This window comes from Gossypium arboreum, chromosome 7 (genome assembly GCF_025698485.1).
Source record: "Gossypium arboreum isolate Shixiya-1 chromosome 7, ASM2569848v2, whole genome shotgun sequence".
NCBI lineage: Eukaryota > Viridiplantae > Streptophyta > Magnoliopsida > Malvales > Malvaceae > Gossypium > Gossypium arboreum.
The window spans coordinates 14,453,519-14,525,607 of NC_069076.1; the positions used below are offsets into that span (position 1 = coordinate 14,453,519).

At 35.1% G+C, this 72,089-nt stretch overlaps 3 protein-coding genes across 3 annotated transcripts; 1 reads left to right on the forward strand and 2 right to left on the reverse strand.

Annotated features, from left to right (window-relative positions):
* Nucleotides 1-31,064: 31,064 nt before the first annotated feature.
* LOC108468442 (OVARIAN TUMOR DOMAIN-containing deubiquitinating enzyme 11) lies at nt 31,065-37,121 on the forward strand. The gene is made up of 10 exons (XM_017769327.2): nt 31,065-31,278; nt 31,917-32,088; nt 32,845-32,918; nt 33,702-33,756; nt 33,969-34,043; nt 34,999-35,072; nt 35,188-35,236; nt 36,477-36,561; nt 36,706-36,762; nt 36,875-37,121. Exons 2-10 carry the CDS (start codon nt 31,918-31,920, stop codon nt 36,916-36,918), a joined length of 684 nt encoding a protein of 227 aa, XP_017624816.1. The 5' UTR covers nt 31,065-31,278; nt 31,917; the 3' UTR covers nt 36,919-37,121.
* Nucleotides 37,122-37,862: 741 nt separating this feature from the next.
* Nucleotides 37,863-38,560, reverse strand: LOC108487093 (RING-H2 finger protein ATL39-like). Its single transcript, XM_017791329.2, has one exon. It carries the CDS (start codon nt 38,412-38,414, stop codon nt 37,980-37,982), a length of 435 nt encoding a protein of 144 aa, XP_017646818.1. The 5' UTR covers nt 38,415-38,560; the 3' UTR covers nt 37,863-37,979.
* A 486-nt stretch (nt 38,561-39,046) lies between these two features.
* LOC108455165 (protein PAT1 homolog 1-like) lies at nt 39,047-44,729 on the reverse strand. The gene is made up of 5 exons (XM_017753769.2): nt 44,432-44,729; nt 43,957-44,108; nt 43,324-43,380; nt 41,869-41,941; nt 39,047-41,665 (listed from the first exon to the last, which is right to left on the reverse strand). The coding sequence occupies exons 1-5, from the start codon at nt 44,481-44,483 to the stop codon at nt 39,612-39,614; spliced, it is 2,388 nt and encodes a 795-aa protein (XP_017609258.1). The 5' UTR covers nt 44,484-44,729; the 3' UTR covers nt 39,047-39,611.
* Between the last annotated feature and the right edge of the window lie 27,360 nt (nt 44,730-72,089).

Consider the following 72,089-nt stretch of genomic DNA (forward strand, 5'->3'; position numbering starts at 1 on the left):
CTATCTACACAGTTTCACACGGTCGATTGCTCCACATGGCCTCTCACATGACCGTGTGGCAATATAGTCCACCACACAGCCTAACACATGGCCATGTGGTTACTGGACAGTTTCAAAACAACCCCTTTTTTTTTCAATTTTGTCGAGTTTTGTATGAGTTTCTAGGTCATTTTCGTACACTTGATCATAACTATGATTAACCACACTCTTGGAACTTCAAGAAACCTACATTTGTTCATCAATTGATATGAATTAACCCACAATATTCAAGCAAGATAACCTCCTTAAAATGAATTTTCAAACCCCAAGATGAAATTCAATTACTTACTAACAACACCAAAAAATCGAACCTACTCCGCTAGAGGGTTAAGATTTTCACGGCTTTCACCTAATTGAACATCACAAAAATTACCAATCAAAACATTGAATAAAGTTATAAAAATATAGACCCTCATTGCTGAAGAACAAAATTAAAACCAACATATTAAAGGAAAATAGCATGATGAGCAACCAACTAAACTTACATAGCAGCCATAGTAATCCACGCAAAAAAAGCACAAACAATTGGCAATGTTCAAGAAATAGCAAAGGAGAAAGAAACCCAAAATAACAAAAAAAAAAAAAGAAAAAGAAAGCACCCAAAAGAAGGGTAAAAAAAATCTACAGAACAAAAAAAAAAGAAACCAAGCAGGAGAAAATAGAAGAATGTACAAGTGAAAGGGCGTAAACGGTTATGAATAAGAAGAAATTTAGGGATTCTTAGAATTATCATAAAAATAAAATAAGAAATCTCATAACCACCCAACCACCATACTTTGCAATTTAATAAGGATTCAATTACTAACAAAAACAAATAATAAAAACATGTATATGCTTACAATAAGAATCAAACTCAATACCTAAAACATAACTCCAAACCACTTAACTAACACACCAATCAACTTATTTGATAAACAAACACACTTAAAAATTCCAAAACAAATTTGGGGCATTACATTGATCATAAGGAACGTCAATCGAGCTTCCAGTGAAAGGTGTGTGTTCTTTTACAAGTTAATCGGGGAAAACCGTATCTAGGAATAGGGGCACACGAGCATGTGGACTACTCGAGTAGACCATACGACACCTCATACGATCATGTACCTCTGAAACCCTAGGATAGTTTAAATCTCACATGGCCAAGAACCCTCTATATGGCCTGCCATACGGTTGTGCCTCCCTTGTAGGTAAAATTTTGCAAATGTCGCATGGTCACAATATGTTACGTGACCTAGCCATGCGGCCATTTAACCCATCCACAAGGCCTAAAGCTCCTCACACGGCTTGGCCACAAGACTGTGTGCCCCCTATTTTACAGTTTTGCTAAAAAATTTACATTATGTACAGTTTAGTCCTTAAGATATTCCCTAAACTATTTTTAGTGTTTTATTTCACTCCATTGAACCCCTAATAATATGGATATTGGAATTCATGATCTGATCGTCTGATTTATTGTTGTTTCATGCGTGACATGTGAATAATATATGTCTATTGCATCTGTATTTCTTATTTACGTTTAGCTTGCCTTATGATACTGTTAAATTGAATCCATGATAAGCATGCCTTGTGCTACAATATTGATTAGTTAAAAGCATACCCATTGTTGCCATATTGATCTGTTATAAGCATATTATTTACTACTGTATTGATCTGTTATAAGCATATTGCATTGCATGGGGTAGGACGCTTTGAAAGGAGGAAGTTCTGGCAGTTTAATAATCTACAACTCTGGTGGTTCATCCACAGATTTTCTGGCAGCTCTTATCTAGAAATACATTGTGCATTCACAAACATCTGGCAGCGTTTTAACCTACAACACTAGTGGTTCATCCACCCATTTTCTGGCAACTCTTATCTGTAAATATGTTGTGCATTCATAACCATCTGGCAGCGTATTAACCTACAACACCGATGGTTTATCCACCCACATTCTAGCAGCTCTCATATGCAAATATGTTGTGCATTCACATCCATCTAGTAGCGTATTAACCTACAATTTTTGAGGTTTATCCACTACTTGGTGTGTAAAGATGGACGAGTTCTAGGGAACTCTTACTATGGTGTGTAGCAGTGGGGTAGGATCTTTTTTGTTAAACAAAAACTTTATTTCATTCATAAAGCATGTACATACAAAACTGAGATTTCTGAAATGACATATATATTGATGAGTGATCTGAAATATCGATATTCTGAAATTGTTATTGTGAATTATTCTATAAGTCGTGATTCTGTATGCTTAATCGTTGCACTAGTGTTTTTGTAATCGAACTCACACTGAGCTTCTTAAAGCTCACTCCCCTTATTTTCTATCTTTACAGATAACCCACTAGATTAGGACGCAGACATGACATACGGAGGGCTCATAATCATTTTTTTAATATAAAAGTATTATTAGGCTTATATTTATAATTTTTGTTATTTTGGAACTGTATTGTTTTTTTAAAACTGTGGCATGAGACTTATGTTAGGGTTTGTTTAGCATGCATGGTTTTTATTTTTGAATTTAGGATATTGAACATGGAATTAGATTTGGTTAAGCATGAAATAATTCTGATCTAACTTAATTAAAACTAAATTGAATATCACTTTCCCGCTACTAGGTTATAATTAAACTTTGACTAATAAATAAACTAGAAATTAACTAAGTTTTCAATGGTAATCATTGTTACAAGAAAAATGTTAAACTAATCATTTTTTTTTTTGTTAACTCATGAGTTTTTCTAAAAATAAGCTAAGTTTTCTTCTAAGACAAACAAATATTTTAAAATGATTGTTTTATAAACTCTGATAGCTTCCTAGGCCATTTCGATGGCTAATTCGAGCCCGATGTTGAAATTAAGTTGGAAGTTACAATATTGGGATGATCCTAAAAATTTACTTTTTAAGCCTTCAATAATAATGTGCTACTTCATTTAATTTTTAATTCTAATTAATATCATGTTTTTTAGTACTAAATCAAATCTTTTAACAATATCTTAACCTTAATTAGTTTTGATAAATTAAATAAAAATAACAAATAATAATAGCAACACAAGGTTTATGACTTTTTATGTTCAACTAGATTTATGGTTTATGATATGATGGGTTTAGAATTTTGAATTTTAAGAATTATACTTTTAGGAAAAGGTTAGATTAAGGTAGGGTTAAAATTTAAGGGTGGATAAGATTTAGGATTTAATATTTAAAGTTTAGGGTTTAATGTTTTAAGTTTAGGGTCTAGAATTTTAAAGTTTTAGGGATTTTACAATGTTATTAAAAAAATAAATTAATTATTATTAAACTTCAATCTTAAAAATCACACACAAAACATATAAAGTTAAAAAATTTAGTTGTAACTCCTCTTGGGACTTTACGAACCATGAGGGTTGACAAACCCTTCTGGGTATTTGATTTTGTTTGCTTGTTTATTAGAATTAAAAGATAGTAATAAAAGTTAGTTTGGTGCTGCTTGATATATTATATGTCTATAAAATGTTGTGGCATTTTATTATTGGGTGTCTAAAATGTTACTTCTTAAGATCATATTAATCTAAATTAAATTATTCTATTGAATCAAGATATTAAATCTCGAACACAAAATTAGAAAATATAGTTAAAATTTAATTGTGAGTCCTCTTAGGACTTACAAGCCATGAGGGTAGACAATCCCTTTGGGTATTTAATTTTATTTACTATTCTAAATAATAGTAATATGAGTTATTTTTTCTTTTTAATTTATTATATTATTCATATACTCTAAAATAATATGATTTGGTATTTAATTATTGAGTGTCTAAAATGTGACCTCTTAGATCATCTTATGAACATCAATTAAAATAATTATTATAACTTTTCCAATTTAAAACTTATTATTTATGACTTAGATGATGACTTTGTTAATTGCATAAAATTAAATTTATAATAATTTAATATATAAAATATTTTTTATATTTAAAAATAATTAATTAAAATATTTATATATTAAATTATTAAAAATCAAACCTTGCAACGTGAGGTTATATTCCTAGTTAAATACAAAACCAACTCTTAAGGGAGTCTTAACAATAAATAGGATTAGTTGGATCTTTTAATTAATTATATAAGGTTAGTTTAGTCTTTTAACTAAATAAAGATAAAATGGATATTTTAGTGTGAATTCTCATTTAAAAAATTATTTCTTATTTTTCTCCAAAAATTTCCTTTAAATTTTTGAGCCTTTTATATAATTCTAATTCATCTACAACTCTCCATATTTAAAAAGTATATTAGCTAATTTATTTCAAATATTTATGCCACTAATTTTTATATTATATTATATTAATAATTTTTAATTGAATTATTATATTTTAATTAATTTATATCTATATATTATATAAAATCAGCTCTTAAGAAGCCCTTAAGAGTTAATAGAAGTATTTTAGGCAGTATAAAAATGAATAAAGGTTAATTTAGGCACAGAAACTTAAGGATTTAAGTATTTTGTAATAAAAGTTAATTAGTCTTATGAGTAAATAGGTATATAATAGCTTTTCTCTTCTTCTTCTTTTATACTTTTTATTATTAGTCTATATTTATAAAATATATATTTTCAACTCCTTTTAAGCCATTTAAAGTTATCTAATTAGTTTATTTCATTTAACTCCATTTGAATTTTTAGAAAAATAAGTTATAATAATCATTTCAATTTCTTTCTTAGTTTAAATCTAAATAAAATAACTTTTATTTTCTTTCTTAATTTCATTATAAAAGTAAATTAATATAATTACAATTGAATATTTAATTCTAATAATTTGCCAACATATTACTTCATATTTTAGATTTAATTTAACTATTTATTTAAGTATTTTTAATATTTTTATGTTTTCTTTAAATAAATAATATATTTTTCAAAAATGTATAATCTAAATCATTTATATGTTAGATTACAATATACATAAGTATATATAGTAAGAATTTTAGGAAGGCAGTTTGTTTGACACATGTCATATTGATTATATGTATCCAATTTGTTAATTATAAATTTAATCATTTTTAATAATTTTATATTAAATTAATATGACCTATTGTTTCATTAAACACACCACATTATATCAATTAAAGTTCAAACAATATTTTATCATAATAATATACATAATTGCTATATAATACTTCACAAACTAGAAATTCAGTCCGTCCAGGTGATTTGGAATCTTACCCGATCAAGGAATCTCTGCTACCTCGCTACCTCCTTATTTTTATACCCACAAGGATACTTCTTCAAGGAACCCCTCAGAGGATAAATGTTAAGTCTAAGGGGGATAATGTGTCTTCATGCATGGCACCTTAGTTATTCCCTACTACGTCCCTTCAAAGAACCATGCCTTATAAATACAATGAGTAGTCCTATGAAGAAGAGAGGAAGAGAGAACCATCAACAATTGGTGCGGTGAGCGTAGAAACATTTTCGACTATCAAAGTAACCAAAAGTCAACATGGCTCACCCAACCATCTTCACACCAAAACATGAGAGATGAGACTGATGATCGTCCGTAAGAGCTTGATATTTTCGTCGGTTGGTTTGCTAACCGGCTAGAAAATTTGGGCAACCCGAGTCAGTAGGATACTTACCAGGATTTTAACTTTAACTTCACTTTGAATCCAAAAAATTTTAATCATTTCGACCAAGGGACCTCCTAGCAATAGCTTACAAATTTGCAAGACCAAGTGTGCATATTGAAGGAACAAATGTCGCAATAGAATGTTAGTTATGAGCAACAACAACTTTTTCATCAAGAGCAGTTCAGACGAAACGAGGAGATGATGTGAAAGATGCTGTAACACCCCGAACCTGAGACCATTGCCGGTGTCGGACACGAGGGGTTAACAAGCCAAGTTCACATGGTTTGCCCACCAATTTGACATTTCCAGTCAGGCTGGAAGACTGCATCACCGTCGCCTTAAAAATCATATCTCGAGTTTCAAAACTCGAAAACTGGTTTCGTAAATTTTCCCTGAATTTTGACTCATATATCCATCCATGGATTTATTTCTAGAATTTTTGGATGGGCCAATTGGTACAGTTTATTAGTTAAAGTCACCCATGTTACAGGGATCGACTGCTCTGACCTTCGCGCGGTATAACTTGAATATCTCTCTGTACAGGGCTTTAATGCTGGTGTCGTTTGTTTCTAATGAAACTAGACTCAAAATGGAATCTGTACATATAAGGTATGTCGCCTAATTCTTTCTGTATAATTTATAGTAAATTTTAAAGTTGCGACAGGGAACCCAGAAACCGTTCTGGCCCTGTCTCACAATAGCATTAATATCTCTTAACATGTAACTCCTATGACCATTTCGTTTCTTCCATATGAAAATAGACTCATCAAGGTTCATTTACATAGCTTATTCACTATTTAATTCCATTTCTACGAATTTTGGTGATTTTTCACATTCACGTCACTGCAGCTGGCAGCATCTGTTTTAAGGTAGGTCTTACCTATTTGGTAGTCTCCATGAACCAACTAGTCTTTGCCATACATAGGTTCATATATGATCATTTTAACCATGCCAATGGCTGATCATATGACCAACATTCCCATTTCCAAGCCATAGCCACATCATGACACCAAATATATACATACAAACCACAATTATTCTAAGTTCATGTTCCTTTTCGAGCCATTTTCGCATGGCCGTACATACTTACATCACCACATATTTAACAAACAAGGGTAGTCCTATACATGCCATTTCAAGTTCAACCAAGAATTTATACCAAAATGGGGGCTTGATAGTGTGGATGACTTCGACTTCAACGATCCCGAATCCGATTGCTATCGAAATAAATCTAGAAAACCGAGAGCCAAAGCGGTGAGTAAGCATTTTTATGCTTAGTAAGTCTCAAGGAATATAATCAACTCTAATTACAGCAATACATTCACATAGTTAAATGCATCATTTCATTAATGCGCATTCACATAATCATACTTACTTTACCATCCCAACTCTTATGTTCATACACAAATAACGGCTTCATTAAGGCCGATAACTCGCTCCATCATAGGAGCGGATATTCATACGCTCTTACTCCTAGCGCAAAGCACACACCGCACTTACCTTATCATTGGGAAATTTCACAAGTGCATTAGCTGAAATTTTCCAGCAAGCTCATAATTTTCAAATCACATACCTTGAAGTTTATCCGGATGTCGGTACTGTTCAATCGCCGGACATAGCCCGTTATGGTAACCCGCACCAAGGCCAACGGACTTTACCCGGATATCACGATTTGCACAAATGCCTTCGGTCTTAGCCCGGATTTAACAACTTGCACGAATGCCTTCGGTCTTAGCCCGATATAGCTACTAGCACAATTGCCTTGGTCTTAACCGGATATAAATTTCAGCATAATTGTCTTCGGGCTTAGCCCGGATATCATTCAATTTCTCATGCACACATACATCAATAATCATTGGACATACATATTTCATTTTCACACTAAGGCTCAAACACAATTATAATCATTAGCATATTCGCCGGGACTTAGCCCGGTGGAATTCAAATACTCATACACACATGATCAATAATCATACACATCCATGTTTCATCTTACATAATTCAAGTAAGATCACTTCTTGAGGACTTACCTCGGATGTTGTCGAACGGCTTTTTCGGCTATTCGATCACCTTTTCCTTCCCCTTGTCCAATTGTGGCCCTCTTAGCTCTTGAGCTAATTCAAACAAATTCAATTTATTAAAACCTCATTGTGCTTGCTTATGGCGAATATGACAAGGATTTTAAATGGTCATATGGCCACTCTTTAGCTTGAATACACAATGGTCATGCACATTTTATACTACATCAAGCAATTCAATACAATTTATTTGAGCATCAAGGAAATGCTAAGGCCTTCAATAGGCTACCCAAGGCCGAATATTCATGTACATGTTGAGGCCAATTATGCACTTAATACCTCACAAAAACAGCATGCATTTTACTAGTTAATGCTTTGCATATTGTGGCTCAAAACTTATAATATAGCATCAAGCACTTATATGTGTGCTAGGCAATTGTGCTTGAAATTTCACAATTATTCTTCAACATCTTCTTCTTTAAACCAACTTATTCATCACTTACTTCATAGCCAAAACATCATGTGCAAACATATATATACAATATGAGCATGGCGAATTTTCAAGGTGTCCATAGCCATCCAAAATACAAATTTTAACTAACATGCAAGAAGCATGAACCATGCTCATGAATGGCCGAATATGACAATCATGCTCCTTTTCAACTTCAATCATGATAAATCAAAAGAAGGCTCAAAATCTTGCTCAAGAGTAGACAATCCATCATTGCATGCATCATCATCAAGCTTCACACTTAGCATGCAATGGCTTTATCACCATAACAACTTTGGCCAAATACCATTTCCATGGCTTAACAAAGATTTGAGCCATGGCTAACATGCACATCAAGTTAGCAACCAAAACATGCATGAAACTCCTAACACAACCTCATACATACCTTAATCTTGATGCAAACTTGGCCAAATCTCCTTCTAGATCTCTTCCAAACCAAGCATGAAGCAAAATCCTCCTTCTTCCTTAGTTTTGGCTCAAAGAAAGGATGAACAAAATTTTTTCTTTCCTTCTCTACAACTCACGGCAATGGGGGATTACCACACTCACACACATTTTTTTTCATTTTTTATCACCCATACACCTTTGTTTATTATTTCACCCTAATGCACCAACAAAACATGTTTCATGACATGTTTAGCCCATCCTCCTTGTCATGGCCGCCACCACCTATAAAGGGGGAATTTGACATGCAAGTCCATTATTTTGCATGCATGCTTTAATTAGTCATCACACATTTCCTATCATACTTTCAAAGTTCATTACTAAGTCCTTTCTTGTGGAATTCACCCTTATAACACTAAATCAATCATCATAAAATGTCATACATGAGCACACACATATTATAGGCATCAAAATAAATTTTAATTATTTTTATGCCTCGGTTTTGTGGTCCCGAGACCACCTTCCGACTAGGGTCAATTTTGGGTGTCACAACTCTCCCCACTTAAGAAATTTTCGTCCCCGAAAATCTTACCGTAAATAGGTTTGGATATCGCTCTTTCATAGAGTTCTCGGTCTCCCAAGTAGCTTCTTCTATCCCGTGCTTGAGCCATAACACTTTTACTAGCGGAACCCGCTTGTTTCACAACTCTTTCACTTCGTGATAGGATACGAATCGATTCTTCCTCATAACTCATATTAGCTTGAATTTCAATTTCGATGGACTAATCACGTGCGATGGATCGGATCTATAGCGTCAAGCATCGAAACGTGAAAGACATCGTGAACCTTTTCGAGTTCAGGGGGCAAAATTAGACGATATGCCACTGGACCGACTCGCTCGGATATCTCATATGGTCCAATGAACCTCGGGCTCAACTTGCCCTTACGGCCGAATCTGAGTATCTTTTTCCAAGGCGAAACCTTAAGAAACAATTTATCTCCCACCTGATACTCAATGTCCTTTCGTTTCAAATCCGCGTACGACTTCTGACGATCGGAGGCTATTTTCAGACTTTCACGGATTACTTTTACTTTCTGCTCAGCATCTTTAATCAAATCCACTCAAAATTTTGTTTTCACCGAGCTCGGTCCAAAACAATGGTGTACGGCATTTACGCCGCACAAAGCCTCGTAAGGTGCCATCTTAATACTTGATTGAAAACTATTGTTGTAAGCGAATTCAATCAAAGGTAGGTACCATTCCATGAACCATCGAACTCGAGGATGCAACATCTCAACATATCCTCAAGTATCTGAATTATCCGCCGGATTGACCATCGGTTTGGGGGTGAAAGGCGGTCTGAAATGCAACTTGGTACCCAAAGCTTCTTGCAATTTCTTCCAAAATCGCGAGGTGAACCTCGGATCTCTATCCGACACAACGTAAATCGATACCCGTGTAATCTCACAATCGAGAAACGTACAATTCAGCTAGTTTATCTAATGAAAAATCCGACGCGAGGGATAAAGTGAGCCGACTTAGTCAATCTATCAACAACAACCCAAATCGCATCCTTCTTACTTGTCGACAATGGCGGTCCGGACACAAAGTCCATTGTGACTCAATCCCATTTCCACTCGGGTATCGTGATCTATGAAGTAATCCGAAGGCACTTGATGTTCCGCTTTCACTTGTTGACATATTAAACATCTCAAACAAAATCGGAGATGTCTCGCTTCATACCATGCCACCAAAACCGACGTTTCAAATCGTTGTACATCTTCGTACTTCCCGGGTGGATTGCCATTCGGCTACAATGGGCTTCATTCGAATTATCGAAATGAGTTCAATTCTTTGGGACACACCGCGACTTTTGAACCTCAAACAATCGTCATCGTCGATTTGAAACTCCGAGTCCTTGTTCGGAACACACGCAGCCCATTTTGCAACCAACTCGTCGTCGACTTTCTGAGCTTCTCGAATTTGGTGTGTCAATAATGGTTTGGCTTTCAATTCAGCCACTAACACACTGTCGGATCGGACAGACAAGTGCACATTCATCGCTCGTAAAGTGAATAACGATTTACGACTCAAGGCATCCGCAACCATATTCGCCTTTCCCGGGTGATAGTCAATGATCAGCTCATAATCCTTTAACAGCTCGAGCCAACGTCTTTGTCGCAGATTTAAGTCTCTTTGGGTCATCAAATATTTGAGACTTTTGTGATCCGAGTATACATGGCACCTTTCACCAAATAAGTAATGTCGCCAAATCTTTAAGGCGAATACGATGGCGACCACTCGAGATCATGAGTCGGATAATTTTTCTCATGTGGCTTTAATTGCCTCGACGACAGGCCACAACTCGACCTTCTTGCATTAATACGCAACCTAACCCAAGTAGAGAGGCGTCGCTATAGATGACAAACTCCTTGCGGACTCGGGTTGCACTAGAATTGGGGCTTCATCAAATAAGTTTTCATTGATCGAAACTTTTTGGCATTTCTCCGTCCATTCGAACTTAACGTCCTTTTGGAGTAGCTTCGTCATCGGCGTGGCTATCGTTGAGAAGCCTTTTACAAATCGTCGGTAATAACCGGCAAGCCCCAAAAAGCTCCGAACCTCAGTAATATTTCTGGAGGCTTCCAATTAAGTATGGCTGAAATTTTATTCGTCGACTCGAATACCGATCGCGATACCACATGACCCAATAAGCTAACCTCTCTTAACCGAACTCACACTTGCTTGAACTTAGCATATAATTGCTTGTCCCGTAAAATTTGCAAAGACTAACCGCAGTGTTCAAGATGTTCGGTCTCATTTCTTGAATAGACCAAGATGTCATCAATGAACACGACTACGAATCGATCCAAATATGGTCTAAAGATCCGATTCATTAAATCCATAAATACCGCAGGGGCATTAGTGAGCCCAAACGGCATCACTAGGAACTCATAGTGACCATATCTCGTTCTGAAGGCGGTCTTGGGCACGTCCGAATCTCGGATTCGCAATTGATAGTAGCCCGATCTCAAATCTATTTTCGAGAACACCGAGGCTCCCTTCGTTGGTCGAACAAGTCGTCAATACGTGGCAACGGATATTTGTTCTTTATCGTCGCTTTATTAAGCTGACGATAGTCGATGCACAGCCGCATGGTTCCATCCTTCTTTTTCACGAACAACACTGGCGCACCCTAAGGCGAAAAACTCGGGCGAGCAAAACCTCTATCCACCAATTCTTGCAACTGAGCTTCCAACTCCTTTAATTCCGTTGGTGCCATACGATACGGAGCTATCGAATTGGAGTGGTACCAGTACCAATTCGATGCCAAATTCTATTTCCGAACAGTGGTAAACCCGGCAATTCTTCAGGGAAAACATCCGGGTATTCACAAACCACGGGCACAGATTCGGGTTTCTTTTCTGATTCCTTGTCATCGAGCACGTACGCCAGGTACGCTTCACACTCTTTTCTTACATACTTTCGGGCCAACATTGCGATATTACGGTGGCAACCCTTTAAGTCCGTAGACTTAACCCGAATTATCTCGTTATTCGCGCACCTCAAATCGATAGTCTTGCTTTTGCAATTTACGACCGCATCGTGCATGGTCAACCCATCCAAACCAAGAATAACATTGAATTCATCGAACGGCAAAAGCATCAAGTCCGCCGGGAAACAAGAACCTCGGAACACTAGGAGACTTTTCTTGCACACTTTGTTGACAAGCACGTAATGACCCAAGGGTTTGACACCGGATTACAAACTCGATGAGACTCAATAGGCAAAGTCTTCTTTGGATGCTAAGGTTTCACATATATAAGATTGAGTAGAACCGGGTCAATCAATGCAATCACTTTAGTATTGAAAAGGGTGAAAGCACCGTAATGACATCCGGAGAGGCATCCTCACGTCTGGCGTATGGCATAAGTCCTCGCAGGAGCACGAGCCTCGGATCGATGGTAGCATCTCTAGATCCTCTCGACCGCCATGACATTGCCCATATTTCTAGGTGGCCTACCTCGAGCGATGGTAGCACCCGAGTTTCCACTCGACTCACATTCTGCTCAAGCTTCCGGCAATCCTTCCTAAAGTGGTCGGCCGATCCACACTTATAGCAGGAGTGATCACGAAACCAACAGCTCCCCGAATGCCATTTGCCACAATGTTGACACTCGCCTCTCTCGCGATCATTTCCACCATTGGCGATCGAAGTGACTCGTGTGGTCACGGGGTCGATCGCGTCCTCGTCTAAAAAGCCCAAAGCGCCTCTAGACCGGTTCACATCATCTCGAAATCTCTTGATTGCTGTTGAAGAGACTTTCCGAGGACCTCTTCGAATTCTCCGGTTCCCACATCGCTTTTTGTTTCTCCTTTCTAAGCTCTTCGACTTTACAAGCTCGCTCAACAAGTACTACGATCTCTCGTATTTCGAGAATGCCAACGAACATCCTTATATCATCATTCAGCCCATCCTCGAAGCATTTACACATAATAGCTTCGGACGAAATGCATTCTCGCGTGTATCGGCTAAGCCTCACAAATTTTCGTTCATAGTCGGTAACCGACATAGAACCTTGCTTAAGATCAAGAAATTCCCAAGTCACTTGCTCTCTAGGTACCACAGAAGTCAGAGTACTCCACCAATAGTAGGTGGAATCACGTAGCAAGGAGATGGTACACTTTAAGCATTCATCGGGTGTACAAGATAGCTCATCGAGCACCCGGATAGTGTTGTCCAACCGAAATTCAGCTCGTTCGGCATCATCATCATCCGTAGCTTTAAATTCAGTGGCCCCATGTTTTCGAATCCTATCGATGGGGCTTACTTGACCTTATTTGGTCATTCTGGAGGTATTGTAGGTGCGGGGTTGCATTTGTCGGGAATGGAGGTCGTGGACAGCCGTGTTAGTTCGAATGTATTGATTAAACCATTCGCTTCATCACACTATAAAAGGCTTGCCTAGCCTCATCATTCGGATTGCTGGCCATAGGTTGAGAGTCCGCGGCGCTGTCCCTTGTCGGGAGCAGCGCCACACTCTCCACATCATCAGCTATTGCTCGGTTGGGATCGGGACCCATTGCTATAAACAAACTCAAAGTCAAATTGTCAGAAATCACCACACTATCGATTCATCATTTAATGGCATGTATAGCTAGACCCCAAACACCTCACGGTAGTCCTAGAATCGACTAAACCGTGGCTCGATACCATAAAATTGTAACACCCGAACCTCGAGACCATTGCTTGGTGTCGGACACGAGGGGTTAACAAGCCAAGTTCACATGGTTTGCCCACCAATTTGACATTTCCAGTCAGGCTGGAAGACTGCATCACCGTCGCCTTAAAAATCATATCTCGAGTTTCAAAACTCGAAAACTGGTTTCGTAAATTTTCCCTGAATTTTGACTCATATATCCATCCATGGATTTATTTCTAGAATTTTGGATGGGCCAATTGGTACAGTTTATTAGTTAAAGTCACCCATGTTACAGGGATCGACTGCTCTGACCTTCGCGCGGTATAACTTGAATATCTCTCTGTACAGGGCTTTAATGCTGGTGTCGTTTGTTTCTAATGAAACTAGACTCAAAATGGAATCTGTACATATAAGGTATGTCGCCTAATTCTTTCTGTATAATTTATAGTAAATTTTAAAGTTGCGACAGGAACCCAGAAACCGTTCTGGCCCTGTCTCACAATAGCATTAATATCTCTTAACATGTAACTCCTATGACCATTTCGTTTCTTCCATATGAAAATAGACTCATCAAGGTTCATTTACATAGCTTATTCACTATTTAATTCCATTTCTACGAATTTTGGTGATTTTTCACATTCACGTCACTGCAGCTGGCAGCATCTGTTTTAAGGTAGGTCTTACCTATTTGGTAGTCTCCATGAACCAACTAGTCTTTGCCATACATAGGTTCATATATGATCATTTTAACCATGCCAATGGCTGATCATATGACCAACATTCCCATTTCCAAGCCATAGCCACATCATGACACCAAATATATACATACAAACCACAATTATTCTAAGTTCATGTTCCTTTTCGAGCCATTTTCGCATGGCCGTACATACTTACATCACCACATATTTAACAAACAAGGGTAGTCCTATACATGCCATTTCAAGTTCAACCAAGAATTTATACCAAAATGGGGGCTTGATAGTGTGGATGACTTCGACTTCAACGATCCCGAATCCGATTGCTATCGGCGAAATCTAGAAAACGAGAGCCAAAGCAATGAGTAAGCATTTTTATGCTTAGTAAGTCTCAAGGAATATAATCAACTCTAATTACAGCAATACATTCACATAGTTAAATGCATCATTTCATTAATGCGCATTCACATAATCATACTTACTTTACCATCCCAACTCTTATGTTCATACACAAATAACGGCTTCATTAAGGCCGATAACTCGCTCCATCATAGGAGCGGATATTCATACGCTCTACTCCTAGCGCCGCAAAGCACACACCGCACTTACCTTATCATTGGGAAATTTCACAAGTGCATTAGCTGAAATTTTCCAGCAAGCTCATAATTTTCAAATCACATACCTTCGAGTTTATCCGGATGTCGGTACTCGTTCAATCGCCTTGGGACATAGCCCGGTTATGGTAACCCGCACCAAGGCCAACGGGACTTTACCCGGATATCACGATTTGCACAAATGCCTTGGTCTTAGCCCGGATTTAACAACTTGCACGAATGCCTTGGTCTTAGCCCGGATATAGCTACTAGCACAATTGCCTTCGGTCTTAACCGGATATAAATTTCAGCATAATTGTCTTGGGCTTAGCCGGATATCATTCAATTTCTCATGCACACATACATCAATAATCATTGGACATACATATTTCATTTTCAGTTACTAAGGCTCAAACACAATTATAATCATTAGCATATTCGCCGGGACTTAGCCCGGTGGAATTCAAATACTCATACACACATGATCAATAATCATACACATCCATGTTTCATCTTACATAATTCAAGTAAGATCACTTCTTGAGGACTTACCTCGGATGTTGTCGAACGGCTTTTTCGGCTATTCGATCACCTTTTCCTTCCCCTTGTCCAATTGTGGCCCTCTTAGCTCTTGAGCTAATTCAAACAAATTCAATTTATTAAAACCTCATTGTGCTTGCTTATGGCGAATATGACAAGGATTTTAAATGGTCATATGGCCACTCTTTAGCTTGAATACACAATGGTCATGCACATTTTATACTACATCAAGCAATTCAATACAATTTATTTGAGCATCAAGGAAATGCTAAGGCCTTCAATAGGCTACCCAAGGCCGAATATTCATGTACATGTTGAGGCCAATTATGCACTTAATACCTCACAAAAACAGCATGCATTTTACTAGTTAATGCTTTGCATATTGTGGCTCAAAACTTATAATATAGCATCAAGCACTTATATGTGTGCTAGGCCGAATTGTGCTTGAAATTTCACAATTATTCTTCAACATCTTCTTCTTTAAACCAACTTATTCATCACTTACTTCATAGCCAAAACATCATGTGCAAACATATATATACAATATGAGCATGGCCGAATTTTCAAGGTGTCCATAGCCATCCAAAATACAAATTTTAACTAACATGCAAGAAGCATGAACCATGCTCATGAATGGCGAATATGACAATCATGCTCCTTTTCAACTTCAATCATGATAAATCAAAAAGAAGGCTCAAAATCTTGCTCAAGAGTAGACAATCCATCATTGCATGCATCATCATCAAGCTTCACACTTAGCATGCAATGGCTTTATCACCATAACAACTTTGGCCAAATACCATTTCCATGGCTTAACAAAGATTTGAGCCATGGCTAACATGCACATCAAGTTAGCAACCAAAACATGCATGAAACTCCTAACACAACCTCATACATACCTTAATCTTGATGCAAACTTGGCCAAATCTCCTTCTAGATCTCTTCCAAACCAAGCATGAAGCAAAAATCCTCCTTCTTCCTTAGTTTTGGCTCAAAGAAAGGATGAACAAAATTTTTTCTTTCCTTCTCTACAACTCACGGCAATGGGGGATTACCACACTCACACACATTTTTTTTCATTTTTTATCACCCATACACCTTTGTTTATTATTTCACCCTAATGCACCAACAAAACATGTTTCATGACATGTTTAGCCCATCCTCCTTGTCATGGCCGGCCACCACCTATAAAGGGGAATTTGACATGCAAGTCCATTATTTTGCATGCATGCTTTAATTAGTCATCACACATTTCCTATCATACTTTCAAAGTTCATTACTAAGTCCTTTCTTGTGGAATTCACCCTTATAACACTAAATCAATCATCATAAAATGTCATACATGAGCACACACATATTATAGGCATCAAAATAAATTTTTAATTATTTTTATGCCTCGGTTTTGTGGTCCCGAGACCACCTTCCGACTAGGGTCAATTTTGGGCTGTCACAGATGCAATCAGACCATTCTAGTCATCATGATAACAACATACCCTTGCAGGAGGAAGGCTATAGAGTACATGCATTCAAGGTTATGGCAACAGGAAATGGATGCCTTGCGTCGAGACATTTAGGCGCTACATCCTCACATCGAGGACATGGATTAGGTCTTTTATTCTAACAATCCTTTAGCTTCAGAAATTACAACAGTGAGCTTACCTTTGGAGTTTAAAGTGCCAAAAGAGGTCTTCAAGAGAAGAAGGGACCCATGACCACATCTGATGCTATAACACCCCACACCCGGCATAAACGTTATAGCCGAATCTTGAGGAATTACATGAACTCATTTTAAACCCAGACTTTGAATTCAAGAATGTACATTTTGACAATTTTAATTTTGGTAAACCGCTTTCCAATTTTTAGAAAATATACTCGTTAAAAGTATTTATTTCATTATAGAAAAACACTTAAGTGATTACCTTATTTTGCAATGGAAATTTCTAAGTTATTATATTGTTTAAACTATGACTTGAATTGTAAAAATAAATAGTTTTGCAGTTTGAAAATATTAATTACTAAATTTGATAGAAGCAAATCAAAAATGAAAAATAAAGTCCAAAATAGTTTACAGTAAAAGAAAACCCCAAAAATTCCACAATAGTTTAAAAGCATAAACTGTCCCATTTAAAAATTGGAATATCAATCTGAGCTCCCATGTGCCCCCGATCCTAAGTTTGTTGATCACTTGAGAAGTCAAAAATAAAGGATAAGCAAACAAACTTAGTGTCTAACTCAGCCTATAAAACCAGAATAGATAGCACAATTCATATAGAAGTCAGATACTACACAGAATACACAGCATGGCACATGATGCAATGAAATGCAACATAATTAGCAAATTAGATATGGATGGCATAGCATATCACGTAATGCAGCACTAAATAAAGAACAGGTACAGATCCTATCTCCATTAGCTACACACCATCTCTGTCCATCCTTACACACCAATTAGGATAATAAATACCCGTCCAACCCCAAACACCTATAAGTGAGCGTATGTCACTTTTTAGAATAATGCAGTCAAGTTGATAGACATCGTGCAATAATCCACCAGAATCAGATAAGTGTGGTCAAGCCACCAAAATAGATATGTGGTTAAAACCACCAGATAAGGCATATCATTAAACTAACAACACTTCCTCTGTCACATCATAATCCCACCCTAATGCATATGCAAATACATTTATGATATCCAGATGCACATATCATACATGTTTTACACATCAGAACATACTAACTTGCTACCAAAAGTTGTACATATAGAGGCAAGGTATCAGATTTTATATACAGAAGTCATACATATCACACAATAGAGTCTACGAAGTGAATAACCTCGAACCGCACTTGGACTATGGCCCTAACCCAAATTTACAAAAAATGGGCTTGCACACCCATGTAGCCCACTAGGTCTGGCACACAGCCTAAGACATGCATGTGTGGCCCCCACAATCATGTGACATCGACAGTGGGTTTTTTGGCTATGCATTTTTCGAGACAGAAGGTAAACACCTTGTCATTTTCGGTGCCAACACAATAGCTGTAATTTCAGCACCTAAAAACAACATTCAACTTAACAAATTAGCAAACAGAACAAGAACTAATTAAGAGGAAATAACCTTTGCTTCTTAAAATTTTAGCCCAAACAATAGGGCATTCAACCCTAACAACCAAGCAGCCCTCAATTTGCATTCAATCACTCATCCTTGAACGAAGAATAGCCTAAAACACCTAATTCACTGGAGAAACATCGTACACCTCATGATCTACTTCTAACATTGCATCAAAATAATTAGATTAAGTACCAAGAACTGATTGAAAGATTACTTCCTCACCTTAAAAACTTAATAACCTAAAATACTACATCACTCATAGAAATTCATACTCTTACTCGACCTCTCAATAACGCATAGCCAATACCAAAACACGAAAGAGAGGCCACAACACACTAAAACAAGATTCAAAATCAATAAAAGGAAAAAAGGCCACAAAAATTGTGAAAAGGAAGCTATTCTGGCAACTTAACAGATTATCCAAAGTTCAAATTTAACTTAACTACTAACACATGATCAACACATTTAAATAGGAATAAACATATTTTTCGCTTTGCACGTAGGAGGATTCGAACACAAGACCTCTGGCTAAGTTGAAGCCTTACCACTAAACCAACAAGCTCATTCTTGCCAACAGTTGAGCAAAAATAATTTATAAGCTAAATGTTCAAAGATAGGGTTGGAACAAAATTAATAAAAAATTAAAGGGTAGGTATTTGAACACAGGACCTCAAACACCCATAATTAACACTTAACCACTGAATCAAATCAATTCACTTGACATGTTTTAACAATTCAAAAACATGAATTTTGGGACGTTATAAATGCCGTATAACGACTACATGAATGTTTTGGAAGCTTCGGATGTTGGGAAGTGCAAGGCTTTTCCCACAACTTTAAAGGAAAGAGCTAAGGATTGGTATTTTTCTTTTCCACAGGTCTCTACTAGGAGCTTCACACAACTAGGCCAGTTGTTTTAGGAAAGATTTTTTTCCCACAAAACAATCATGAGTACTCCATTAAACTTAATGTTGGTCAAGCAGAAAGAATGGGAGTCTTTACATGAGTAAATAAAATGTTTTCATAAGGAAACCTTAAATACAAAAAACTTAGAAGATCAATAGGCAATTGATGCTTTCATCATGGGGGTGTTGAATGAGCAGGTTCAGTATTCGGTCACAGTTAACAGAACGCAAAACCTAGTAGACCTTTATGAAAAAGCTCACAAGTTTGCAAAAGTGGAGGAAATCAAAAGGTCAACTCATTCTTTTAACCAGGAAGATAAGCAAGCTAGGGAGCGGCGAAATACTCGTAGGCAACTAGTGTACGTCCGTAGAGTTTGCCAATACAAAGTGGGGGACAATACAAGAAATATTAGCAGAATGGTTCTCCATCAAGCTTTCAAAGGCCCTAACATGAGTCTATAAAAAGGTACATATCTATAACTTGATTTAATATATCAAGCTTGCTTTTGTTGATTATTATAATTCCATGTTTTTAGTATATAGTAACCTTGTATGTTATGGGCTAGAATGCAAAGTGGTGAATTGTGAAATGATAAGTTAGCGATGAGTGTTAGTAAGTAGCGAAGAGATTTAGTGAAACTGTTTTAGGGTTTCTCTCTCCTTTATTTTGGAAAATTTGTTAGTAGAATGATTAAGAATGAAATTGGCATGATTTTTCTCATTCCCTTAATTTGCTCCACAATTTTCTTCTTCCCTCAATTCACTGCTTACAAGATTTTTTGAATATTGCGGTTTGTCATTTTAAGATTGCAGCCTTATACTTACAAGATTTTTCAAATCTTGTGGCTTGTCGATTTAAGATCGCAGCCTTATACTTATAAGATTTTTTGAATCTTGCAATTTGCTGCTTTAAGATCATAACCTTATATTTACAAGATTTTTCAAATATTATGGCTCGTCAATTTAATATCGCAGCCTTATACTTACAAGATCTTCCAAATCTTGTAGTTTGTCGATTTAAGATTGCAACCTTATACTTACAAGATTTTTTTAGTCTTGCGGCTCACCGATTTAAGTCGTAGCCTTATACTTACAGGATTTTTTGAATCTTGTGACTTGTTGATTTAAGATTGCAGCCTTATACTTACAAGATTTTTCGAATATTGCGGCTCGCCAATTTAAAATTGTAAGATTTTTCAAATCTTGCAGTTTAACGATTTAAGATCCCAACCTTATACTTACAAGATTTTTGAAATCTTGCAGCTCGCTAATTTAAGATAACAGCCTTATACTTACAAGATTTCCAGTACAATTCGCGGTACTTTTACAATGCAGTCTGTAGTACTTTTGCAACATTGTTTGCATTATTTTTACAATACAATTTGTAGTATTTTCACAATACAACACGTAGTATTTTGCATTACCAATTGCACTATTTTTGAAGCACAACTCACTAAATTTTTGTTATACAGTGTGTCATATTTTCAAAGTATAGCTCGTTGTATTTTCATGATTCAGTTCGCCAAATTTTTGCTGAACAGCTCACCTAATTTTTTGATATATAGTTTTCCATATTTTCATTATACTGTATGTATTTTTGCCATACAATTCATTGTATTTTCGCTATGTTGCTCACTATACACACCGCTATTATCCTCAATGTTACATGCTAAATTAAGTGACAGTTTTAATGGAGAAAAAAACCAAATCAGCATCAGTGACACCACTCAAAGAATCGAAGTTTACATGTAGCTGTCATGCAACAAAGTTTACTTAGTAAGTTTCAATTAAAATTTATGTAACAAGCCCTCAATTACACGAGTAAGGCATGTAAACCTATCTTAGAAGAGTCACTTTATAACTCTTCTTCGACAAGGTGAGGGACAAATTATTATATAATACTTCACAAACCTGAAATCCGGTTTGCCCGGGTGATCCGAAATCTGACCCAATCAAGGAACCTTCGCTAGCTTGCCACCTCCTTATTTGTACACCTACAAGGATACCTCTTCAAGGACCTCCTCAGAGGATACGTTTCAGGTCTAGGGGGATAACGTATTCTCATACATGGCATCTAGTTTTCCTCTAACACGTCCCATCAAAGAATCACACCTTATAAATATGAAGAGTAATACCAAAAGAGGGGAGGAGGAGAGAACCATCAACAATAATAATTAAAGAAGATTTTATTATAATAATATTAAGATTTAAAAAAACAATAGTAATATTTAATATGCTCAAAAATAGAAAATTTACCAATGATGTGATGCACGAAATTATAGCCTAAATTATTTAAATCATAATTAATCAATTCTTAAAATGTAGTTTTGCAAAATGTGAGAATTCAATTTTTATTCTTTATCAAAGGAAGAAATAAATTCATTCAAAAGAAAAAAAAAAGACTTTAAAAACAAAGCAACTTTGTATTTCAAATAAGTAAAATATTTAACAAAAGATAAATGTAATTAAATTTCGTAAAAAAATGGACTAAATTACCTAAAAAAACTCATTTCCAAGCATATTTACGGAAATGGGCCAATTATACAATCAATTACCGAAAAGGGTCACTTTTTGTAAAACGCACCTACATGCCGAGTTTAAGGGGGAAAATTGCCAGCAAAGCGCGTCCCTGGTGAAGCGTTTTTGCCACATCAATAAAACACTTCCACTTCAACGCATTTTGCTGACGTGGCAAAAAATGCTCCCCTAGGGGTGCGCTTTGCTGGAAAATTTTCGAACCCAACAGCTAACTTTTTTTACCGTTGAGGGGTCCAATGGTAAAAAAAAAGTATAAAATCCCCCTCCTATTATTTCACACATAATTTCTTCACAATTTAACAAAAAATCTCTACAATTTCTCCCTAAAGCTCTCTAATTTCTCATTAAATTTCTCAAAGCTCTTTATAATTAGTTATTTACTTTAATTTTTTTTTTCAATTAGTATTATTTTTTATAATTTCAAAGTGTTAGCAATGGCCGGGGGATTAATTCATCTCGATCATAAACATATCTCAATCGAACAAATGAAAATAGTAACGGTTTGTTTTAAATTTTGAATATTATTTAATATTTTTTCGTTTATTTTAAATTTTGAATATTATTTAATATTTTTCATTTATGTAATTTTAATTAATTTGTATTTTATAATTTTTATAACAATCAGTAGATTGGGTGTTACAATTTTATATTTGTAATATGTCTGGTCCGCCATTACCATTGATAGAAAATTACTTGAGGGAAGCAGGTTTTTTGCACGCGGCGACTATAGGAAGGGGGTGCAAGTTGAATCCAAACTCATTAGCGCGTTAACAGAGAGGTGGAAACTAAAGACGCACATATTCCATCTTCCATGCGAAGAGTGTACTATCATATTGAAGGACGTCCAGTTACAATTAGGATTGCCAGTGGATGGGACCGCACTCACTGGGTCCGTTCAATCTATTGATTGGAGAGCCATTTGCTATGATCTTTTGGGTGCGATTCCGAATAATATTTACAGAGGTCGTATCGAGATAGGCTGGTTACGAGAAACATTCCTGGAGCCGGAGAATGATTTGACTGAAGTAAAAAGAATACGACATGCTCGGGCATACATCCTTTAGATGATTAGAGGTTATTTGATGCCGAACTTGTTACGAAACCTCGTACATCTGATGTGGCTACTGAAACTCATTGATTTTTGAGCAGCTGGCGAACTTAGTTGGGGTTATGCCGTGTTGGCAACATTGTACCAGGAGATGTGCAGGGCAACGCCACCAAATAAAGCCAAAATTGGACGTTGCCTATCACTACTACAATCATGGGCTCAGTTTCGCTTTCCATTTTCTTGTCCTCGAGTGAACCGCCCATATACATACCCACTCATAACAAGGTAAAATTTTTATTTGATTTTACAATTATTCCATAGATTTAAAATAAAATTGTATGCTGAAAATTTATTTAATTAGGTGAAATCATCTGGTGAGTTATGTTGGAATACCTACCACTCTTGAAGATATACGGCTTCTATTAGACCAACGGTCAGAAGCGCAAGTAAGTATTAAATAAAATATATATACATAAAATAGTCGTTTTATATTTAGTATTCAGAATTATGTATATAACTAATATTATTATCCTGTTCATATAGTTTCAATGGACACCATACAAGGATCCAGTAATATGGGCTGTAATTTTGGAAGAATTCTTTCAAAATTCGAACATTTAGCATGTTAAGGTCCCATTGGTCAATTATGCTTCTATCGAGATGCACCAGACGGATAAAGTGTTGCGATAATTTGGATTCCGACAATCGATTCCTGAGGAACCTGAGGTGCTTGATGACCAGTACAGAATCGACTTATGGCAAACGAATACAAATTGGCTGGTATTCTGGTCAGAATATATCAAAATTTGGGAAAACCAGTATAATCATATACCTAATCGCGAACTGATCATCCTCCTAGAGTTAGCGTGTACCCCAGATTACATGCCATGGTTTAGGATCCATGGCAAGTCACATTTGCTGTCAGAAGAGCAGAGGATTCGAAAAATCCGTGTGGAAAGGGAACGACAGGGCCCTTTAAATCCAAGGAGAAGGGATAACAGCACGGGCCCATCAACAGTACCCACACAATCGCCGAGCCCATCAACAGCAATGCCTCAACCGACGACACCCATATCACAAACCCTTCAGATTATACTAGGTGCGTATCCTAGCCCTTACATGTATCCTAACCCTTATATGTTTCCTTTTCTTAGTCCTATGCCAGGTTGGAATGCATGGCCCGGTACATCTCCTTTCCCGATGACTCCAACTCAACCGATGATATATAGGCCATCGTCGTCACAGGGATCACACGAGGCACCATCGGCGAGCTCATTTCATTACCATTCCCCATCACCTTATGGGATTTAAACACCTTCGCCGTGGGTGATGCAAACACCTTCACATTCTTTATTTTACCAAGGTGGGTCATCTTCCCAACACACACAACCCCTGCCGGAGCAACCAAGGAGAAATCCAGTGCGTAATCATTGTCCACCCCCATGTGGCATTGATTCTGACCGGTATATACATTGATTTTTTAATATATTTGTAGAAGTTGTTTCTATATTGTTTCATTTAATAAAAAGATGTTGTTTTTAATATTTTAATAGTAAATTAATTTTGTATTTTGAATAAAATATAAGTTCTTTTGAATAAGACTGAATAGAAATAATGCAACATCATTTCATAACAACAATTATCAACTATTTCGGTTTGGACATGATTGAATTGTATAACCTGGGTTCCTACACTATCCATACAACTTTGTTGGTTGGTTTTTTCCTAGATATCTATATTATTACGTATTCTACTCAAGTAAGGTCGACCTTTTAGTTTGTGACGCAATTCTCTATTCGGTAACAACTTAAACATAGCAAGCGATATAGGCGACCACTTATGTTCATCTGGGACCGGTGGGAATACGTGTCTCCACACATTGTACATGTATTCTATTTTGTACACTTCATCGACATATCTCGTGGGATCCAAACGAAGATTCTAACAAGTTGTAATTGCATGAGCGCAAGGATAACAAAGTGTGTCAAACGTCCTATAGTCGCAAGTCTTATTTATTAGGTGTACATGATATTGCCCACCGGTAATAAATTGGCTCCACTTGTCAAACCCCGTCACACGAAACCATAGGTTGTCGCGATCATGACACACAGTGTGCATCATGTTAGCCCACACCTTCACCTTGTTAATTTCTTACAATACCTTCCATAACCACACACGGCCTCCCTGCATTTGGCCTTTATAACTTGCTGCTCACTTTGGAAATAGTGCCGCCAAACAAAAATATTTCTTGCACAATTGAGGTTATCGACAAATGATGCGTTCCTTTTAGAATAAAATTTATGCATTCAACCAGGTTTTTGGTCATATGACCATATCGTAGGCCACTGTCGTATGCTTGTATCTACTGTTCGAAAGGTATGTTATAGAGGTAGTTTGGGTCTTGATCGTTAACTAAACGCAAATTCCCCAACATTTCATGAAAACGGTCCTTATTGATCTCGTACCCTGCCAATATAAGTTGATAGTGAAAATTACATACCAATATTCCATTCAGAATAAATTGAATCTTACAACCGAAAATATATTACTAGAGATTAAATACCCATGTTGGTTACTTGCTTTCATTCAGTTGTACACTGATATTGCCCGTAGTAGTTGGACACAATGTGCCTTAAACAATACCAATGGTGTGTGCGATCCCATAAGCTTTCATGTCACTCAATTGGGGCTAGTATTCAAGTGCCCCGATCCAATATAACGCAGATATCAGGTTGGGGGCATACATGCCTCCTTAACCTAGAAAGAAAAAAAATCCCTGTCATCAGCTGGCTCCCCCGGTGTTATTGCAAACGCAATTGGAAGGATTCTTCCACCGCCATCCTGTGCCACAACTAGTAATAGCCGATGGGTATATCTACCATACATAAAGGTACCATCAATTTGTACCAATGGCTTGCAGTACACAAATGCGTCCCAACATTTCTTAAAGCTCTAGAACAGACGTTTGAACACTTGGCATCCACGGAGCAATCAATCGTTGTAGTATGCAAGGACCGTTTCAAGGTCTGTTATGCAACCTGGGACGTACCTCTCCAGCACCTGACACCACTGCCAAACATCATTATACGAAGCATCCTACCCACTATGCATATTTTCCAACGCTTTTTGCTTAGCTATCCAAACCTTGTAGTAAGAGGGCGTGTACCTCAATTGGCTACGAATACTGGCAATTATGCATGACACAGAAGTCTTAGGATCCGCCTTCAACATCAGTAGTATTAAGCTAGCTATCATGCCTAAATCCATCTTGGGATGATCTTGTGAAACACCTGTCAATGAAATACGTTAAATAATGCAACATTAAGTAATAACATTACTATTTAAAACCCTAAACACCCAGTGATACTGTACCGGCAAAACAGGTATGTGGACCTTTGTACTTTTTTATCTCCCACAAGCCTGTCTTTTTCCTAAAGAAGCCATGATTTTCCATGAACCTGTACCGTCTTGCACTACACACTTGGCCTTAAACTTCTCAGATTTGGATTTAAACACACTATAGTTAACCCCGTGAGTGATGTTATGTTGTTTCAAAGCACCAAGAAAACTATCCTTACTGGAAAACTCTTTACCAACTTCCAAATCACCCGAATCCAATGTCGAACCTATATGGTCACGAGTTCTGTGTGGTAGATCTGGAAACTCCAAGATATCATCTGTCGATATATCGACATTATGCATGTGGGCTAGAGGCGAGTACGCCCTGAATCGTAGATCTTCTTCTTCTTCATCTGAACCCCCTTCAACGTCTTCAGGTTCGGATGGAACAAGCTCCAGTTCAGAAAATAATGCAACTTCTGCACCATCGGGGCCAGGCTCTCGAGGTGGATCCATATCAGACTCATCATCCAACCCACCATCATCTCTTCTTGTGGACATTTCATAACGTCCCCAATCAGATGTGGATTTCCAACCATTAGAAGTTGATGTCATTCATTCATCAATACGTATTTCCAACATCGAACTTTGACCCACATATGTGCATGTCCCATCTACTAACCGAGTGTTGTACAGGAGTTGTGTTTTCCATACTGCCACCAAACATGAGCGCTTCTGTGTTCTACCTCCCACTAACAGAGTGTCGACTAGGGGTCGTGTATTCCTCTAAAACAACAGTTGATGTTGAAGTCGCAAATGTTTCATTTGGTAATGAAAATTGAACATATAACTCAAGATAGGTTGATCCACTAGCGACATGAGTCTGCACCATCACCTCAAAGCTACGAACACCTTTGATATCAAATAAGTCATATGTCACAGAATCAATCAAAGCACAAAATCAATACTTAATAGAAAAAACCCTACTTGGTGTCGTTCCGAAGATTTTACGCCTAATTCTTTTATGAAATTTTATAAAATCTATACTTTGGTTAAAAACCATTTGTGTTGTGTTCTCTGATAAAAATCAACGTCGTTCTCGGTGTCACGGACCTCACCATCATAGTAAATAACAACACTAATACGTTCACTCATTTTCAATTTCTATTCTGCTTAGCGTCTCTAATTTTACTTACTCTAACTTATGCATCCTAAGAATGAAATTTTCCTCGTTTATGGCCTAAGGCCAATCATAAACTACTATAGAAAAAGAGCATCCACGTGGGAGCTTTTTTCAGAAATTTTACTTTTTTCAGAAATTTTACTGACATTGCATCCTGCTTGAAGCGTTTTTGACACTATTTGTTCAGAAACATCTTCTCGAAATTATTTTTTAGGAACTAATGTTGAAAATGAACGTCCACGTGGGAGCTTTTTTCTATAATTTTGCTAACAATGCATCCTGCTTGAAGGGTTTTTAACACTATTTGTTCAGAAATGTCTTCTCAAAATTATTTTTTCAGGAACTACTGTAGAAAAAGACCGTCCACGTGGGAGCCTTTTTTCTATAATTTTGCTGACAGTGCATCCTGCTTGAAGCGTTTTGGACACTATTTGTTCAAAAACATCTTCTCAAAATTATTTTTTCAGGAACTATTGTAGAATAAGAGCGTTCACGTGAGAGCTTTTTTCTGTATTTTTGCAGACAGTGCATCCTGCTTGAAGCGTTTTTGACACTATTTGTTCAAAAACGTCTTCTCAAAATTATTTTTTAAGGGTACAAAATAGTCAATTTTGTTTAAAAAATAAAAACAATGTTATTTTAAAAAAAATCTTAAACCCTAATTTAATTAAATTTAACCCTAAACCCTACACCCTGAATTAATTTATTTAAAATCCTAGAACCCTAATTTACTTAATTTATCTAAAAACCATAAACCCTAATTTAACTTATTTAAAACCATAGAACCCTAATTTACTTAATTTATTTAAAACCCTAAACCCTAATTTATTCAAAACCCTAGAACCCTAATTTACTAAATTTATTTAAAACTATAAACCCTAAACTATAATTTATTTAAAACCCTAACTTAATTGATTTAAAACCATAAAACCCTAATTTATTTAATTTATTTAAAAACTCTAAACCGTAATTTAAATAATTTTAAAAATAACACTAAATCCTAATTTATTTTTAAAATCTACTAAAACTTTAAACCCTAACTTGTTTTAACAAAAACCTAAACACTAAACCCTAACTTATTTTGGTAAAACACTAACCCTAAAAACCCTAGGGACTGAACATGCAAATATCCCTAACATATAAAAATACGGAGCAAAGCGCGCCCTTAGGAGGTTTTTTTGCCACATCAGCAAAATGTGCTGATGTGGAAGCGTTTTGCCGACGTGGCAAAAAACACTCCCCTAGGGGTGCGCTTTGTTGGCAATTTTCCCTTCAAACGCGGCCACGTAGGCGCGTTTTGCAAAAAGTGGCCCTTTCCAGTAATTAATTGTATAATCGACCCATTTTCTTAAATATGCTTGAAAATAGGGCTTCTTAGGTAATTTAGTCAAAAAAATGTAATTTATTTTTTAACGTATTCTACAGACATAAAAAAATATTTATTTACTAATTATATGATATTGATAATTATAAGTGTTAAGCAATAAAGTTCTTCAAATAGGGTTTTGAGATTGAATATGACAATACTGATAATTACAGTTGATTGAGTCTTGACTCGATTGGTATCGATATTATTGTCAATGTAGGAAAATATAGGTTCGAGTACACTGAAACGTATTATTATTCTATTTAAGGGTTGGAGAGAGGTTTTGGATAGTTCTAAGTAAAAAAAAAACAGATATGATAAGAACTTTTAGTGAGATTAATATTAAAATAAATAATGATTGGACAGCCTATCTAACGTTGGGTATAAAACATAGTATTGAAACTATATTGCAAAAACATGTAAACATGAAGATTTGTTACTTTTATTCTCGACTTATTTTCAATCAACATATCTTCTACCTTTCCCCACACTAATTATATTTATATATTAATTGTTTATTTTGTTCTTCTTTATTTTTCCTTATGTTTTCTTTTAGGAGGAATGGATGATTGGTATTTCCAGCACTACTCTATCATTTTTGCTTAGGTGCTTCACCAAATTGCAAAGCTTGGTTTAACAACAAATGAAAGTGGAGGACTGAGTAGGAATATATATATATATATATATATATATATATTAAAATACAATCTTTGAATACATATATCAAGCAAAGAACTTAAAACAATAAGATCAACACTTATATTGATCCTAATACAAAAAAAATGAATAATAATATCATATATAATTCAAAATAAAAAGACTATTGAAGAGAAAATTTTGAGAGCCATATCATTAGAAGGATTTCATTTGGTAACAAATTTTAATCCTTTGCATGTCCTTAAAGTATTAATATCATATTAACCAAGTATTTTCATTAGCCTAACCATTAGTTTAAACTTTAAAGGCCAACTCAAATATGATATAAAATATATTTAAGATACATGAATTATTTTATAAACACGTCTACATCTATCACATGGATAATTTAAATTAAAAAGAAAATTACATAGACATTTTCTATTTTCTTGGTTAAAATATTAGATGGAAATTGCTCATATTATAAGTAGACTCTTTGCTTTAGATTAGAGTAGATATTTAATGGACATAATTGATATAATGTTAAAATTGTAAAGACTCAATAGAAAAAATGAAAGGAGAAATTATGGAGAAGCGTTTGGGAATGGCTTTTGGTCAATCCAAGTCTACCCATACAAGTAAAGTTTATTAATACGTTTAACATTTCTTAAGGATAATGTCTTAACAATTCTCAAGTTTCATTTTCTGGTGAGTTGTATGGATGTATATCGATTATATAGGCTTCAACCATTAATTGCAGTTTTAGTCCTTTCTAAAATCTTAATACTTCATTTTAATCTTGTTATGTACTTATGATCACCAACCCGAAAATCAAATAAGATTCGGGTCGCTTACCCCGACCTAGCTAGGGCACACAAGATGGATACGTGCAAGCCTCACAGTACGAAGTCAGCAAGGGGTACTTGCAAGGGGAGCTCACGGACTCAACTCGCATATGTCTAAGGAGTATCCAGCAAGTAGTTCAGAATAATACACGTGTCTAGCATGCATAGAGTCTATTAAGAACGTCAATTCCATGAACAGTAGTTATATACAAAAATATTCGGTTATCCCCTTTTATAGGACAAAACGAAAAATTACTTAATATCTTTCTCAATTTAAAATTCAATTTAATCTATTTTTAAATACAAAATTTTAGTTTTGATTTATTTTTTAATTTAACTTATTCTATAATTATATGTACTTATAATTTTGTATATATATACTTTCAAGGGATCCATTTGCATTGATATAACATATTATAATAATTTTAATATTTTAATAATTCACTATGAATTTAAAATATTTCATTTATATCCACCAAAAGAATTTCACCCTTTTTTTGTTTTTTTTTTCTTATACTACGTATTGACTTATTGTAATAATAACAGTAAAAATTCAGACATTTTTTCAGACAACTATTTTGACCATTTCCTTTTTCTTTTTTTTTGGCCTTTTCATTTTTCCATTTATTTAAATAAGCAAAGCTTGATACGATTAGAAAACGTTTCAGCTTCAGCTGAGAAGATCGAACGAACTATTCAATCCTACATCAACAAGTTCCCAAAGTTGTTCAATATTTTTATTCTGGGTATTCTCTATTTCCAATTTGTTTTTTTTGGATTTTATGTGGCTATGGCTATGGCTATGGCAATGGCTGTTTTTTTGTTTTTGTTCTCACAGCTATGTTCATTCCCTGGCTCCTGTCTTACTTGGATGACTCGTGCTCTGCTTGGTTGCTGAGAAAATGGAAGAAAAAAAAAGATAATTATAAGAAATTCATTGTTAATTTGGAATTGTTTTTGTTTAGGATAGACTTCTCCCAATCCATTTCAGCGTAGAGTTATAGGCATCACAGTTAAATGATCGTACCCCTTTTTTAATCTATCATATGCTTATATGGAATATATGAAGAGCTATTCTAGGAACCATTATTTTGTCTTTTATTTTCTGGGTTTTTTAGGGTATGGGTATTTCTAACATACCCGTTGAGCATCTGGATAACTTGGATTTTTAAGCCACGGTTTTAGGGATTTCTTTTTTACTTTTGAGGATTTGCTGTTAAGCTTTTAGGATCATGGATGATTGTTAGCTTTTGATTGATGTTCTTATGTTTGATATTGTGTTTGCTTGATTTGGAGGGTTATCAACCTTTTCCTATCAGTATAATTGATGGCCTAAATTCTTGCAATCTCATGTTTTCTTGGCTGGATATTTTTATTGAGACAGTATGAGTGAAGGGCAGCACAATAATGCAAGTGCAAGCTCCAGCTCGAGTTTGAATAGCAGTTTCCAAGATACAGAGGATGACCAAGCCATAGCAAGCATCTTAGCAGAAGAGGAAAACTTGCACTACAATGCCAAACTTGGAAAACGACTCTCTCATCTGGATTCCATTCCGGTATAATCATCTCTTATCTCTTATTTGTTAGTTGGTCGCTTTGTTGAAAAACTATTTGCAATTGTTTTAAAACTGTACGGCATTGCATTGCCGTAGTAGTTTATTTCCTAAAATGCAATCTATTTTCTTCTCTTTAATTCCACAAGGACTATGTTCAGCTGAATGAAATGCTATAATTTGGAAACTTTAGGAATTATATGTCTCCTACAATAGATGCCTATAATTGTTCAACATTGTGTTATTTTCACCACTTCTGAGATTCCAGCTATATTTCTTTCTTTGCTTCATTCTAAAGTTTTCTTTTCCCATTATTGTTTGTTTTCTCGGTCCTTGAGTTATATGCATTGTTATTGTATAATTGCCATTGCCTGAAGCAGATATTCTCATAATATGAAATAGATCATTGATCATTAGAATTGGCTAAAACGTGTTCTTTGTGCATTTTCTGTTTCTGTTGTAATTTTATGACAATTCAAAGTACAAGTGCAGCATGACTAGGAAGAGTGGTATGGTCCTTTTGTCTTTAACGTCTCTTACCATAGATATAGGAGTCTACCAAAGAGTAAGTTAGTGCCATAGTACTACCTTTTTGTCTCTCTTGCACTTGATTAGGAAATTGTGAATTCAATCTAACATGGTTTTCAAAAGACTATTAAGCCTATTTTGGGCTACTATAATGATTAATTCAATGTCTGTCCTCACCTGCATTACTTTCTATTTGTCTGATTATTGTTGACATGATCATTTTGTTGACAGCACACTCCTCGTGTCAATGGGGAAATCCCTGATGTGAATGATGCAACCTTAGATCATGAGCGACTGTCTGAAAGGTTGCGATCTTATCATAATCACTATATCAATTTCTCATTGATCGTCTCATTTTAGGTTGTTCAGTACTTGTAGTCTGCCCCACTTTAGGGCTTTAGAAAAATAAAATGGTTTGGACTGCAGTTTAATCTTTAATCCTGTGCTTGCTATGATGTTTAATTTGTCTGTTTCTTTTGAGGGAGGGAGGGAGGGAGATTGATTGACTTCAAGTTTGGAAAATCCTCTTGAGAAATAAATTTTAATAATTTGATGCATTATATGGCTCCTAAAAGGCTAAAACCAACTGCCTTCCTTATCGGGTTTGTTTTTATTAGTTTTGTGGTTAACAAGAGCAGAAAATGAGCTGTTGGTTGGTCTCGGCATTTTCGGTGGACTACCAATGTTGCTTTCTTTTAAATATTTGAAACCATAACATAACGAATACATATTCTTTTCATAAAAAAAATGTTAAAACTACTGGAAGAGTAACATACGAGTCATCTTTATAAAATAATTTGGATGAACCCCTGCTCTTGCATTCGCATTTCAGATCCTTTATAGCCTTATCCTATCCTTGTGTGTTTGATTCCTTATAGTTGATATGTCAGACACACAGATACATGCCCATACCTGACACTTGTACTCGAGTTCTGGCAACATAGCAAATACAACATTAACCTGAAGAGACAATTCCTGACATGATGGTTGCAATTTATATGATATCCAGCCTTTCACACTCTACATTTCAGATATCCATTTAAATTGGTTTGTGTTTATTTAGTTATCATATGTTTTTTCTTGTTCAGGTTGGCTACTTATGGTTTAGCTGAATTGCAAATGGAGGGTGATGGAAATTGCCAGGTCTTTCTTTTTTGCTAGGATTAATCCTTTCTCTATCCTCACTTTTTATACCCACATCTATCATGAATATTATACCTATAAATATTTCCATGCACAGATGCATATGAACAATGAGATTTCAATATGAAGTTAATGATTATTTGCATTATTTTGTCTCCGTTTTCCTTGATAGATCTTTCTTGTGTTTTTTTTTTTTTTTTTTTTTTTTATAGTTTCGAGCATTAGCAGATCAGCTGTTCCGGAATCCAGACTACCACAAACATGTTAGGAGGCAGATTGTCAAGCAGGTAAGATTTTTCTACTCCTCAACTTACTTTGAGATGTTATCCTAATAGATAAAGAAGCTTCTTTCCCTTAGCAAATACTCTGACTTGTTATTTCTCCTTGTTTAAATAGGTGATTTTCATTGCTTTTATTTTAGGCATCTTTTTCTTTTGTTTGTGAGATTTATTACGTCTCCACTTATATGGAATATGGTGAAGACATTATATAAAAGATTTAGTCTGACAATTTGATATATGCGTTTTCTGAAATTGTCTCGGGAACAAAATATTTTTACCAACTTGAATTATAAAACACACGTTAATACAAGTTCTAAATCTCAAAGATTTCCATGTATGTTTGTATGTTGATACCTAGTTACCTACACATGTATGATCTCTATGTTCCTATTGAAAGAACAAAGCACTATCTTTTTGGTAATATATAAGGGTTAAGCTCATATTTGATATACCTAACTATAGTCAAAATTTCAATTTGGTACCTTACCCTATTTTTATTTGAACTCTGTTATTATCTCTATCTCTGAAAACTGTCATGCCATTTCATGATGTTGGTTAGATAAACAATAAGTGAGATTAGAGTTTGTTAGAGTTGTGTGACCTGAATCCTTGGCACCTGTGGAGGGCTTAAGGCCAAGGGCCGAATGCCTAAGGCTATAGCCCAACAGATCCCCGACGGATCATGCACCACAAGTAGAACCCGTATTAAACTACACTTATTCTAACTCCTCTTGTATCATTCAGTTCTCAACATTAGTGAATTTTTTCTCCTCTTCCCGTGGTTTTTTTTTTCCGAAAGGTTTCCACGTAAAATCGGTGTGTTTTATTTTTCTTTTCTTATTGCTTTGCGATCGTTTTCTATTTTCATTACGTTAATTTTAACAGAATTCTTGTTCTTATGTTTATATTTATTGACTCCCTATTATTCTTTTCTGTTTGCATTTAATTTCTTATACCTCAGCTAAAGCATTCCAAAAAGTTGTATGAAGGCTATGTTCCAATGAAGTACAAAGGCTACCTGAAGAAGATGAAAAAGTTAGATATTGATTCTTTTTTAATTTCCTCTGGATGTGTAGAAAAGAATTTTTTTTTAATAATTTAAAATGTGTGAATACTAGCTCATTTAGTGCAAAATTTTGTGTTCCACTAGATCCGGGGAATGGGGAGATCATGTCACTCTACAAGCAGCTGCTGACCGAGTAAGCTGAAATTTTCTCTTCTTGACTCCTTAGAATGACTTCTTGTTACTACCCCGTAGAAACGTGTTTTTCGCAAGCTACTGTATATTGTTTGTTTCATCTAAAAAATGAGTCGCTCGGATCTTCCATTATATCTTAAATTTGAAGAGTTATGTTGAGCCTGAAGTAGCTAAGTTAAGCCCACACATGCTATGTAATGAAACACTACTTTGTCTGCAATCATTTTAGAAGAAGTCCATGTCCACCACATTAAATTTGCACATTATGCTTTTATATTAGATTTGTAAAAACATGTTGCATTAGTATATTAAATGGAATTTTTGTTTTTTTTATCCTTGAAACTGAATTAATTTCGGAGAAATTTACATCATTAACATCCTCTTTGTGGACATGGCAGATTCTTTGCTACTTGCATTCCAATTGCCGTTGACTAGGGAACATGTTCGTGAACAAATAAAATATATGTTCATAAATAATAAACAAACAAACAATAAATAATCATATATCTTATTACTTAGATACAAAATAATCAAAATATTAATTTTAATAATTATATTATAAATAAATAAAATAAGCTCACAAACAATTATATTATTAATTATCTAATAATTGAACAATTAACGAGGTCTATACAAGCTTTAAATAATTTATTAGATGAGTTTTAAATGAACATAAAGAGCTTGTTTATGAATATAAATGAACTAAACAAGCTTTGTTTATGTTCTGTTCGTTTAATAAACAAACCTCAAAATCTACAACCTTATTAATACTCGTTTATTTAGCTTGATAATCAGCATAAATTAAACTGTTCACTGAATGTTCTATTCATTTACAACCTTAGTAAAGTGTTCCATCTTTTTTCCCCCTTGCTGGTTTCACTTTATTTCTCTACTTATCCTCCATTTTCTTTCTATTCTATCTCCTCAAACATATTCTTCATCAAGTAGTTTGTGGAGATTGGATAAAAATTAGTTGCAAAGCTACTAGGTTATAGCATTTAATCTGTCTTTTGCAGGAGATGGATAAGATAATCCATGCTAATGAAATTGAATGAAAAGGCATTTCCATTTGTGTATTAGTTCCATAATCTTACTATGCAACTTTTTCAAGTGCTTGTATGTGGTTGTCTAAAGTTTATTAAGTTAAGCTTATGCAGAAATACTCAAACCTCTTTGCAATAAGCTTATTTTGTTATTCTATCTATTAGCTGCTTCATTGGGTTTCTATGTATCAACTGCAGTTCGGAGCCAAAATTTGTCTGGTCACCTCTTTTCGTGACACTTGCTACATCGAGATCATGCCCAAACAAGCAAGTCCTACTAGAGGTACATATTATTTATGTCTTGCCTGATTTATTATGCGACTAACCAATGATGCCTTCTCTCTTTCTCCTTTATTTTACCAGCTAATGGTGATGTAATTATTGAAGAAAACCCTAATAAAAAGTTGCTTATTATTGTGTATTCTAGAAATTTGGCTGAGCTTCTGGAGTGAAGTACATTACAATTCATTGTATGCAAGTGGAGGTGAGACCAACTTTAGTAGTTTTCATTTCTTATTCTTTTTTTATCTTTCACACAATTCTTGCTATTTCATCGGCCAGATGAATGAAGTCCATATACTTATGTATGTTTACAGATGTTCCTACTAGAGCACCAAGAAGAAAGCATTGGCTTTTTTAGGATTGATATAATACGACACATCCCCAGTTTATTTTATCTATTATATGTATATTTTTACTCACCTTTATGTGCCATTCAGAAATAGTTTGCTATTACAAAACTTATTAGTTATTTGATCATTTAACTTTATTTTGTATACAAATAATTAACATTCAGAAAACATAAAAAGTATTGACTGTGCAGCCACTTGTACATTTGCATAAGTTCTTTGTACTCTAATTTGATTCATTTTAGTTCATATCTTTTTTCTAATTTTGAAATTTTAGTCATGTCCTACATAGTAGTAATTAAAGTTAATTTGGTTATATTCGGCTACTAGTTTTGTATTGTGCATAAGTTGTTGAGTTAATCCCTTCTTCAATTTTTGATTTTTTTAGTTCATATATTTTTTGAATGTTGAAATTTCAGTCCTGATCCAAATGATGATTGTTAAATTCGTTAACTAAAATAATCAATGATATTTGAACTAAATCTAAATTCAGATAATGGTATCGGATTGATTGAATTGCAAAATTGAGAATTGTTTAGTATTATTATTATTATTATTATTATTATTATTATTATTTATTCTTTGGTTTTAAAAATAGAAAATAATGATGGTGTTTTTTTAAGTATTTTTGAAAATAATAAGTTAACATGACATTACATTTGTAGTGATATATTTTTCATATAAGATGCTACATGTAAAAATGAAAATTTAGAATATAGAGTTTAAATTTGCTCATACACTATTAAAAGTCAAATTATAAAATAAAATAAACCACAAATAAATATTATTTTTGAAGTTAATACAACAAATTATAAAAAGTATCAAAATCTATTACAAAATGTGCATCAAACATCTCATGAAACCAAGTTTAAACATATCATGTCAAGTTCATCGATTTTTTTTTTTTTTTTTTGCGAAACACTTGAAAGGGAGGGCTAGAAAGAACAAAAAAAAAGGATCAAACGAAAAAACCGCATCCATTGATAAATGTTGAAGAACAGATCAAATGCTATATACGAATATAAAAGTATAACAATATGAAACAATTGTAATGCAAAGAAAAGCAGTTAGATCAGGAAACGTAGATAGAAGCACGACAAAGCGGGCAATGGGAGTGCTTAAGCAACCATCGATCGATGCAAGAAAGATGGTAAACATGTCGGCATTTGCTTAACATCCTGCAACGATCCCCTTCTTTCAGTTCTTCCAGGCATATTGCACAATCCTTGCTTCCACTCTCTCCTTCTTTGGCTGTAGTTTCTTGCGTGCTAATGATATTATTCTTCTTGTCTATTACAACGGTCCCTGCCGGTTGCCGCATGGATTGACGGCCGGCCTCAATGTCTTGAGTCGGATGTCGGAGCTGCCTTCTGGCTTTTTCATAACAAGTCCTTATGATGTAAATTATAAATACTGTTATGGGGAAAGAAGCGACAACACTTAGAATTCCGACAAGATTAAGTGGTCTTTCAACGTCAATCTCAGCCGCTGCTGGTGGCATTGCCATGCTTCCTTCAATGATGAAACACTAGTTTAGTATTGAGTGAATCATAATATTTAAACCCAAGTTTTCCTTTTTCAATTTGTTTGAAATTTCACCTGAAGATTCTTCCTTAGAGAGCAAGTTAAATCTTTCTAACTATACAATTATTTTATTTTATCCCATCATGTTTAATAGAAGAATTAAAAGATAATCGCATTTTATTTATATACATAAAACTAAAGTCACATAAGTAATTAACTTTTTAATTAAAATATGAAACTATATCTCTTATTGATTCACTATTTGCTATTTTTACTCTTTTAAAACATACTCCTACAGTATTCTTTATTTTTCACTCACGAGCACTAGTATTTTTATTAAAATTTTAAACTTTATTATTTATTTAGCTTTTATTAATTAACAGAGTTTGATATCGGTTTCTGATCGACTATTATAGATGACAATGGAATCAAGGGTGGCTGTCTTTGCATATCTGATTTTCTATTGGTAGGCAGCTCAGTTTCAGTATCTTCACGCCTCCAACGTAGAAATAGACCTCTCCCAACGCTCTATAATACCATAGGAATCTCGCAGAGAATACCAGGATTTCACAAGATGTAGATAGCATGGTTAGAATTTAGAACAAAGACAAGACAGGCAACAAATCTTGCTTTGCATTTAGAATTAAAACTAAAGTCTGATCATATAAAACATTTCTTTTTCTATTATTACAGGTTGATTTTGAATTGCTCAGAGAAGCCACCCTTCATCCCCCACCCCTCTTCAATAACTCAAGTAGACTAGAAAAGCCACAAACCCACCCAATTTGGGCATCATCAGACTTCCTCGGAGCTACTGTAATTGGAACAGTATAGAAAAGGAGTGTTTCCAAGGTTCAGTAAGCGACCAACTGTACATTCATTTTCATTCCAACCCACTAATACTACGACTCCCCTTGGCAATGGAGCGTCTCAAAGCAGAGCACCAAAATAAAGCTCCCCACAAGCTACACTAACAATTTCCAATCACCAACTCTCCCCCATCACACCACACATTCATTTGCGTTGCTAGAATAAATTCGATCAACTTTCATGATCTTAGGAAAAGGGAAGAAGAGAGGAAGGAGGACAATAATGCATACCTCTTCCCCTCTGTTCTCTCATTCTACATCCTATCAACTGCATTGTTCACAACATTTGCATGCTACCCTTCCCTTCTTTATTAGACCCTTACCGATTCAGAGTTGATTCGGCTAGTACTTCCAGCAGGTGAATTGGATCCGTTCATGGGCACCGAACGCTGAGAAAAGTCCATCAAAAGCTTCCTCTGGGATTCATTAGTGTGAGGAAGACTAGCTCGTAGAAGTTCACAAGGCATTTCACGCCTTATAGCCTCTGAACCGATGACTTCTGTGGTTGGCTGAGGCTGGTTATGTATTGATTGGATTATTGTCTCATATTTACTAACACAGTACTTGGTAAGAAGGGCAAAAAATTCATCGAATGAAGCCCTCCAGAGAGTATAATTAGGCATGCTGCAATTTCCAGAGGGATGACTTAGAAGTTGACTGGCCCTTTCAAGAACTGATTTTATGATCACAGAAGCACCATCCCCAGCAGGGCTTCCAAGAGGCCTAAGTGGTGGTTGCTCCGAAGAACAAACAACTGCAACAAGGCACGCACTAAGTGCACGAAGATCCATGCCATTAACACACACGGAAACTGTCTTTGCAAGGTCATTAGTTGTCTCAGCTGCTTCCAGATCAGCAGAAAGACCACCAAACAAGAATCTCAAGTAACGGAAAATGGTCATGCACACTATTCGCATAAGCTCACTACCAGGGATGAGAACCTGAAGGAGCCTAGTGATGAGCTTCCGGCCTTTTGCAAGGGAGACTAATCTTAGGAACACGATGTCGTCTTTGGGAGCACAGCTAACTGCATGCCCACCTTTGCTAAGCGGATCAACAAGCTGAAGTGATGCTGCCATACCTTCAAGCAGGATCTGCCGCCTCCTTTTGAGCTGAGCCCCACCATCTTGGGGCTGACTGAATTGTATGAGCCGGTCAATATCATCTATTTCAAGAAGAAGGTAGAGACCATCTTCAATGGTGATTCTAGCTGCAAGCATAGGTTCCTGCTCCAGAGGCCTCTCAGTTTTCTGATCAGAACCATCACCTGAGCCCAAGGGAGGATCAACTTCAAGTAGAGGACGGGGTCTACGAATGGAAGAGAGGGGGACCTTCCCAAGTGCATCAACATGGTGATGCAAATGCTGCTCTCCACTGTTACGGGTTCGAGAATGTGATTCTTTCGGGTGAGATGGGTAAAATTGATGTTTAGCCCTGGATCCAGATCTTTTGGCAACACAAGCTTGGTGGTAATAATCATCTACATAAGGATCGTTACTATGCGTGGCGGCATGCTGCATCTTGAGAATACTCTCTATCTCTTCACCAGTCATATACTTGGATCTGAATTGTACCAACCCACTCTCACTTTTCTGGCTACCAGCATCAGAACTTTGCGGAGACAAACGCATGCTCTGCCTGTTTCTTTGTGATGATTTAGTTCGATGTTCCCTAAGATCAGCCAGTCCAAGCATCATTTTATGTGAAGGATGAGATTTATAAACTTGAGATTGCAATGCAGCAAAATGTGCCAAAGATGGTTGAACTGAATGGTGCATTCTCTGCTGTTGAGGTGACATTAACTGTGGGAACAATAGGCCATTTTGATGAGGTATTTGCTGTTGCAACATAAGATGCAAAAGACCAGCACGTTCTCCAAGTAGTAGACCAGACTGGTTAACCCAATGATTTAGCGACCTACTACTAAAAGATGGGCCAGGAGATGTTAACTGGGACAAATTACCACCAAAATGTAATCCATGAGATAGACCAGCCAGATGAAGACTGGAGTTGGACAATGAAGAGAGGCTTGCTGCAGAAAAGGGTGACGGAGATCCACTAGTAAGAACCGGAACTTTTAGGTTGCCAGGTGAAGATTGTTGGCATCTGCTACCAGGAGGAGGGAAAGATGTGAAGATTGATGGTTTGGGCTCAACAATTGGTTCACTTGAGAAGTGAGGCTCTGGCAGCTGCTGGGGATATGACGAAGTTCTATACAAAGGCTTTGATTCTGAAAAACGAGCAGAAGTCAGTTGTGGCTGTGAGGACCATCTTTTGCTTTCTTGGGAATCTTCTGTTTCAAACATATGCTGATCCATCCAGTTTAAATGCTCTCCATCTACAGCCCAGTCAGTAGCAGATGAACCTGAAAAGAATTTTTCACAATATGAAACATACTTATACTGATACTATTTATACTGATATTCTTGGGATTAAAATGAGGGATGCTTGACACCGAGATTTTCAAATTTTTTTTTTTCAAATTTCAACTGATATTACTTTGTACATTCATCAATAGAGATTGTAACTGCAACATAAAGGCATAAAATATGGCATAATTCTACTTACTTTCCCTTGAAAAAGAACAGGATCTATCACCAATAACTCCTGGATGTCTTGGTCCTGTGACAACCCTATTCAACTGCAGAGAAAAAAAAACTTTTAAAATCCAATCATAATGAAAGGAGTAATTCTGAACTCCTCTCTTTCTCATTTCACTATCATATAAGGTAAAAGTGGGTCTCACATCTAAACCCAAAATTGTTGGAAAGGGTCAGGATTCAATTTCTCTAAAGTGGTCATGGGAACAGATCTAGCATAGACAAGGTGAGACTCAAAAGGATCGGATCATCTAAAAAGAACTCCCAAAGATATTTTTGTTTAGCCAATTACCCTTAAATTACAACTGCTTACAGGACCCAATGCTCTAACTAATTATCCAAAGCAAAGTTATTTCAATTTTATATGTCTCTGCCTAAGAACATGTCAGTTTTGGTAATGATTATTTTAATTAGACAACCTTTATCAAATCATACAAGCTTCTTACAAAGCATGTGGCTTTTTGGATATAGCTGATGAAATGTAATGATTAAAAAATGTCATATGAGACAATATTTGAACTCCATTGCCTAATTTGTAACATACGCATGTTAATCTCTAAGATACCATCAAGCCATTCCTCAAATTTACTTTAAACAACAATAATTTAGGTGATTGATTTAATTAACTGAATTAGACTATGCACAAAAGCACAACCTTCACTATTCCCAAAAGAAACCTAAGTGGACAGCATCTTGAAAATATATATGCAGTGTTTATCAACTTAGATGAACGCTTAAGTACAATAATAATAATAATAATAATAAAGGTACAGCATGCTTGGTACCAACAAACAAGCCTGATAATAAGTGGTGTGCCACATATGGAGAGACAAAACAGTTTCAGTCCATCTTTCCTTGACATTTTTCTAATAAAATTCATAGCCATATACAAATGAAATTTGAAATGTAAAACAGTTACAGACATAATAAGACAATATTTTACTAATTTAATCTCTCTCACATTCATTTCATACATCAAAAAAGTTCCATTAGTTATGAGACCATCAGAAAGAAAATGCATCAAAGAATCTCCCGCTTTTTTTCCCTAATGCTTGATAAGTTTCTAATTACTGAGGGCCCATATCATGATAGGCTGTAGATCCATTCCTTATGCCAAAACAGTTAGATATCACAAACTACCCATAATTAGCATCCTTGACCACAAGTTAAACCATCATCTTTTACACAAAGTCCTCTACATGGTACAGCACAAGTCAATGTTAACATAACTATCTTCATATATGTTAACATCAGTAGAACATGAAAAATAATCCATATTCTTTAGAAAAATAAATCGATTAACCATAAAGGCCCAAAGGAACTCAGGAAACAAGCATATTAAGTCTTATAAACAACTGTTAGTGAGAAAGGTTAACTATTGACATTCATCACAGTGCAACATTAATAAATGAATAGAACATACCTTTGCAAAAGTACTAGCCAAATCATCCATGTCAGATAGTGACCCTAAACTCCCAACCTACAAATTAAATAACAGGTTTATTAGAGCTGAAATAGTCATATTTCAAAATCAAGAAACACCACAAGTTGAAACCATGATTTGAGTTTAGCACATGATTGATTACTGCATATAGGAGAAGGGACAGGCAGCAAAATCAATAACTAAAAATTAAAAAATATACAAGGCAAAAAGTAAAATCAATTAGCATGAATGCAGAAGACAACGGCATTATTGTTTCATAACATGAACAAAGTTCAACAGAAAGATAATAGAATAAATGCTTCACTTGAAGCATGACAATACAAACATTGTAAGGAATCAAATGTTCCGTTAAAGCTTTGTTTTATGAGCCCATCCTCCTGCTTTCAGGTGTCCCTTAAAGTGTTAATTTGGCACATGTTAAGTTATGAAACAACATTGCTACAGCTCCAAGTGACAAACAGCTTAAGGACCAACAAACTCTATGACATATTTTAGGGTCAGAAATATAATGGAAGGAAAAGGTAGCAGTAGCTACAAAGCAATGCAGAAGGATCAGTGCAAATAAAACATGGATTCACAGCACAATTTGTAATCAAAGGAATGAAATCTCACATCTCCTCTATCAAACAAATGGTATTCGTCATCTTCAATGGATGCAAAAACAGGACCTTCCACTTCACCATCTTCCAAACCTCCCAACTCCACTTCTTCCATGGCATTTTGACCAAAAAATTCGTACTGGGAAGCATCAAAATGCGCATTATCTGCAAAATTATTAACTAATTAGCTATTCAACAATACCATGAAAGCCGATCAATCAAATAGCTTAACAAACCATCCAATTAAAATAAACAGAAGAAAAGGAATATCTAAATGCAACAGGAAAGAAAAATAAGAGAGAGAGAGACTGTTTGTTAGAAGGTAAACAAGTAACCAAGCAAAGGCAACAAAAAGAAAGCGGGTTTAACGGTTAAGACCCCTTCGGTAGCTAAGAAAATGGATAAAGATGCAAAGTGTACAAGAAAATTTAATTCCTTTAGATTAAAACAAGCAAGTGAAAGGATTGAAAACAGAAAAAAGAAGAAACCTGAGGAAGTTTGAAAGAAGTTGATAGGAAGTTTGCCATCCGATCTCTCCATATTTACAAACCCAACCTACAAGGAAAACCCTAGACACAGCAGCAGCAGCAAGAAGAAGGAGAAGGAGGAGGAGGGCAAGAGGCGTAAATTAAGGGGGATTAGGAGGGTTTTTATTTAGGTAGAAATAGAATGAAGGCAAGAATGAAATCTCATTGTCTCTCAGTCTCAGAGAAAGAGAGAGAGACGAAGGAGATAATAATAATAAAATTGAAAGAAAAAGTGCCGAGGATTAAAAATTTATTTGTTATATTTAACATTTTTACATATTTCTTAAATTATTCTTAAATCTTTTCAAATTTTTAATTAAATTAGAAAATACTATTTGCATATGGAGCATAATCGAGCCAAGTTGAGTTTAAATAGTGTCAAGCTTGATCTCGACTTAATATTCGACTGCATCTCAATCGAACATCTATTTTTAAACTCAAACTCGATTCAAGATAAAATCGAGTTATTTGAACTCAAGTTTGATTAAGCTCATTTATCGATTTTTTGTACTCAAACTCGACTAACTTGACTAAATATTTATGCTTAAGGTTAATAATATTAAGGCAATAACGTAATTTAATAATATAAAAATATGAAAAACTCGATAAAACTCACGAGTTGTTCAAATCAAGTATCACTAAATTCAAATTCGGTTTGACCGATAGCTTGAGCTGCTTGAACTCAAGCTTAGCTCAATAATTACATATTCGAGTTTGAATTTTATTCGAGTCCAACTCAAGTAGTTTGCTAGTACTATTATCTCATTTACACTCTTATAATTGCAATCGATTTTCTAAAGATGAGTTTGGATGGCGGTAAGGTGCAGTACGGTGCTTTTAGCTTACTTTTTGTCTCACGCTACAGTATCTAATATCATCGTCACTGTTATTTTTACACTAACCGCAGTTAAACGCACAGCCCATCCAAACTCGCAGTGCATTTACCTGCGGGTAGTGTAAAAATAGTAATTCATGGTAAAATTAAATATTATAGCGTGAAATAAAGAATAAATTATACACATTACATCGCACTTTACCGTTCATCTAAACTAACCCTAAATTTTAAATAAGAGAAAAATATATATTTAAACCGACGTTCCCTTTATTATTACAGTAATTCAATATTCACAATCAAACTAAAATTTAATCGTTATTTTTTTAATGTACTCAATTAGAAAGGTTATTAACGATAGTGGTGGTAAACTTTTTCCCTTCTCTTGTATATTTTATACAGATTTAATTATCAATAATCTATAAGGTTAATGAATTTATTTTTTTTAATTTTCTTTTATGGAACTTTATTTAGTTATTTTGTGGTTAAATTAACTGTGTTTATGAAAATAAAAATTAAAAAAATAAAAGAAATGAGAAACATTTAAATATATAATTAAGAAAATAAGAGTGGGGTTTGATTGGATTAAAAAGGTGTGTGTTTTGGAGATTGAAGACAGACACTGACACAAGTGCACTCTCCCTCCTGCAAAATTGACTGATAAGATGGAAACCAATTAATTAGGCCCACTTTCTTTTTATTATATTTTAAAATTTTAAAGTTCAACAAAAACCCAAAATTTAAAAGCATATTTTAAAGTAAAGATTCTGCACCATAATAAAAGTTATATTCTTTCTTTTTTCCCCTTTTGTTTCTCTTCATTAAAAATAGATATTTTCTTTTCTTTTAAATTTAATTATACAATATATTTTTATTTAAAATTACAAAATTAAAAATGTTGTTGATAATTCTGGACCATGATAATTAGTCGATTTGTAATGATATATTTTTTTAAAATGCATAAAATAATGTAATATATTTTTATAGAATTTAATTAATTGAATATTCAAAATTAAAAATATAGGAAAAGTATAATGCTTATTTAAATAATTATTATTATAACAATATTTTCCCTTAATTATCAACTAATGGCTAACTCTTGACTCTACATGTTAATAAAACAAAAATGCTTTTAAATATTAATAAAACTCCATCCCATCGATCTCTACTTTTCTACTTTAAATTTCTTTTAAGTTATTACTCTTAAACAGCAAATAAATTAAATTTGGATTAGCCGTACATTTATTTATAGTTAATATAAAAATAATGATGATGACGAGATTAAATATTGTAATAATATTATAACATAAAATAAAAAATAAGCTCAATACGTTGTACTCTATCGTCCTTACAGTTAATGTAAAAATAGTAATGACGGTGAAATTAGATACTGTAGTAATACTATAATGTGAGATAAAAAATAAGCTAAATACGTTACACCTCACTATACATTCAAACTCACCTTAAGGTATTTGGCATAAATTAAAAAGTTAATTTTTTTTGTGATAAAAAAATCATATTATATTAAGTATGAATATGGCGATGAATAGTAAAACGAGAAAGAGGGAGGATGCATGTTATCTCCCACGAAATTTGTAAAAGGCATGAGGAACAAACATGTAGGTGTGTGTTAATGGACATATATACATGATAAGCTGGCTAAGCACATGTGAGCATTGATGAAATGTTTGACTAAGAGGAAGGAAGAAGTGGTGCGCCAATTCCATTTAGATTTAGTAAAAGATGGAATATGAACAAATTGGGAATTTATTTTTAAAAATAAAAACAAACTTGCAACATGGGTTGTTTCAGTCATCTCTCTTTATGCAATCATTCATGGATTAATACGTTAGATTGGATTAGTATATAATTTTATCTTGGATGTAACAACCAATCGGAGATTGACCCTTCAAAATTTCAACTATCACAGTATGTAAAATAATTTATTAACTATTCAGCAATATCATAGTATTTTGAGGTTAAATCACAATATTTATAAAATAAATTTTTTATAATATTAATCTTTTCTTATAGAAATCTATCAATTTAGCCTCATGTGTCTAATTACAATTTGAACTAAGTTTAAAAAGTTCTTATCCATGTACAAACCAAATGTTTAAGACTGTAAGTTGCCCTAATATCTACACATGTTACAAAACGAAAGACATGCTCCCGCTAGACTTTGAAGACTCTGGCTTAGTTCCCTTTTTCCACCGAACAACAATGTGGAATATTTGAAACAAAGGAGAGAAACATGGTAAGTTCATAAGGAACTTAGCGAGTCATACAATAAAGTTGCTTCCCTTTTGATTTCAAAATTAAGAATCTGTCATTGATTTCGCTTAGAAAAAACTTGTGCATTCATATTTCACAGCTTATGCTTGGGCTTGAACAACATAGAGGCGCAATACATAATGCATGAGTATTCCTCCTGTGAAAGATCATGAAGCATATACTCTTTTCGTACAGACTTGTTGCATATAATCTTAGCAAAAAACCCACCGAGTGGAAAGAGTCATTTCGGATTAACTTTATGGACATTCCTGCAAACTTTTATGTGCAAATTTCTAAATGTGGATTCTTATATGCGAACTCATACATGCGAACTCGCAGAATTGGATTCATAGATATGGCGAACTCATACATGCGAACTTATAGTAGAAGATTCATAGATATAGTGAACTCATACATGCAGGTTCATAAAAGAATATTCATAGATATGGCGAACTCATACATGCAAATTCATAGTAGAAGATTCATAGATATGGCAAACTCATATTGTAGATTCATAGAAGAAGATTCATAGATATAGCGAACTCATACTGCGGATTCATAGAAGAAGATTCATAGATATGGCGAAATCATACATGTAGATTCATAGTAGAAGATTCATAGATATGGCAAACTCATACATGTAGATTGTGTCGTAGACTTCATATGGTGAAGTCTCACATATACTTTGACCTAAAACTTAGACGACAAGTGTAACACCCCAAACTCGGCCTGGACGTTATGGCTGAATCTAGTGATGTCACATTGAAGTGTTTTTCATCAAACAAGTTATTATTATAGAAAAACCCTTTTTTTCCTATTAGTCCTCTTTTTATTACCTTTCATTGATTCTAAGATGTGTCGTTCATTTTCAAAACATGAATCATCATTAAAAAGTTATTTACTTTAAGAACGTTATTAATTTTCAAAACGTCACTTATTGCGGAAGCTTTAAAAATAGTTTGTATACCCGTGTGTAATTTGTTAAAAATGTCTTATTTTTGAAAACTCACCCTTTTGTTTTAATTGTACAGGTAATCCCCAGATATAGGCGGATCGGTACAGCGGAGGACAACGGTGGCCACACGACTCATTTCATTCTATATTAGTAATTAATTATAATTTTGATTTTATTTTGGGGGTATTGCTGTAATAATGGCCTCTTTTGATTTTCATGGATTATTTGGGATTTTTATTGTTTTGATTTATAACTGTTAACAGTAGGGACAATCGAGTTTTCAAAAATCAGACCTTTTTAACAAATTACACACGAATACGCAAACTATTTTTAAAGTTTCCGTGCTAAGCAACGTTTTGAAAATTAATAATTTTCTTAAAGTAAATAACTTTTTAATGATGATTCATGTTTAGAAAATGAACGACACATTTTAGAATCAATGAAAGGTAATAAAAGAGAACTAATAGGTAAGAGGGTTTTTCTTTAATAACAACTTGTTTGATGAAAAATACTTCAATGTGACATCGCCAGATTCAGCCATAACGTCCAGGTCGAGTTTGGGGTGTTACATTTAGTGGTATCAGAGACAGGTTGCAAAACTCGATTGTGGATTTGGGTTTCAAAACTTGGTTTTAAGGAACTAGTTTTTGATGATTGAAAAATATTTTTCGATTAGATATGTGGTACACCGAGTCTCCGACGTCGATCCAGTAAGTTCACTAGAACTGTTATGTGTTTTAAACTGAAACTGCTATAGATAGTATATATTGAGACTACTATAGATAGACTGAACTGAAAACACTCAAGTTAGTGTATATTAATATTGTAGTACAAGTTAGTGTATATTGATACTGTAGTACAATCGATAGACATCAATTGACACTACGAAATACGAAAACAAACTTTACACTTCTGATACTATTTTTATAAAATATTTGTTAATAAACACTAGAATTGTAAACTAATGCATAAAACTGTTAATACAGATAAAACCCGAATAGACAATGAGCACCAGAGGTACTCATGGATAGGGTACAAGAGGCCGTGGTAGAGGCCGTAGAGGAGCCCGAACTGGGTCCTCATCTTCTGGTAACCTGCCTAATCTGGATACTAATAAGACGCCTGTTTCGCCGGTGATTGAGACTGAACCTGAGTTTCATGATAATGCGGCTGGGGATGATACACTATCTCAAGCCATGTTATGGATTCTGGAGAGGGTCGCTGGGCCCAATACTAGAGCTGGAGGCCTTGGTTCAGTTACAGAACGACTCCGATCTAACGGAGCTGAGTTTTTCAAGGATATTGCTGGAGTTGCCCTTAATGTGGCAGAATACTGGATTGAGGCCACAGAGAGGATTATGGACGATCTAGACTGCACCCCCGAGTAGAAATTAAAGGGTACTGTGTCGCTGCTACGTGATGAGGCATATCAGCGGTGGCTCACTGTTAAAGAGGGCACTCAACCCAAACGACTGTCCTGGGAATATTTTAAGATTGCTTTTCAGGGAAAGTATATGGGTGCCAGTTACTTGGATGCCCGTCGATGAGAGTTTTTAAATCTGACTCAAGGAGATAGATCAGTGGCCGAGAATGAGATTGAATTTTTGAGACTGAGTTGCTATGCGCGAGGTATGGTGGTGACTGAGTACGAGTGATGTGTTCACTTCGAAGATGGCCTCAGGGATAATTTAAGGATTCTGATAGCTCCGCAGAGGGAGCGATATTTTGCTACAGTGGTTGATAAGGAGAAGATCTCTAAGGAAGTGAAGCGCACTGAGCGCCAGAACAGAGAAAGAGGTAGGAATAAGAGGGATTAGGAGCCCTCGAAATCCATTCTGAGGCGTAAGAAAAAACCCAGAGCTGATGGGCCAAACAGAATCGAGTGGTCATTGCTTTCGCTCTTCGACAGCCGCCAGATATCTTGATTGTGGTAGACACCATCTGGGCAAGTGTTGGAAAAGGACTAGAGCATGCTTGAGGTGTGGTTCTTTGGAGCACCGTATTAGGGATTGTCTGCGGAGGTCAGATCAGATGCAAGCTTCTGGCATGGCTACTACACCACCATTGAGGGTAGTTCAGCATCCACCGAGAAGCTGTGGTCAGGCCAGAAGTGGTAATGGTTTGAGCCGTGGTCAAAGAGCACTGGGCAGAGGTGTTGGTCATACTAAGGCGAGATAGCCGACTCTAGTTTATACTGCACGTCATCGAGAGGATAGAGATACTCCGGTCGTCATCACGAGTATGTTATTTATTTATAATGTACCTTACATTGCACTGGTAGATATAGGATCCACTTACTCCTATATAGCTTGTACCGTATCTGAAAACTTAGGTATACTGGTTGAGAGCACTACGAGTGAGGTCATTGTACTGAGTCCGCTGGGACAACCAGTAAGGGTTAACAAAATGTTTAGAGATGTTCCTCTAGAGGTCTAATGGGCTATTTTTCTGGCTGATATGATGAAACTGCCTTTTGGAGAGTTTGATCTGATACTGAGAATGGACTAGTTGGTTAAACACCGAGTGAGCTTAGATTGTGCCACAAAAAAGGGTTGTACTGAGAACTGAGGAGGATAGCGAGGAATTACTTGTCGAATATGATTTATGCACTGAGGGTGGAAAAGTTGGTTCGTCAGGGATGTGAGGCATATTTGGCCTACATCAGTGTTTCAAATTATAGGGATTTTTCGGTTAGGGATATCAAGATGATTAAGGACTTTCCAGATGTTTTTCATAAAGAGCTACCTGGGTTACCTCTGAATCGTGAAGTAGAGTTTGAGATTGAGTTTCTTTTTGGTACAGTTCTGGTGTCCATCGCTCCTTATAGAATGGTACTAAAGAAGCTCGTGGAGCTTAAAACTCAGATTCAAGAGTTACTGGATCGTGGGTTCATTTGCCCTAGTGTGTCTTCATAGGGAGTGCCAGTTCTATTTGTGAAAAAAAAGGATGGATCTATGCAAATATGCATTGACTACCGACAACTGAATAAACTGACCATCAAGAATAATTACCCTCTATCGAGAATAGATGATCTATTCGACCAATTCCGAGGAGCTTCAGTCTTCTTTAAGATTGATCTCCGATCAGGATATCATCAGTTGAGGGTTAAGGAGACTGATGTATACAAAACAACATTTAGGACTCGATACGGTCATTAGAGTTCCTAGTGATGCCATTTGGACTAACGAATGCACCAGCAGCTTTTATGGATCTGATGAACCGAGTGTTCAAGCCCTATCTGGATCGGTTCGTAGTGGTATTTATTGATGATATACTGGCATATTTGAAAACTAAGGATGAATACGATGAACACCTCAGAGTGGTTCTACAGATTCTGCGAGAGAAACAATTGTACGCCAAGTTCAGTAAATGTGAGTTTTGGTTACGTGAAGTAACGTTTCTAGGACATGTGGTTTCTACTGAGGAGATTAGAGTTGATCCTCGAAAGATTGAGGCTGTCTTGGATTGGAAGCTGCCTAAGACTGTATTTGAGATCCGCGGTTTTCTGGGATTGGTAGGGTACTACCGATGTTTTGTAGAAGGGTTTTCGCTGATTGCAGCACCCTTGACTAAGCTGCTACGCAAGGGTATGCCTTCTAACTGGACTGATGTGCAGCAAGAGAGCTTTGAAAAGCTCAAGATCGTACTAATTGAGGCCCCTGTCTTGATACAACTAGAGCCTGAGAAAGAGTTTACTGTCTACAGCGATGCAATACATGTCAGTTTGGGATGTGTGTTGATGCAGGAGGGTAAGGTGGTAGCATACGTATCTCGTCAACTTAAGACTTATTAGGCGAATTATTCGACGTATGACTTAGAGTTAGCTGCAGTGGCATTCACACTAAAAATATGGAGGCATTACTTGTATGGGGAGAAGTGTATCATTTACACTGATCACAAGAGCCTCAAGTACCTCCTCACTCAGAAGGAGCTAAATTTTAGGCAGTGTAGGTGGATTGAGCTGCTTAAGGACTACGACTGTACTATTGAATACCATCCTGGTAAGGCCAATATGGTGGCCGATGCAATGAGCCATAGGGCTATGACTGATTTGAGGGCGATGTTTGCTCGCCTCAGTTTATTTGATGATGGTAGTCTACTAGCAGAGTTTCAAGTTAAGCCTACGTGGATTGAGCAGATTAAGGGTAAACAGTTGGAGGACGAGTCTTTGGGTATTCGTTTCCGACAGATTAAGAGTGGGGATACTGTGGATTTTAGATTAAATAGCGAAGGGGTACTCTGTTTCTGTGGGCGAATTTGTGTACCGAAAGATATTGATTTGAGGCAGTCGATACTGAGAGAAGCGCATAGTAGCCCTTATGCTATGCATCTTGGTAGATATAAGATGTACCGAGATCTTCGTGAGTTATATTAGTGGTTAGGACTTAAGTGAGAGGTTATAGAATTTGTGGCTAGGTGTTTGACTTGCCAGCAAGTTAAGGCTGAGCATTAGTTACTTTCGGGATTGTTGCAGCCAGTCAAGATTTCGCTTTGGAAGTGGAGGCGTGTAACTATGGACTTCGTTAGTAGGTTACCCCTCATACCCACTAAGAAGGATTTCGTGTGGGTCATCGTAGATCGATTGACCAAGTTCACCCATTTCATACCTGTTCGCACTGACTACTCTCTGCAGAAACTGGCTAAGCTGTATATGTCTGAGATAGTGAGACTGCATGGGGTACCGGTTTCAATATATCTGATAGGGATCCTCGCTTCACGTCTCGATTTTGGAAAAAGCTACATGAGGCTGTGGGTTCAAGGTTAGACTTTAGTACTGCTTTCTATCCTTAAACAGATGGCCAATTCAATAGGGTGATTCAGATATTGGAGGATATGTTGAAGAGCTGTGTGATTGACTTCTAACGTAGTTGGAAGGAGTTTTTGCTATTGGCAGAGTTCACTTACAATAATAGTTACTAGTCTAGTATACAGATGGCACCTTACGAGGCACTTTATGGTTATAGGTGTTGAACTCCCTTATGCTGGACTGAGTTGGGCGAGCGACGAATTCTGGGTCCTGAACTAGTTTCTGATACCAAGGATAAGGTTAGGTTGATTCGAGATAGATTAAAAGCGGCACCTAATAGATAGAAGTCTTATGCAGACCTGAAGCATCGTGAGATCGAGTTTTCTATGGGAGACTTCGTTTTTCTTAAACTCTTGCCATGGAAAAAGGTACTGAGGTTCGAACGTAAGGGCAAGTTGAGTACTAGGTTTATTGGGCCTTACCGTATACTGAAATGTGTGAGACCGATTTCCTACCAATTGGAGTTACCTCCAGAGTTAGACCGGATTCACGACGTGTTCCATTTCCCTATGTTAAGGCGCTACTATTATGATCCCACGCATATTGTTCCTGTTGAGGAGATTGAGGTTAGGCCAGATCTAACCTTTGAGGAGGAGCTAGTCCAGATATTGGATCACGAAATAAAGGTTCTAAGAAGAAAGTCCATCCCACTGGTTAAGGTTCTTTGGAATAATCATAGTTCTGAGGAAGCCATGTGGGAGCCTGAAGATGCGATGCGAAAGCAATATCCTCATCTGTTTTGATCAGGTAAAATTTCAAGGCCAAAATTTTCTTTAAGGGATAAAGTTGTAAGGCTCCAAAAATCCTTTATAATTTATTTTCATATGTTTGTGACACAAATACATGTCTGCTTCAGTGGTTAAGTGTCTTGGAAAGCGTCTGAGAGGTCTTAAATTCAAGCCTTAGCTTGGGAAAAAATTTTGTTTTCAATTGAATAAACCCCTATCTCCAATCAGTAGACTTATAAGTAAATGCTGGCAAAATATGACAAAATGGGCCTATTGGTCTAATAGTTAAGTAGAGTGTTAAGTGGCTGGAGGTTTCGGGTTCGAATCTCTGTGCGTTCAAAGGGGATTTATTTTTACTGCTTCGTTGTGGAGGAGTTGTGTTTGACCGAAATCCTGCAGAGTTTGGATGGGATTTGAATTCGGTGGTTGAGGGGATTGTGTTGGAGTGATATGGGGGGAAAAATATGAAAGGAGGAGTTGTGATAGAAATGAAATTAGTAGTGGCAATTCGGCCACTTTTCCTCATTCGTAGTGGCAATTCGGTCACTTTTCCTCATTCTCCCAAGTTTTCTTTCCTGATAGTTTTTCCTTCTCTGCCTATAGTTTCATTATCGAATTTGTTTGCTGCTCCAAACTCCTCAATTCACTGCCGATTTTCTACTTTCTATCACTACCTATTCATCTTTTTTCCTTTTTGTTATTTTATTCACCACAGTTTCTTTCTTTTTCTTCTCCTTGTAAACTTCTGTCGAATCTTCCCCATTATTTTTGGTCTCTTTTTTTATGATTGTTCCTGAATTCTTGTTCTTCCCTACTCCAAATTTTTGGTTTCTCTCCCAAAAGGGGAAATCATCATTGATTTCTTCTCTGTTCCCCTTGGCCAATTTTTTGTGGATCTTCTCCCTCTCTGCTGTACTTTTTCTTTTACTTGCTGCCCAATTTGGTATTTGACTCGTTATCAAATTCTCAACCGTTGCGACTTGTTATATCGGTGCCTTTGTGCGTTTTAGGTAACCGATAATTGATTGTGGAGGTTCGTTCGGTATTGAAGAAGTTAGGAATCACTATCATTCATTCAAGGTGCTAGAGTACTCGTGGTTGCGCTACCTTTGAACCAATACCAGGTGTGTAAACATGACTTTAGGAATAGAGATCGACGAAAAGCCGAAAAACGTGAAAGTCGACGCCACACGGGCGTGCGGCTACCCGTGTGGTAGGCCGTGTGATCAGACACGGACGGGTGATTGACGAGGCAAGCTATGTGCGATTCATGAGCCGGGCTAAATTGGGGCAAATGGGCCCTACGGGCGTGTGGGCCCCACACTGGTGAACCACATGGGCGTGTGAGATTATTGGGCCAGGCAATGTAATCCACACGGGCGTGTGGGCTTACATGGACTTATGAGCCCATTTTCATTGTTTGATTGCTAAGGTTGCACGGGTTGCCCAAGTCGACTGTGGACTTATTGTAGGGTCGGTAAGATTACCCAGATCCCTAATTGACTGAATGACTGTTATATCCATGAACTTTATGTATATATATGTACGACTGTATTTTGAGCATGTTGTTAAAACTGTACTGAATACATATATGATACCATGATTTAACATGACATGATTGTATGATACATTGCATGGGGATAGGTTTATATGGATTAGAGGAAGTTTACTGAAAGGCTTTGAGCCTAACTTACTGGCAGCTCAGTTGCAAACTACTGTTTAGTGCCGCATTCGGTAATAGATGGGTGGGTTGATTATATCCCCACATTGAGTGTAGGGCTGGACGGAGATAGAGTGTAGAGGCTGGCTGGGTAGGACTTGGATACGACATAATTTGATACTGTATTGATTACTGATACTGTAATGGGTCAAGGCCCAAATGCATGACTACCTTTTTACTGAGATGGGTTAAAGCCCAAGCTGATATTGTCACTGATTCTAAAAAAGGCTTAGCCCAGACTATGATTGCCTTATGTCTGTCTGTTTGTTCTATATGAGATTACACACTGAGTTTTCGTAAACTCACCCTTTTGTTTTAACTGTACAAGTAATCCCCAGACATAGGCAGATCGGTGCAGCGGAGGACTCAACGGTGGCCACACGACTTATTTCATTCTATATTAGTAATTAATTATAATTTTGATTTTGTTTTGGGGGTATTGCTGTAATAATGGCCTCTTCGGATTTTCATGGATTATTTGGGATTTTTATTGCCTTCATTTATAATTGTTTGTAGTAGGGACAATCAAGTTTTCAAAAATCAGAGCTTTTTAACAAATTACACACGAATACGCAAACTATTTTTAAAGCTTCCGCGATAAGTGACGTTTTGAAAATTAATAACATTCTTAAAGTAAATAACTTTTTAATGATGATTCATGTTTTGAAAATGAACGACACATCTTAGAATCAATGAAAGGTAATAAAAAAAGGACTAATAGGAAAGAGGGTTTTTCTTTAATAACAACTTTTTTGATGAAAAACACTTCAATGTGACATCGCCAGATTCAGCCATAACGTTTAGGCCGAGTTTGGGGTATTACATTTAGTCCTACGAACTTTCATAACTTTCATATGTCATGGCCATGGACTTGTTTATAAGTATGAGGCTTTTAAGCCTTAGACTTCGTAGAGTTACAAACTTGAAAAAGCCCAAGAAGAGTTATCATAAACATGTGCGCATATTGTTAGAAAAAAAGGGTTTGGAAAATGAAATGGAAAATAAATTTAGGGAAAATCAGAGTTTTAAATTTTTTTCCCAAACAAGATCTTGGCTATGATATCTAAAGTAATAAACATTTAACCAAAATTGTACATTTTTGGTTTATTTAGGATGAGCGCTTTGACCGAGTAATCTTCTCCGCTATCCTGAAGCTAACGTCTGCTGAGTGTGGGCTCGTTTCGAATCAAAAAAAAATTTCACAAATATTACCGATAGGGTAATTTCGTAATTTCTCTAAACTTTTGGGTCAAGTTAATTAGAAAAATATCTTTAAAAATTTTCTAAAATAATCTTTTCAGAGAATTTTCTTTCTACAACTTTCTCTTGAACTTAAGTGTGTGTAAAATAATGACCCAATGCTCTCTTTATATAGGGAGAGTTTAGAGAGTTCAACTATGATTAAACCTTACTTTAATATTAAATTTAATCTAATATTTATCAAATATTAAATCTTATTAAAATAATAGAATGTATATGTACAATATAAAAATTAAATTAAAATTTATTATTAAGATAATCACTTTAATATTAAATTAATAAAATACTATTAAGATAAGTATTCAATTTAATTTAATATTAAACTATAAAAATAATATTAGTTTTGAAATAGTTAATCTAAAATCAAGTTCTCTGGTAGAGTCCCAGTAGGAGTGTAACTCTTCCGCTGCTCAAACACCGAAGACCAATTGTAACACCCTTAACTTGTCTCCGTCGCTAGATTAGGGTTACGGAGCATTACCGTACAATCAGGAAACATTTATCAATAAATCATTAATTAAATAAATCACATTCAAAACATACCAAACATAAGCATACCATCACTAAATCGAGCCTTTCAAGCCCTAAAAATAGCTTTGAGGCAAATTGGGACCAATTTGAAACAAATATAGAAGTTTTAAGAAAAATATGAAAAAATTCAAAATACGGGACACACGACATTGTGGCCAGGCCGTGTAACATTTGAAATAGGAACGCACAATCGTGTCTCAGCTATGTCCCTACCCTTGTAACTCATTGAGTTGGGCTACAAGACCATGTCGTAGGCCGTGTGCCAGACCGTGTAACTCTCTAACTTGTGACGCACGGTCGTGTTGCAGGCCATGTGCGAGGCTTTGTAACACACTGAGTTAAAACACACGGCCGTGCCTCAAACCATGTGAGGCACACGGCCAAGTGACATAGGTGTGTCCCAGGCTGTGTGTACCTTTTTGAACCTTAAATGTCAAGTTTACCATTTCAAGCTTACTTGGACCCTAAGTAATCCATCTACCAGCCAAAAGACCTATTCAAAATGACATTAAACAAGCTCAAAACATGATAAATCAACCATCCTAAGGCCCCGTTCTACCATGCTTATTTGATGGGCTTTTGCCAAAAAAGTCCTTTTTTGTTAAAAGCATTAAAGAACAACCCATATTTTTGCCACTTTTTCAGCTTAAAATAATCACTTTTTCACATATGAAAAAGCAGTAATTTTGCCACTTTTTCTCAGCCAAAAGTACTTTTGGCATTATATTACTTTTTTAACCTTCCTTTTTCTTCTTTCCAAATACACGGCAGATCCCTTTGTTTGCCCATTTCTCTTTTGCTTACTTTTCCTCTAGTTCTATATGTTCCTCTTCGGACAAGTGAGTCTCTCTTTTCTTTTTCTTCTCTTTTTTTTTTGTGAAATACTTCTTCTTCTCTTTATTTATTTTCTGATTGTTTGATTTTATGAAATAATTATGAAATAAAAAAAAGTTCTTTCAAATTATTTTCAGCTATTCTCTTTTGCTTGTGCCTTTGGTTTTTGGACTTGACAAAGTAAAAATCCCAGGTTTGTGAGCTTATTATGGTTCTTTTCGTTTCATTCTTTCATGTTTGTAGACTTCCTTTTAAGTATTATTGCAAGACTGTCCACTTTTTGCATACTTGTTCTTTACTTTTTCTTTTTTCAAGCTTTACTGAGTAAATTGGTGTTGTATACTTGGCCAAATGTTTAATAATAGTGACTTGATAATAATGTAGCAATTTCGTGAAATTTAAAATAAATTGGAAATAAATGGGAATAAATGGAAAATAAATAGACTTCCCTGTGCTTGCTGTTTGCTCGAAAAGGAAATAAAATAGTATGAACATGAAAAAAAAAACAAGATAGTCCCCTGCTTTTTGTCTTCCTTTATTTGTTTGTCTCCTTCCGTATTTATGGGATTCAAAATAAAATAACTGGCATTAAAACTAGTGGAGAAATCAAATACACCAAGAAAAACTTTTCCTTTTGACTAAAAATTCATAGAAATTAAATGATTTCCCTATTTGGGGTTCTTCATGAAATGAACCTTCCATTACCAGCTTAAAGCATAAAAAGTATCCTATATTCATTTTTTAAAGTTGGAAACCATATATTCAAAGACAAGCTTGCAGCGGTTGAATTTCAAGATGCAGCAGAAAACGATTCTCTGTCCCAAATTCTATCTGTTCAAAACCAAAAGAATGAATGAAAGTGGAATTCCTAGGAAGATGTTGTATACTTGGTCATCATTTTGATTTATTAAACAGTCATCATTTTCTACATAATTTTATACCCTAAAAGCTGAGGTACTAAAGATTATGCATATCATCTCTCACAATTCTTTACCTTATATTATTTTTTAAAAATAACAATTGATAAAATATTGTTCATACTGACTTTTTTTATTGTGTTTGATGCTATTATTAGTTGTATTCTCTTTATTGGTTATTATTCCGGTATTGGAAAATTGATTTTGATTGAGAAAAAAAATCTTAGGATCCTATATTAGTTTTGATACACGTAAAAAAATATACTTATGTGACATTTGATTTTCTTGATTGCTTTACTGGCTGAAACGAATATATTCGTATACATAATAGATGAGTACTTCGGCAGTTGAAGTTAGTGGTGAAAAAGTCAAAGAAATGTGGGATAAGAGATTGACAGAAATATTTTGTGATATTTGTATTAAAGAGATATTGAAAGGCAATAGGCCTGGTACTCATTTCACAAAAGATAGATGGTTGAAAATAATGACCAACTTTAAGAAAGAAACGGGCAAGGCTTATTCACAAAGACAACTTTAAAATAGATGGGATGCCCTAAAAAAAGAATGGAAGGCTTGGAAGAAACTTAAAGGTGAAGTTACCGGTCTAGGGTGGAATCTTATAAAAAGAACTGTTGATGCATTGGATGATTGGTGGGAGAGTAAGCTAAAGGTACATTAATAATTCTGGATATTTTTGTTTTTTTCTTATTTATGAGATTATTAATAATTACTATTATTAAAATATCATTTTATATGTAGGTTGTGCCTGAAGCTAAAAAATTTAGAACATCGGGCATTTATCTTGAATTCGAAGGGAAGTTGGACCAAATGTTCATGGGGATAGTTGCAACAAGTGATAAAGCATGGGCACCTTCTTCTGGTGTACTCCGTAGTGATTTTTTTGAGGATGTTAACAATGAAATACCTGAAGAGAATGAGGAAGAAAATGTGAGAAATGATGTTCACATTTTAAATGATGTTCAGATTTCAAATGATGTTCACATTTCAAATGATGCTCACATTGATGGAAATGGTCAAAAAAGAAAAACAATTGAGATATGAAGTTCACATTTTAAAATTGGAAGAAAGAAATCCTCAAAGCAAATTGGAGAGGTTGCAAGATTGTCCAGTCAAATAAAAAAATTATGCAATGCAGCTGACAATATGAGTCAAGCCACATCTAGTTTGACTCCTATTATGGATCCATATGGTATGCCACAAGCAGTCAAAGTGCTTGATAGCATGGCGGAAAAAGTTCCAGAAGCTAGTCTGCTATACTTTTTCTCACTTAAATTATTGCTCAATAAGGACAAGCGAATTATGTTTTTATCAATTAATCCCAAGATTAGAGCTTTGTGGCTTAAGACGGAAATGGAGGATAGTTGAAAATTTTCCGATCTTCTAGTGTTCAGAGATGTCTACTATGTGACTAAACAACAATGCTAAACTAGTTTTATCAATAGTTATTTATGTTTGGTTTTTGGATATTAATTTATGTTCTACTTATTTATGTGTAATCTAGTTTTATCAATGGTTGTTTATGTTTGGTTTTGGATATTGAATTTATATTTTACTTATTTATGTGTAATCTAGTTTTATCAATAGTTGTTTATGTTTGATTTTGGATATTAAATTTATGTTCTACTTATTTATACTAAATTAGTTTTATCAATAGTTGTTTATATATGATTTTGGATATAAAATTGATTCACAGGTGATGAGTATAGTTGAGAATTCCAGCGGTGCTGAAAGTGATAATGAAAGGGAAAAGAAAGAGATTTTACAACGCATAGAATGTTTTAACAGATTATTTGTTGTTGCATCTTCTTCCGTACAATTATATTACGAGAAGTATATATTGAAGCAACCATGCATGGATTCAAAACAGTCAGGTGAGACATAGATTCGAGAGATCCTTGACGGTCACGAATCACGTTGCATGATTAATTTTAGGATGTCTAAAATTGTTTTCATAAGTTTGTTGAGAGTTTTGGAGACAAGATACAACTTGCAAACTTCAAGAAACATATCTTCTAGTGATATGTTGGGAATTTTTTTATACATCTTGGGCACCGGTTCAAAATTTTCCCAATGTCGAGAAAGATTTCAAAGGTCTGGATCAACAATAAGTCGATACTTTGCAATTGTGCTTGAGAATGTTTCAAGGATGGCCGTTGATCTAATGCACTTGAAGATCCTTTTTTTAGTTCAATACCCGAACAAATACGTAATGATTCTAGATATATGCCGCATTTTAAGGTTAAAATTTAATTTTATATTATTATATTTTAATTTTTTTTCGACTAAAAATATGCACTAGACTAATATGATTATTTGTTCAGGATTGCATAGGTGCAATTGATGGTACTCATATTGCTGCTATTCTTCCACCAAATGAACAAATTCCCTATATTGGAAGAAAATGTATCCTGACTCAAAATGTTATGGCAGTGTGTGATTTTAATATGTGTTTCACCTTTGTCGTGGCTGGATGGGAAGGATCAACACATGGCACTAGAATGTTTCTTGATGTAATTCGAGATTCAAAATACAAATTTCTGCACCCACCAAAAGGTTAGACATTTCATTTATTTATTTCTTTTTTAAATAATAAAGTATAAGTTCTTTAATTGATAATTTTTATAAAAAAATCTTGAATTAATTGTTTGTTATATTATGACATGTAGGAAAATATTATCTTTTTGATTCTGGATATCCTCAAATGAAATGTTATCTTGGACCATATAGAGGTCAGCGATATCATTTACCTGACTTTCGTAGAGGTAGACCAGTATCTGGTAAAGAAGAGATATTCAATCATTCACATTCATCATTACGTAGTGTGATTGAACGAACTTTTGGTGTTTTAAAAAAAATGGGCCATTTTAAGGGATATGCCAAGTTAAAGTTTTGAAAAGCAAACGATGATCGTTGTTGCCACAATGACGATACACAATTTTATCCAAAAACATGTCAGTCGAAATGATGCAGATTTTATGGAATACGAAGATATTAACAGGGCATATGAGAATATTATTGATTCAGAAAATGCGCATGGTCGAGAAAGTGATAATGACGACGACGACGATGATGGTGATGATGATGGTGAATCAAACAATTCAAGTGGTTTTGAAATGGAATTAACAAGAGATGCTATAGCTTCTAGTTTAATGAATTCACTTTAAATTGTAATGCTATTGTAAAATTTTTAGTATTTCTATTTGGTATATAAATATTATCCCTTTTGGAACTTTAATCTAAATATATGTAATATTTTAATTTGTTAGGTTTATGTTTTCTATGTTATGTTAATATCTAATATGAGTTATATATTCAAATTACATTTTAAAATAAAATAATGCAAATGTGTTAAAATTATTAGTTAAAAATAAAAATCATTTTTAAAATAATACAATTGTGTCAATATCTAATTACAAATAATTAATGATTATATTTAAATATACTTTATATATTCTAATTAAACTTAATAAATAATTAATATTAATTACTTAGAATTATTTAAAATTAATATTATATATTAAAATATTAACAATAAGTTATAATAAATTATTTTTTATATTATTACTAAAATATCATAATATTAACTAATTTAACATTATTTAAATGCATATTTGTTACATTATAATATCATTTCTAAAATGGACATTTTATTTCTCAAAAGCACTTTTTAACAGCAATACCAAACACTCAAATTTTAAACCAAACTGTTCAAAAGCACTTCTTAAAAGCACTTTTCCACAACACTTTTCAAAAGTACTTTTTAAAAGCATTGCCAAACTAGCCCTAAGTGCCTAACCAATGTATCCTCATTGGTACCACAAGTATACACAATTTTACAACAATATGAACTATCACCTAAAGCATGTTAATTCACACAATTTAACATTCAACCAATATGTAACATCCCGAATTAGGGCCTAGTCGAAACAGTGGTTTCGGGACCACAAATCTGACGTAAGAAAATTTATTTTTATTATATTTTTATGGTCTACAATTTCACGAAATAATTTTGAGAAAATTTCGTTGGAAAATTTCGACGTTTGGGCACTCAATTTGGTTAAAATGACTAAATTGTAAAAAGTGCAAAAGTTGAGTTCTACATGTTAGAGGTGTCTAATTGTTATGAAATTTTAAATGGGAGGTCCTTAAATGGTAATTAGATGGATAAAATTTGAAAGAATAGTAAAAAGGGCATTTTGGTCATTTAGGGGTAAAATGAATTAAAAGACAATTTTAAAACCCAAATGTGTCCCTTTCTTCTTACTTCAGCTGAATGTACTAAGAGCAGCCATGTTTAGGGTTTGGCCAAGCTTCCAAGCTCAATAGTAAGTGATTCCGAGCTCCGTTTTTAACGTTGTATACATTTTTGAAGTCCCGGTAACATGTTCTAGCTATTTCTACCATTTATTTGAGCCAGGGTTTGTGTTTAAAAATTTACACATGAATGATATGTATGTATTTTGATGTTTAATGCTAGAATATGAAGGCTCGGTGTAATAAACGACATTTACTAAGTGGTTTTTGATGAAAACGTCTGAAATGACCGTTTTATAAAAATTGTAATATTGGTCATAAAAGGGTGCATTAGTGGAAATTAGGGGCTACCATAGTTATGAAAATGATTTGGCTAGGCTGGAAATGTAAGGAAATTGAATAAAAATAATTTTACGAGCATTGGGGAAAAAGTGCAAATATGCAAAAGTTTAGGGGTCAAAATGAAAATTTGTAAAAATATGATTTTTGGACCCATATGAATAATGTGACTAATTAGTAGGCTAAATGTGATATTATAGATCAAGGTAAACAAGATTCAGGCTTAGAATGAGGTTGAACAAGGTTAAGCACAAACTCGAAATAAATAGTCGTACTCGAAACCGAGGTAAGTTCATATGTCAATGATAATGCAATGATATTATCGTTCATACTTGAACTTAAATTGATGTATTAGCATTGTGTGATGGATATTTATTTAGTTAATATAAAGATTATATATTGTAACAAATGCCTAAATATAATTTTATGCGATACCATGTTTATTTCATGGACTAATGTTTAAATAAACATGGAAATGTGTTGAATTGGATATACATTGCATGATCAGATATACATAATGATATACTTGATGAAAAGAGAAAAATCCCTGTTGAATAAAAAGGGAAATCCAATGGATAAACCATGGCTTTCATGACTTGAGATCCTACATGTGTTGCAGAAAATGATTTAGCCCGGATTTGTAATCCGTTGATCTCAAATATAGAAAAGGATCTAGCCTGGACGAGTGTTCCTTGAGTGATCGAGCCTCCCGAAGAATATGTGTGCATTATGGATTTAGCCAGGACGGGTAATCCGATTAGGGTCTGAATTTAGCCTGGACTGGTAATTCAGATCCGAGCTCATTAAGAGTGTTTGTCACTACAAGGGATTTAGCCTGGACTGATAATCCCAACATCTTCCATGAGTTTACATTACGGGGGATTTAGCCTGGACTGGTAATCCCGCCGTAAAATGTAAGGTTCGTGGGAGTGCGTACTTGAGATGATCACTTATATGACTTGATGGTAAATGGATTGTCCATCGAGATTTTTGAGAAATTCAACGGGTATTATAATGAATAATACAATGGAAGTCCCGAGATGGGCATGGTGATAAAGGTAAAGTTAATCGATATGCTATGGATATGTACAGGTACGTACATCATACTCATAAGTGTTGCCTTATTGAAAGGTGATAAATGATGAGTAAGCGAATTCATGCATATGTATGTGTATACATGATGAACAAGTGAAAAGATTTGAAAGACAAATCATCCTTATGCTTATGATTATGAATTGTGTTGCAATATCATGTTAACTTACATTGTGTAATTGAATATGGGATTTATGAAATAATGAGTCCATGGTCAATGTGACAATGAAATTATGATAGCTATTGTGATTTTGCACCCAAACAGTGTTGAACAGTAGCAGTAGCCTGACTTTGAAAAATCACCATAAATGGTGAAAGTCGAATTAGAGGCTGAATAATAAATGAAATTAAAGCTTAATGAGTCTAGTTTCACATAAAGGAAATTATGCAAGTAAAAAAAATTATGTATTATGAGATATTTGAATTCTTGTGAGATAGAGTTCGAGTGATTCCAGGCTCCCCTATCTTAACTTTAGAAAATCATTAGAAATTGTACAAAAATAATTATGAGTTAAAATTCATATAAAAGAAATCCTTAATGAGTCTATTTTCAAGAGAAAGATACGGGAACATTATCCAAGTCTCGTAGTACAAGATATTTTATTTTTTAGTAGATAGAGGTTGAAGCTACCGGGCAGCAAAATAGGGGAGAGTTTAAAGAATATATTGTACTTATTGGATAGACAAAAATTTTTGGAAATTTTGTGGTAAGAAGATATATGAGTATAGTTTCAGGAAAAATTAACAAATCTTAATTTAGAGTCCTGTAGCTTAAGATATAAATAATTTATCGATTATGACTTGAGTAGACAGCTTGACCAGAATATGAATAAAATTGTAATTATAGTTGTTTTACCTAAGGAAACATGTTGTTATAATGCTTATTATTTTCATATGGACTTATTAAGCGTAAAGCTTACTCCCCCTTCCATTTCTTCTGGTGTCCTCAGGTCGACTCGGGGTTGGAGATCATCGGAGGCAACCTCACACTACCAACCTATCATCTTTAGAGTATTGTTGAGACTTAATTTCTTCAAGTGAGTGGCAATTGATATGTGTTTTTATGTTTTGGCCAAGATGTTGGTTTATATTACTTCATTGTATATCGCCATGGGATGTGGCTTATAATGATTTTGGCTTGTAAGCCTATTTGTCCATGGTATGTGTTAATGTTTTGTGATGTGGTTATGTGATTATGCTTGTTCACTATGTATGGGTAGTATATGGCACATGTACATGATGAATGCCCCAGGACCATTCGAGATGGTCATGGCCATGGAGTGAATGTGTGGCATGGTAGTAAGATGATAATGATTGAACATGGACAATTGTTGAATATGTAGAGATTAAGTGTTGGGTAATAAACACATGTATGATAACATGCAAATTATTTAATTGAATTTCACCAAAGGTTGATTAAACATTAAATTGATCTTATAATTTGTGCCTATGATGGGTAAAAGTATGGGGGAAAAATAAGGTCAACATAAGGCTTGGAAAATAGCCTAAGTATTAGCTACACGGGCAGACACATGGCCATGTGTCTCAACTGTGTGGAGGACACGACTTAGTATACGGGCATGTGGCCTGGCCATATGGTATAAATTATTTTGCTGATGCCATAAATAGAGAGTTACATGGGCTGAGGACACGGGTGTGTACCAAGCCACACGGGCGTGTGTGACCACACGGCCCCACCCACATGGGCATGTGACTCTCCAAAGTAAGAAAATTTATTAAGTTACCCAAAGTTTATCGAATGTTTTTGGTTTTGTCCTGAACCGCCCCGATGTATGTTTTACGCCTCGAAGGCCTGTATAAGGGATGATATGCATGTGTTTGAAAAGTTTTAATTTTGGGCGAAATTTTGTGACTCGATTTTGTATGTTAGTGAATGTTTAAGTCCGGTAATGCCTCGAACCCTGTCCTGGCTTTGGATACTGGTAAGGGGTGTTACATTTATTGGTATCAAAGCTATGGTTTAGTCGGTTCTCGGACTAACCTAGCATATGTAAGAGAGTTCAACTATACATGCCACCGATCTGTGATACTGTGATGTCTCCCAACGTGTATGAGAGCCATTTTGTTTAGACAAAGGTACTCTCCAACTGAGCTACATCGACCATGTTGAATGTGATGCTAAAATATTCGAGTAAAGTATAGTAATGACGAACTGAACCTTGGAAAGGTATGAATGAGGATTCATGGAATATGTATATGGTGGACTGAGCTTATCTATGATTAATATATAATTCTATGATGTAAATGGTCGATTTGCTTGTGTAAATGCATGTGTTTAGATAACTTACTAAAGATGTAGATGGAATGAATATTCACGTACGCTTATATGAAAGATTATGGTTGATAAGCTCGTATAGCTTAAGTAAATGTGTTAAATTGCTTGGACTGATTTATATGGTTGTAACAATATGTCTAAATGATGGTGTACGAGGTAAAAGTATAGATTGTGATAAATTTATCTGTGTTTGTTAACCCATGTATGATATCATGTGCATGACTTGTATGATTAAATGAATAGATAATAAAGTTATCCAGAAAACATGGAATGCATGTATAAGTATACTTGTTAGAATGAGATAACTGGAAAGTAGGCATAAAATCAATATGATATTTAGTTTACCTGAAATGAATGACATGATTATGATGATGAAAATTGTGTTACATGTATATGTAAATGAGAGTCGAGTCAGAGGCCCTATGATCCCTTCCCCCTTACCAAAGTGGTGTTTGATAATGGAAATTCTTGAGATTTGTGTTGAATGAGTTTCCGGGTGAGAAACCAAAGAGTTTAATGATAGAATGGTTATAATCATGGTTAGTGATTGAGAATGGATTGATAAGTACAGACATGAGCTAGAAAGATATTGGATTGACCGAAAGATTGTTTAATTTTAGCAACATCCCAGTTAGTGAAAAAGGTTAATTTTGGTAAAACGATCTATCCTAGTATGATGTCGAGAGATGTATTTGATTGAAATTCCCTCGTGAACTGGTTATCCTAGTGAAAGGAATATTATGGAATTTGGGATGGCAAAAATAGTTAAAGGAATAATGTACGGAATATGAAATGTCCAAGTATGGTAATTACAGTGAATAGTTTGTGACTGTCTCTATTGAGATATTATATGAGATTATTTGACCTCGGAAATGTTATTGGGACTATCTAATCTCTGATGAATTCTTATATTATGAAAATGTTTCCTGATCTTAACGTTAGATGAATAAGTTGTCAGTCTGATTGGCTTATGATCTGCATGGTTCTGTTTTTCTCTGGTATTTTGTTGTATTCCGCTTGTTGGGAATCGATGAGAAATTGTGTATGGTGTCATGATTCTGTCTCTACTGATCATTGCTCTGACTGATTTTATATATATATGAGAAGCATATAGTTCCGTTCGTATTTGTTGTCAGTGGTTTGGAATGATGTTATTCTGGATTTCTTTTCTTTAAAAAAAAACCATTGGGGCTTTTCATATCTTTATGAGTCTGATTCTCGATCTTTTGATGTAGTGTTGTAAATTGGATTTCCTTATCTTGGATTTCCTTATTCTGGGCTTCTCTGTCTCAGATTTCTCTATCTTGGGTTTTCAGGATATTTTTATCTTGTAACTTGTTGATCATGGCTTGCATTTAGAGCATGACCTCCACCTTGTGATTGATATATATAAAGAACAAGAATGACTATAGCTCTGAATTGATCCTGATAATGTGGTGAAACTTCAAGTCCCAATTTGTATGCTGGATTTGTTTTCTCAAATGAGTTAATCAGAGTTAATATATTCAATTGAGATATCAGTACTACTTATGCTAATGCATTTGTTATAGTCTTCGATTGGCATGATGAGTGAATTTAGAATGATGCATGTTGAATTGTTCTGTTGACTAGAAGAGAGAATTTCTTGAAATATTTATTATGGATGAATAAGGTCGACTTGACTGTTCAATCTGTGTGGAATATATGTTTAGAATTTGATGAGATGTTTATGCTTGAGAATAAGATTTTATTTCTTCACGGGTAAAAGAGACGAATAGTCTGATTGAGAAGTGTATGTTTCTTAGAAGACTTGGATACAATAGAATGATTTGAGTATAAAATATGATGAAACAATCATTGTTGATCTTTGAGTATAAATTCTTGGAATGTTAAAAGTTTGAGGATGTATCGCAAGAATCATCAAAATTAATTTTTTGCCGTTTGGACATTTGAATAGAGATAGAAAAGTTCATATGGATTTTCTTGTCTGGATTATTCTTGTCCTTGACAGAGGAAAATAATATGTAGTATTGTTAAACGTTATGAGATTTGTAAAATTTTTCGGGTATGCCTGAATGTCTGCTCACTAGATTCATAGAATTCTGTGTCTTTATGATTGTTGGATATCTTGAAATTTTAATATCCACTAATCGGATTGAGATCCGGGTTTCATAGCATGATTTCTTGGGAAAGCCAAAGGAGGCTTTGAAATGAAAGGTAACTGAGAGTTGATTTGGCAAATAATTGGACTGTATGGAATTATAAAGAGTATGAGGCCGGGATGAACTGGCTAGTTTCACTATTCGAATCTGAAAGGATTCGGGTGCGAATGTATACGTAACATGATGGTATGGATTGGACTTTTGAGTACATGAGTTTTCTGATAGAGATTAAGTTTCAGTGAAAGTGTTGTAAAGTGAATACCACTCATGATTTTTGTATGTGGAATTTAAAGAGATAGGTAGTAAAAGCTCAGATTGAGTGAAAGTTCTTTGAAATCGATTATAGGATTGAAGAATCCAAGTGAAAAACCAAAACCACTTTTCTGGTAAGATTTTCAGGGACGAAAATCCCTAAAGGGAGGAGAAATGTAACATCCTAAATTAAGGCCTAGTCAGAACAATGGTTTCAGGACCACAAATTCGACGTAAGAAAATTTATTTTTATTATATTTTTATGGTCTACAATTTCACGAAATAATTTCGTGAAAATTTCGACGTTTGGGCACTCAATTTTGTCAAAAGGACTAAATTATAAAAAGTACAAAAGTTGAATTCTACACGTTAGAGGTATCTAATTGTTATGAAATTGTAAATGGGAGGTTCTTAAATGGTAATTAGATGGGTAAAATTTGAAAGAATAGTAAAAAGGGCATTTTGGTCATTTAGGGGTAAAATGAATTAAAAGACAAATTTTAAAACCCAAATATGTCCCTTTCTTCTTGCTTCAGCCGAATGTACCAAGAGCAGCTATGTTTAGGGTTTGGCCAAGCTTCCAAGCTCAATAGTAAGTGATTCTGAGCTCCGTTTTTAACGTTGTATGCATTTTTGAAGTCCCGGTAACATGTTCTAGCTATTTCTACCATTTATTTGAGCCAGGGTTTGTGTTTAAAAATTTACCCATGAATGCTATGCATGTATTTTGATGTTTAATGGTAGAATATGAAGGCTTGGTGTGTAATAAACGACTTTTACTAAGCGGTTTTTGATGAAAACGCCCGAAAGGACCATTTTGTAAAAATTGTAATATTGGTCATAAATGGGTGATTTAGTGGAAATTAGGGGCTTCCATAGTTATGAAAATGATTTGGGTAGGCTTGAAATGCAATGAAATTGAATAAAAAAAATTTTACGAGCATTGGGGCAAAAGTCCAAATATGCAAAAGTTTTGAGGTCAAAATGAAAATTTGTAAAAATATGATTTTTGGACCCATATGGATAATGTGACTAATTAGTAGGCTAAATGTGATATTATAGATCAAGGAAAACAAGATTCAGGCTTAGAACAAGGTTGAACAAGGTTAAGCACAAACTTGAAATAAATAGTCGTACTCGAAACCGAGGTAAGTTCATATGTCAATGATAATGCAATGATATTATCGTTCATACTTGAACTTAAACTGATGTATTAGCATAGTGTGATGGATATTTATTTAGTTGATATAAAGATTATATATTGTAACAAATGCCTAAACATAATTTTATGCGATACCATGTTTATTTCATGGACTAATGTTTAAATAAACATGGAAATGTGTTGAATTGGATGTACATTGCATGATCAGATATACATAATGAGATACTTGATGAAAAGAGAAAAATCCCGGTTGAATAAAAAGGGAAATCCAATGGATAAACCATGGCTTTCATGACTTGAGATCCTACATGTGTTGTAGAAAAGGATTTAGCCCGGACGGGTAATCCGTTGATTTCAAATATAGAAAAGGATCTAGCGCGGACAGGTGTTCCTTGAGTGATGGAGCCTCCCGAAGAATATGTGTGCATTATGGATTTAGCCCAGACGGGTAATCCGATTAGGGTCTGAATTTAGCCTGGACTGGTTCGATCTTATTAAGAGTGTTTGTAACTACAAGGGATTTAGCCTAGACTGGTAATCTCGACATCACTCTATGAGTTTAAATTATGGGGGATTTAGCCTGGACTGGTAATCCCGCCGTAATATGTGAGGTTCGCGGGAGTGCGTACTTGAGATGATCACTTGTATAACTTGACGGTAAATGGATTATCCATCGAGATTTCTGAGAAATTCAACAGGTATTATAATGAATAATGTGATGAAAGTCCCAAGATGAGCGTGGTGGTAAAGGTAAAGTTAATCGATATGCTATGGATATGTACAAGTACGTACATCATACTCATAAGTGCTGCCTTATTGAAAGGTGATAAATGATGAGTAAGCGAATTCATGCATATGTATGTGTATACATGATGAACAAGTGAAAAGATTTGAAAGACGAACCATCCTTATGCTTATGATTATGAATTGTGTTTCAATATCATTTTAACTTACATTGTGTAATTGAATATGGGATTTATGAAATAATGAGACCATGATCAATGTGACAATGAAATTATGATAGCTATTGTGATTTTGCACCCAAACAGTGTTGAATAGTAGCAATAGCATGGCTTTGAAAAATTACCATAAATGGTGGAAGTCGAATTAGAGGCTGACTAATATATGAAATTAAATCTTAATGAGTCTAGTTTCATATAAAGGAAACAATGCAAGTAAAAAAATTATGTATTATGAGATATTC

Coding starts and splice junctions, on each gene's coding strand:
- LOC108468442 (XM_017769327.2), top strand. CDS start 31,918: ATGAGTGAAGGGCAGCACAATAATGCAAGTGCAAGCTCCAGCTCGAGT. Junction 33,757..33,968: donor AGGGTGATGGAAATTGCCAG/GTCTTTCTTTTT, acceptor TTTTTTTTATAG/TTTCGAGCATTAGCAGATCA. Junction 35,073..35,187: donor TACCTGAAGAAGATGAAAAA/GTTAGATATTGA, acceptor GTGTTCCACTAG/ATCCGGGGAATGGGGAGATC.
- LOC108487093 (XM_017791329.2), bottom strand. CDS start 38,414: ATGGCAATGCCACCAGCAGCGGCTGAGATTGACGTTGAAAGACCACTT.
- LOC108455165 (XM_017753769.2), bottom strand. CDS start 44,483: ATGGAGAGATCGGATGGCAAACTTCCTATCAACTTCTTTCAAACTTCC. Junction 43,381..43,956: donor ATTTGTTTGATAGAGGAGAT/GTGAGATTTCAT, acceptor TTTAATTTGTAG/GTTGGGAGTTTAGGGTCACT. Junction 41,666..41,868: donor CTGTTCTTTTTCAAGGGAAA/GTAAGTAGAATT, acceptor AATTCTTTTCAG/GTTCATCTGCTACTGACTGG.